General features: G+C 32.8%; 3 protein-coding genes and 1 pseudogene across 3 annotated transcripts; 2 read left to right on the forward strand and 2 right to left on the reverse strand.

Moving 5' to 3' along the window:
• Window positions 1–27432: 27432 nt before the first annotated feature.
• Window positions 27433–28563, forward strand: LOC107434978 (UPF0481 protein At3g47200-like). Its single transcript, XM_016046508.3, has one exon. The coding sequence runs from the start codon at window positions 27433–27435 to the stop codon at window positions 28561–28563; it is 1131 nt and encodes a 376-aa protein (XP_015901994.3).
• A 2380-nt stretch (window positions 28564–30943) lies between these two features.
• On the reverse strand, window positions 30944–32751 carry LOC112489348 (AP2-like ethylene-responsive transcription factor AIL6). Its single transcript, XM_060815115.1, has 6 exons — window positions 32720–32751; window positions 32273–32345; window positions 32049–32122; window positions 31907–31957; window positions 31746–31822; window positions 30944–31515 (listed from the first exon to the last, which is right to left on the reverse strand). Exons 1-6 carry the CDS (start codon window positions 32749–32751, stop codon window positions 31163–31165), a joined length of 660 nt encoding a protein of 219 aa, XP_060671098.1. The 3' UTR covers window positions 30944–31162.
• A 23962-nt stretch (window positions 32752–56713) lies between these two features.
• On the forward strand, window positions 56714–59790 carry LOC132800814 (receptor-like protein 6). Its single transcript, XM_060815116.1, has 2 exons — window positions 56714–57458; window positions 57602–59790. The coding sequence occupies exons 1-2, from the start codon at window positions 56714–56716 to the stop codon at window positions 59788–59790; spliced, it is 2934 nt and encodes a 977-aa protein (XP_060671099.1).
• A 1336-nt stretch (window positions 59791–61126) lies between these two features.
• LOC132800830 (uncharacterized) lies at window positions 61127–65304 on the reverse strand (annotated as a pseudogene).
• Window positions 65305–72089: the final 6785 nt, after the last annotated feature.

Consider the following 72089-nt stretch of genomic DNA (forward strand, 5'->3'; position numbering starts at 1 on the left):
TATAACAAATCTCTGTATTTATGCCACCATACCATTGTCAATAGATTATAAAATTGGTTTAAGCATATATGTACATATATATATATATATACATAATTAAACCAGAACTATCCAATTAGTCTCAATTTAGCCATCAGTTTACACTCTTTCTTTCCCTTCCTTATTAGTTCCAGTCCAACACTTGTTATTTCAACTTGTTTAATTGGTTTTTTTAGCCTTAGACCAACATATTTTAAAGCTCTCCTTTTAAACAGATACAGGTTATATTATGCGATTTTATTGTATTATATAATTATATATATATATATATATATATATATACAGGATTCAATGATAAGCCTAAATGCTTGTCTAATGGAACACATGCAGTATTTTTTTAACATCTCGCAACATGTTGTGGGATGTAAAAATAAATTTTTCAAAAATTGTATGCGCGGCATCATGTTACTTGACAAGTAAGAACACTCTGCGCATTCCATAAGGTGAACACATGTATACATGGCCATTATAGCAAAGCTGTATGTCGATATATAATATAGGTGTAAAGATATGAGTAAAATAACATCATAAATATGCATAAAATAACATAATCAACTCAAGAATAATAATTAGACTATGTAGAGGAGAAGCCAAATCCAAAATCCACATACATACATATTAATTATATCTTGTGGTGTTTGAGCTCCATTGCGTCAATATAAGTCTGAGTGACAGTGCGCGCGATAAGTAAAAAGGAACCAAATAATGCAAAAAGCATCCAAGGGTTTCTGAAAGGGATGTGGTGATAGTCTGCCATCCATTTCTTGAACTTGTTATTGCAATGATTTTGAATTCCAAGCTTAGCTTCAGCATAAGTACGAGGATTTGGTACCAAATTGCTTGCGATTTCGTTAAATAGATCTGCAACCAGTTGGTCGTTTCCCAAGCAATTGTTAATGACGTTCTGAATCCTGAGGATCATCACATCGTCAGTATTGTCAATGAGTGAGTCCATGAAACACATATAAGAGGTGACGAGACCCTGCTACATGTTGTCTGTCGAGTTGTTATGGCAACTCGATTCGAAAGCCACCAAGTTGAGCAGCAGCGATTTGGTGGAGGCATCTATGCGTATTGGAGTGTGAGCACTCCCCTGACCAGTAGATGAGATTCAAACTTCAAATCGCTAAAACTACCTGTTTTGTTTGGTCTGAACTAGATTCCTATAGACTTGAGCACCCTGGCTGGATAATAAAAGTACCAATTACTGGCTATTTTGTTGGGGCTGAACCTGTCACCGAAACTGCTTCTACAATCATCGGTCTCTGATATTTGAGATTTTTCTTCCTGGGACGGTAGCACTTTGCATCACAAATCGTGCCCTAATCATGTCTAGAAGATGAAGAGGAGATTTATCTTCTGGTTTGATTGCAGGATGAAGTCTATGATAGATAATGATGAATATTTCAGTCATCATCTTCCAATATCATTTTTTGTCCTTCATTAAAGCCTCGAGGACAATGTAAAGGAGTTGATTCACTAACAATAACAAGTCGCGCTTGACATTACCTATGTCATTCGTTATCATCTTCTTAGGATGATACTCCTCTTGATCTCCTATTGGCGGCAAGCACATGGTCATGAACTCTAGAATGAAGCAACCGTCAATGAACATCATTTTTGCGAATGCCTTGTCATCCATATTTTAAAATCCTTCTTTGTCATAGAATTCCCTTGCTTTGTTGGCCACGTCTTTGACTTCTCGTATAAAGCAGCAACCTTAGAAGGAGTTGTACAATGTAGCCTCACCAGTTTAGTCTTGAGTTTCTCACCTTCTTGGAGCTGAGCTTCCCCATGGTGATAAGGACCGATGGAAACCACACAAGGATCAAAGCAACCTTTATTTTTGTCCAGATCTCGAAGCATCCTTGGAACCTTTGGTATCTTGGGCCCTTCTATTTGTTGGTTGCTTCTTGGAGTTTATGAATATTCATCCTCATTGAATAGGTGAGCAAGAAGATCCTCATCATCACAAGGTCCTTCAGTATTTTCCATGTTGATTGCTAGTTCGCTTGCCGCTGCAGATTGCTCCTTCATCATCTTTGACGCAGAAAGCAGTCCTTCTCCCAATTAGTGAAGAAAAAGTTGATGACTTTAACGAAATATCGGCGATAATATCAGATTTCAATGAGCATCAACACTGATAGAGAGTGAAAAATGCCTATACAGATTGTAGTGGAAATATTGACGTTGTCGATGAATATGGACGTTATTGATAGATATCAATGGAAATGCTGGTTTTTCGATGGATATCTATGCAAATGTCACCGATATTTACAATGTTGCTGATCAATACCAAAAAGTGAAATTTTGAGTTGCTGTTGATGTCGATCTGAGTTAATATTTTGAGCAAATCCATCAGAGAAAGGTTGATGTTGTTTTCATTTGCACAGGAGTTGTGTTTGTGCATTAGGAACTTGGTGTGGCTTTTTCTTTTGTCACTTTTGTTTGGCTTTTTCTTTTGTTTTATTTTTTTTTAATTATTTTCTTGGCTTGTGTGTTGTCATTAGGGGTGGGCAAAATCCAATCCAACCCGTTCAACCCGCCCAATCCAATCCATTTTTAACTGTTTGGATTGGATTTTTTCATCAATTGGATCAGATTGGGTTCAAAATATTATAAATTGTATGGATTGGATTGATTATGGATTGGAAATATAAATTTAATCCAATCAAATAATATATTATATATTTTTTATTTTTTTCATTGTTATATATTAATTTTAGTATTTTTTTTATATATTAATTTTTAAATTTTTTTTCCATTTTTATATATTGATTTTTAATATATATATATATATTATTTTTTCTTTTACATCCCTATATCCCAAATCTTAAATCAAATTATAAGTTGTAACCCTAAAATAAACATTTACCTTTGTTGCCGCCCACCACCAGTCCATCACCATCACCATAATATATATATATTTTTTTACATCCCCATCATATATATATATATATATATCTACATATATTGTATCCAATTGTTACTTATATATATATATATATAAATGTTTAAATATAATTTATTGTTAATTTTATTGTTTTGATCTTTGTAGAGCTTACAGAATCAACTAAAATTAGTGAACCTATCAACGTTGATTGACTTATGATTTACCAAAATTTTAAGATTAAAAAAAAAAAAGGAATTATGCATTGATTCTTGAGTGAATGAATTTTAACGAATGTATTATTTTACATTATTTGTTCTAACAATTTTAATTTGATTTTATAGGAATGAGATGATGACATTAATGTTTGCTATTTAATAAATGCATGATGTGTATTATTTGCTACATTTTCTTCTTTATTTTCCATTGTAAACTATGTTGTATTATTCTAATTCTATTTTATGTTTGGATAATTATAATTTATTATTTATATTTTATATTTGGAAAATTTTTTATTTGTATTATATATTTATAAATTAGTAAGTTTCAAACTGATCAACCAATCCAAACTAAACCGATCATAAATGGTTTGGTTTGGTTTGGATTATAAATTAAAAAAGCCGATATGTATGAATTGGATTGTATTTCGGTCCAAAACCAAACCAATACAATTCATGCCCATCCCTAGTTATCACTTTTGTGTTAGGTAACTCAATAATTTTAAAGGGTTTTAATTCATAGAGTTTGATGTGTTCCCCATCCCCATATGCTTGCTTCCCCTAGCCCGAAGAGTGGTTTTTCTTTTTTCTTTTTTTTATATATTTTTTTTATTATTATTTTTGGCTTGTGTTTTGTGTCAGGTAACTCAATAATTTCAAAAGGTTTTCCTTGATAGAGATTGGTGTGAAATGGACTTTTTCCTCCTCATATACTGGAAATATGGAGATAGAAACTTAAAACCTTTTAAATAATAAAATTAGATTGTCTCTGGCTAAATCAATTTTAATTTTTAAGAGGTAAGATATAAAACTTTTAAACTGTAATTCGACAAAATCTATTAGCTAGTTTATGATCAATTATTTGTATTTATTATTAGAAGGGTTTATTTTTTATTTTTACAGTTTAAAATAGTAATTTTCATTATCAAAATACAAATAAATAATCAACATCATATATGATATTAATATGGTAACATACTATATATATATATGTGTGTGTGTGTGTGTGTGTGTGTTTGCATAATATATTGAAGATGACTATTTTATACACACACATAAATTAAGTAGGATATTTTATAAAACTTATATTAGGCAGGATAATTCACCTTGGTGAAATAGTGAAAAATTTTATATCAGAAAAATAATAATAAAATACTAACAAAGATTTGTAGGAAATTTTATAATTCTGCTCTGCATGTGAGTACGAATGAGATTCTTTTGGAGTAAAATGCCTTAAATGATGTCCATTTTGAAAAATGGATTTTCCAATGTGGAATTCTTGACTGTGTGTCCCCCACTCATCCACATGCCTGCTTCCCCTAGTCCGAAGGGTCTCTCTCTCTCTCTCTCTCTCTCTCTTTTCGCCTTCTTTGGTCATCGGTGTCAACTGTTAAAGTCGTGGTGTGTGCCTTGAAAAACCAAATTATGATCATGCATTAATTGCGGAGAAATCGAATGAAAAACCAAAAAAACGCAGAGATTGGGGAAGCAGTTCTTAGTTAACTAGCCACTGGGGGACTAAAAAAGCATGCCTTCCTAGTCTGTCATTGCTATTTTGTAATCTAGTTGCTTATGGTTGCCAACGAGCATTATTTTTGTTGGGAAGGTACAAAATACTTCTTCAGTGGTGATAGTCTATTATCGTACTTACTGCTATTTGTAATCTAGTTGTTTATGGCTGCCAACTAGCATTATTTTTGTTGAGAAAGCACAAAATACTTTTTATAAATATTTAAATTGCTTTCTTTTTATTTGTTTTTCTTTGATATATCAGTGGGTTCTTCTTTAATTTTTATTTCTTTATTTATTTATTTTTTTAATTTTTTAGAACTAAAAGATTCTTTCAATTCCCTGCGACCATATCAGACGTCCACTTGGACATTAAGATTGGTATACATTCAGTGTCAACAGCTACCTTAGCTAGCTAGCCTTAATCACGTGCTCCATTAATAGCTTTTACACACAGAAGCTAACTTAGTTTGTACAATTAATATACAGCTCAGCAGTAGCTGATGTGGCAGTACTTTATTCAGCTTGTAATGGATCTCTCTCAGCAATTAATAGAATCTCTATATTGAATTTGATTGGGACTTGCTGTTGATCAGAACAGTGGAAACAATAAATAGAATTACAAATATACTAAGAAAATTGGAAACTTAAAGATTAAAAATATGTAGAGATGCATGGCAATATCTATTTCAGAGTTCAGAATTTGGAATATTGGAATTATGAAAGAGAAAAAAAAAGTAAAGTATAATTAAAGTCTTAGTTCATTCGATTAGTAACTGGTGCCTGAAAAATAGACACTATGGTGCCTTGCCAATTAATTCACTTCCTTCTCTCTTTACTTCTTTTGTAAATCAGGAGAGTGGCTGAGAGCCAAACATCTTTTTCAGCCAATAAAAAAAAAAAAAAAATTAAAGTCTTAATTTTCATTAATATCACTTTTATCGGAAAATTAATATTACAAGCACACGATAAAAGTTTATAAAAAAAAAAAGTACACACAATAAAAAAACATATATACTTCCTCTTATTTTTAAGAACATTAAATGTATATGTCTCATATATTTTTTATTTTAATATGATAGACTGATTATGATCTCATATATGTGTAACAACTTTCCTACAGTTTGGATATATGCAGTTTTTTAACTTAATGCATGCCTATCCTTTTAAATATGAATATTGTTTTAAATTATAGTGATACGTTATCGCAAATTAAAAATTTAAGAATTTTTGCCCCTAAAAACATTAATACATGAAATATATTTCATAAATTATAACTAGAATGGTTGATACCGCAATAATTAAACCACAAAACATTGAGCATCGTTGCAAGATCGCTGGAATAGATTCGATACAAACTTTTGCCTTGTTTGTTCTTGGAAAAGAGCTAATTTTGGCATTAGATTAGATAAGTCAATTATAGAATGTGTTAAGCTTTTGGATTCTGATCATAAGATTATTGACTAAGATGACGTGAATTTTTTCACAGTATCAATGAAGTATACGGCTTATTTACATTCATACTACTCTTACAAATATTGCATCTAGGCTTGAAAATGTCTATATATTCAAAATACCAAAACAACGTGGCTCTGATGGACTCCGTACCTAATTCATATTCAAAGTATACATTACTCACAGTTCAAATTTGGAACTTCATTTTGGGATCGTACATCTCCCTATAATGCATCTCAGAAGCATGCTTGATAATGTTCTCCCAAAAAAAAAAAAAAAAAAGAGTAATGCAAATTATGTATGCGACGAAGATATAGTTGCGATAAATTGGAGCTTTGAGAGGCAGGCAATCAGAGAAAGTCGTAATTGTTGAAGAATTCAGCAATTGGAGTAAAATAGAGCTTTGGTAAGGCAGGCAATTGGAGAAAGTAATTGTAGAAGAATTCAGCAGCAAAATTGAGAGCAATTGATTGATATTACATCTCTTCATTCTTACCAGAGTAATTGTCTAAGCTTCGAAATGTCAATATATCACTTTTATTCTATCTGAGTCATTTCAACATCTACTATATTTTTCTCTTTTTAATGGGATATTGATTTTGAAGGTGGATTGGCTATTTTACAAATTAATAAAATATATTCAGAATCTTATTTTTATTATGAAAATCACTAGCGTATGTGTTATATTTGAATTGGAATGTTTAATTTTATTAATTTTTATTTTTGGTTTTTTACAAATCAATAAAATATATTCAGAATTTTACTATTTATTCCTATTAGTTAAAATCATTAGCTTATGTGTCATATTTGAATTGAAATATTTAATTTTATTAATTTTTATTTTAAAATTTAAAAATGAATATTTTAATAATAATTATTTAAATTTTAATCTAGCATGTAGATTCTACTAGTAATTATTCATCAATATTGCTAAATAACATTTTTCATATATTCATCAAGGATGTAACTTTCAATTATCAACAACAACAAAGAAAAAAGAAACTTTCAATTATTTCCCATGTTATGTGATAAATTAGTTGAGATAAATTACATTATACTTTCCTTACGTTTATATTTCTATTGCATATGTGTATCTTTTATTTTTAAAAAGTCATCGAGACAATTATTCAAAATAATTCTATATATGTATTGCTGTTACTTCTTTGATAAATGCTTAGAATGACCATTATTTTTAGTAGATTACAGTCTTAATTTCCATTATACTTTGGAAAACCTATGTTGGAAACCTTTGACAAATCTTACATTAGCTGCTTTCTTTTTGCAACTATTACTAGGCTAAGGACTTGTACTCTAATAATGATATACGTTGGGTTATATTTGAAATAATTTTGATAAAAAGTGGCTAAATATATTTGCAGGCAATCGGATATGATGAAATTGAAGAACAGAGGCATAAAAATGGAGTATTGAAGCTAAGACAAAGGAAAAATATGCTTTACTGTGCATTGGCATACATTAGAATCTAATAAGCGACTATGCATATCTATAGCAATCTGGTATGGTAATTTGTAAGGAGGGTTATCAAGATTTCTTCGACATGAAGTACTCAACCAAAATATTATTATTATTTTTTTTAATGAAGTTGCTGGCTATGAGTGAAAAATTACAAATTATGTATTTTTTAACATTATGTACAAAAAGCATATGACTTATTTTGAGCTCTCCTAGCTTTCAAAGCACTATAACGTAAGAGCACATTCCCAAAGACTTTGATAAAGAACATTTTTAAACATAAATAGTGAAATTTTAAAAGATTCTTTAATAATACTCTGAATTATGCTTTTTATTTTTTTCTATAAATATTTATTGACATGTTTATTTCTCTGTTTTTTTACATGAATTCCCTCAAAATTATTAATAATTAAAAGAAGTGTAAATAGGTAGAAGCAATAAAATTAATAATTAAAAAAGATGATATTAGCTTGTGGAAATTTGTTCAACATATTAATATTCAGTATACATAGTGTATTTGGTTTAAAAAGTGAACTGGAACATGCTTTGTTGGAAATTGCTCAGAAGTCTTTACAGTAATACGGTGATAAGCTGAATGTGCTGCAATCATGTCACCATATAACTGAGCCACGTCATCATGTAGCCATGTCATCATACAACCCGGATCAGCAAAAGTTTGTTTCATATAAAACAAGTCAAAGTGATAAAAAAATATCTTTTTTTTTTTTTTGATAGTGTGGCTGGGACCCCAGGCTCCCCCCCCCCCCCTCGTCCCCCCCCAAGACTCGATCCCGAGCACACACAGGCTGGGATGTGGAAATTTAAGTTTTTAAAAATGCTGCAGGATTAATAATATCAGAGATAAAGCAGGTATAGGTATCAGATAAAGCAGTAATCTTTATTTTGTATTTTCTTGTAACTCACGGGTGGCTCAATACTTGTTTAAATAATGCTGTAAAAGCGATTTTTGAAATAAGCAAATAAACAGTTTATCAATACAGTGTATACGGTACAAAGCACTTTTTTGTCTCTTTCATTGTCTTTCTCATCATACGGATGGTCTACGAAGACTTATAAAGGCCTTATCTACGGATCACGCACTAAAATTAGTTTTCATCCTTTAATAATGATATTGAATTTGAAAGGGACTTGCTGTTGAACGTTGGAATCAATAAACAAAGAGAAATAGAAATATACTATGGAAGGTTTTTTTTGCTATGCCTCCAGACATTCTTTATGCCCTAATAGACTCGAACCCTGGTCATTAGCTTTGAATAACGATGCTCCTACCAACGGAGCTATCATATTTGTCCGAAATATACTATGAAAGTTACATCTTAAAAGATGTCAAAAATGCTCTATTTTAGGTAATTTCAAAGACATAAATAACTTCTTGAGTTCCCATGCATACATTTCCAAATTCTCAATAAAAGGGGAAAAAAAAAAATGTAAATTTCATCAGATGTACCAGGGCCAATAAATCCATGCATTGTCAGTAATATGACTGATGGTCCTCGATTCTTCTGTATTCAGAGTATGTTTGGTAGCTGTCATTTCATTGTCAGTAATATGACTGATGGTACCCGATTCGTACGTATTCAAAGTATGTAAGGTCTATGTCACCCACAGTTCAAATTTGGAATTTGAAGATCATACAGGTTCCTGTACTGCAATATGATGAGAAGCATGCTTGGCAATGTTCTCTAAACAATAAGAAATAAAAAATAAAAATGCAAATTATTTATGCGTTGAAGGTTTAGTTGCCATAAAATAGAGGTTTGGCGAGGCGGACAATCTAGAGAAAGCAATTGTAGAATAATTCAGGAGAGAATATGAAACAAGCAGATATGGACATCAGAGGATCACCACCAAAAGTAGGAGCAACTCTGAATGATATTATACCTCTCCATTCTTTTAACAGAGATTACGAGAAAATATATATTTATTCCAGCCCGGTTTTTGTAAGTAAGTTTTTGTGTTTTTGTAGTGCTATTTATTAGTGGAAAACAATACTTTTCATAAGCATGGTTAGTTTCAATAGTTTCTACTTATTATTATTTTATCTATTAGTTATGTATAATTTGCATATGTAAAGCGCGTGTGTAAATTGTAATTATGGTTTGTTACATATCTAAAATAACAACAAATTTGAAGGGGGACAAAAAAAAAAAAAAAACAATTTGAAGCTATATTCAATTTGATTTTTTTTTTTTTCCTTCTAACTTTATTGTTATTTTAGATGCCAATCATACTTCAACATCACAAACCAATTCTTACGGTAAACAAATTACATATTTAGGTAGAATAAATAAAAAAATAAAACTGAAAATCAATCAAGTCACCAAATGGCTCTCATTTATTTATTTATTTGTTTATTTTTGATGTTATTGACTTTTAGACTGATGTACGATATAGGGTTTTTTTTTTTTTTTCGGTTGTCGTTATTTGAGTCTTAATGATTTTGTCTAACAATTTGTTTTCTTCCTAGACTTTATCATAGGAACAGTCCACGAACAGGGAAAAAAGAATAGCCACCACATACATATGCTCTACAACTCTAAACAATTGTTCAACACAAGTGCAATTTCAAATGGAACACCAAGATGAACACAAGATCCCTTGGCCTGTACTTTGATAGCATGTTAAATCAATACATATTTTAACATCTACAATAGTTTTCGAAATAATGATTTTGAAGGTGGTTGGCTATTTTGATCAGAACATAGATTATACTGTTAGACTCAAGGAAATATCAGAAATACACAAAAAATGTAGGATTACAAATCAACAAAATGTATACATAAAAAATATCAACTTTCAATTATTAACAAGTGGAAAAAAAAATAATAAATAAAAATTCAATTATTTTTCCTATTTAAGTAATAAATTGATTTAGGATAAATTATATTATATTTTTATTCCGTCTATATTTTTTTTGCATATATATATTTTACTTTTGAAAAATTATCGAGATAATTATTCAAAATAATTTCGTATTTGTTTGCTATTACTTCTTTTCATAAATGCTTAGAATAAGACTTTGGAAATATCTACATTGACAACCATTTTGCAAATCTTGCATTAGTCTCTTTCGTTTTTCAACTATTATAAGGCTAAGGACTTGTAGTCTAATAATAATAGTATGTGTTGGGTTAGATTTGAAATAATTTCGATAAGAAGTGGCTGAATATATTGGGAGGCAATATGATATAATGAAATTGAAGAACCGGAGGCATAAAAATAGAGTTTTGAAATTTAAGGCAAAGGAAATATATGCTTTACTATGGGATACATTATTGTCAGGATCCGTCCAAAATTCCTCACCGGAACCCTAGACAAGCCTTGATCCCAAGGAAACCCTACCGGACCCTCCAATGGAAAATCTGGCAGAACCTCCCCTAAGGGTTGGACTTACCACAAATTTCCTGCACTGAAAACACACTTCTATATATATCCCCTTATTCCTCCTACGTTACTACAATATAATTCCACAAATTTGCAGCACTTCAAATGAATAACAATAATTCAGTGCATAATTAATAACTAAATGTCCAATACAGTATACAGAGCATTATACAAATAAATGTGGAATTAATACGATGACAGATAAAGAAGTAATACATGATGGAGGGAAAAAGGAAGGAAATGCTTCTTGGATTTTCGGCAATGAACTGAGATGTCGGGCTCGTCCCGGACGATCAACGTCTCCCAATCCTTGAACCTAAGGGAACGGAATTTAAAAAAATATGAGATGCTAATTATCTCAGTGAGTGACCTTATCTACTACACAAATATAATAGTAACGATAATCACAGTGTGTTTGATTAATTAAGAATAAATAAATAAATAATAATAATTAATTGAAAGTAATACTTTCTCTCAAAACCCTCACTATTCACTCCGTTGGAAAGGTTCCCCTTTTAAAACATTTTCGCAAAATCTGATTGTTCGTATGCCCAAAAATCAAGAAATCGTTAATTTAATAAATAATAATTATATAATCCAAATATAAACAAAATGTAATAAAATATAATAAATAATTTTAGAGTACTTTAGGGTTTGAAATTTTTATCTGAAAATTTATACTTGACGCACCACACCATATACCAGTGATGCCCTTCGATATCCAGCATCCCGAGCACCGATTGGCGAGGAGGTTAAAGAGAGAAACTTGCATACAGCACTTCGGCATCCCGATAGCGCCGCTGCTGAAACCGGCATCCGGGCCACGGAGGGGGACGGCTATGGTCAATATCAAACTTGCCTGCCCTCGGTCCAATGGCAACTCACGGGACACATAATAACTTGTGCGCTAATCCACATATACAGCCAGAACACTAATACTGTATGAGTGCGTCTAAAATAAATAACCAAATTTTTCAAAAATTTACCGTGGGAATTATAACATTTTTCAAACTCACCATCCCACATTTTTCTTTAACATTTCCGGTACAAAACACCGATAACAATATACAAATAATTTTCCTCACATCACAAAGTCCATCAATTAATATTCCACGGACATAATTATAAAATTTGAAACCATCAATTTAAACAAATATTTTCCTCAAAATATTTAAACCAACCATGCCCAAAAAAAAAAATAATATAAAAAATCCAAACACAATTAATTAATGAAAATACCTTACTCATGCATAATAAATATAATTAAATCACAATAATAAGAATCGGGAATTTCTTAATAACCCAAAATTCCGTTTAGCACCAATGGGTATATATATATATATATAAAATAATAATTTTTCCACAATTATATTTAAATTCCACCACATGAGCATAATATTACCCGTCGTTAATCCGAAATCCGAATCAACTAGTGTGTGAGGCATGTAAAAAGTAGGGAAACATAAATTTTAAAAACAAACACTCACACTCAAAGGTATGGGCCATACCCCTATTGTGATCATCAATAGGTTCTTCCACATGAAACAATACGTCTAAACCCAAAGGTAAAGAACCATAAATCACTAGGAAATACGCTTACATAATTCATCTCAACACCCAAAAAACATATCATAACATATCCATAAATGCCTACTAAATACCAAGAAGCAGAGCAAAAACATATATATCAATAATCCAATAATTTCTTTGTACAATACATATATATTTCATAAGACATAAGCTTGTAGAAAAATATAATAAACCAATAACATAAGTACATATTTGCTATGGTTTCAGTTTTAAAAAGTCCAGTAACTTACCTTGATCAGCAAAGTCTACAAAAGATAAACAACTTATGAATGAACCAACATTCTCTCATAAGTATAAAATAGAACTATCATATACCACAAATATCATACGTATAAATCTCAAAATCAAGCTTTTAAATTCAAACTAAATGAATAAGAGTTGATACCATAAAATCATCATAGCCTAAGCCCCAAATCTTAAAACCATAAGCTTAGAGCAAGATGAAATCACCAAAAGCTGAATAAAAACCTATTGATTCATAAACAGTCTCTCAACAAAAAATTAATTCCTTATTCAAAAAATATCATCTAAGTCTGAAAAATTATGAGGATACTGTAAACATGCATGAGTAACTGTGAATAAAACAATTTCATAAAATAATAATGAAAAACCATTCAAAACTCATTGAAAAATTAACAAAGAAAATACTGAAACTATTAGATTTTCAGAAACATTCATTCAATGCTCAAATTTTTTCTCTTTCACGAAATTTTGTATCCATTTGAAATTTTACAGATTAAAACTAGACACTTATATATACTACTATAAAATTTTAAAAGCCAAAAAAAGGTCGAAAATATGGTCAAATTAAATTTAGTATCTAATTAACAGAAATTGAAAATCAGCATTTCACAGAGAAACCCATCTATAAACAAATTCATTAAAAATAAAATAAATTTTTAAAAGAATTAATATTTTACACAGTTTAACTATATATAGTAATAATGCTATATAAAAATTATTAGGTCAAATAGAGATCAAAAAATATTTTAAATCGAATTTTATTCTTTACTAAACGGACCAGAAAATAAATTTAGACAGCTGGATGTAAATAACTCAGAAAATAACCACGGAAAACATATAAAGAATTTGAAGCTAAATTTATTTATACTAATATTAGACATACAGATAATAAAGTATACAAATTTACAGGTAAAAATAAATTCGTTTGGATGTGTTTTTGAAATTTTTACATACGAACCATATTGTAGCCGTATAGAAAAACCAGACAGAATGTATAAATTCAAAATTTCGTAATAAATTGAAAAAAGATCCAAATTTCCCCAAATAAATTTATACTGATTCAAAAACATATATATTTCAATCCATAAAAAATTTAGTTCCAGAAGAAACCTTTAAATATTTTAGATAAAATCGAACAGTAACTCTGTACAGATCCCCATATAAATTCCAGATTAGGGTTTCAACAATAACTCTTCAATTCAACCTTAATCAATACTTCTATAACCCCAAAATATCTTAAATAATATCATATAACATAAAAAAAGATCAGAATACCAACATTGATCATTCAAAGATTTAGGATCCTCTTTTTTATGCTCCAAAACTTGATCAGAAATCAAAATGTCCAAGGATAGTGGATTCCTAACAATTTTAAATGGATACAAAAACTCTAAATTAAGATCGGAAGCACTTAATATTAACCCTAATAGTTTTTAGGGCTATAAGAAAAAGAAGAAAAAGAAGAAGACAACTTACCCGATACCCTAGCGGCAAAGTTGAAAACAACATAAAAGTAAAATAAACATATTTTCTCCTTTCTTTTAAAAAAACCACAATAGCATAAATAACCTTAAATATTTATTTTTCAATTTCCTAATAAAATTGAAATATATTTATAACCAAATCTATTAGGATAAAAACTCTATTTTTTTCTTTTAAAAATAAAAGTTATAAAACCTTTTTTTTTCCTTAAAATATATATATATATATTACCCGTATATTACAACGTACAAAAGTTTATGACTTATTTGAGCTTCCCAAGCTTCCAAAGCATTGGGAAAACCCAGTACTAGCAATTTTCCTCCTGTAATGTGCTGCCCTCAGACTAAAGTTCACCATAATGCACTACCTTTGGTTGATTTTCTTTCTTCGAATCATGACAGCTAATACTCTGCTGAAATAAATATATGCAAAACTTCATTTGATCTGAGAAGAGGAATAAAAGTTCAAATTTAAATGTATTAGTCATTACGTTCCTTCAGGATAAAATAATACTGCAGTACTCAAGGCTTGAAAATGTGTTATATAGTCATAAAGCCAAAACAGAGTGGCTCTGTTCCAAGGAGTATTAAAAGATTGACTATTGACTTATATGTACTTGTACAAGAAGAGTTCGAAGTGCAGCATCTTGGCAAGCCAACCTTCATGGATAGTTAATTTACTGGAGCAATTAATATATGGAAAGCTTTCATTTGATATGAGAAGGAAGAACATAGTTCAAATTGTGATTTATTATCAGTCATTAGCTTCTTTTTGACATGAAAATATTGCAGTCTAAGCTTGAAAATGTCTATATAGTCCAAAAACTCTGTTTTAAGAAGTAACAAAAAGATTGAGAATTGAACGAGTTTGAAAATGTCTATATAGTCCCCAAACCAAAACAAAATGGCTCTGTTTTAAGAAGCAACAAAAAGATTGATAATTGAATTCTATGTACCTCTGCCAGTAGAGTTTCAAGTGCAACTCTGTATACTCAAGCCAATCCTCATGGATGGTTAATCTCCCTTTGGCATCTTCGCAGTGACTCAATATACAGTCCTCTTCATCTGTAGGGTCTGTTTGGCCCCTTGTTTTCAAAACAGTTTTCCATGCTAGTGTATATAAAGCAAATAATAATAGTAATGATAATTTTATTCAATAATAATAATTATAATAATAATAAAAGTGTTCCATTCTATTAGTGTAAAGAAATACTGAATGAACGGAATACTTGTATCAAAATAGCAGCATTTCTTTAATTATGCAAGGATCGAATGCTCTTTCCCAAAAATAAACCAAAGTGAAATCAAAATGCTTGACTAGCTTCTACTGAATGAGCTAAATAAATGAGGTTTACCATATGCTCTATTATTGGTATGTGGAAGGGCATATAGTGTATTAAGCAATAATTTTAAAGGACACATCCCTTCTTCTTTAGGGAACCTTGTTGAACTTGAATCATTAGATCTCTCAAACAACAAGCTATCTGGTGAAATCCATTGGCAGCTTACTAACCTCAGATTTCTTATATATTTGATCCTAATCCTATCAGCAGATCATCTTAAAGGTCCAAAACCACATCTGGACATATTGGAAAATATGGAAATTCTTCTTTTGATATGTGGCCTTCCATTGTCAAAAAAATAAAAGAAATGTGGTGGAAGCCTTTTGCCACCTTCTGAGCACATTGAGGAATCCGATGATACAACATTACCTGGTTTGAGTAGGAAAGCTGTTGCCATAGGATATGGATGCCAACTCGTAATTGGATTGATGGTCGGATATATCATCACTTCAATGAGGCCATATTTGTTGTTTAAGGTTTTTCGTGTGATCCCATGAAGGAGACTAAAGATGAACAAGTAGCTGAAAATGCAGAAGAACTTGCATTTGTGTTGCCAATGTGAGTGATAATAAACATATTTATATAGTATACTATATATATACATACGTATGTGTGTGTATATATATATACATAACTGTTATCAATATATATGCTAAGTTATGATCTAATATGCTATATTTATGACCTTGATTGATTGGATGATTTTAATTAATGTTGTTTAATCATTATTATTTGGTTATACAGCTTTCATGTTTGGATAAATAACAACTTATAGTCCCTTCTTTTATTTTTAACTTTCTTTTTGTTTTTTATACATTATTGATGCAGTGATGAAACTGAGAAGTCCAGAGCTTGAAGATGAAGCCGTTTACAAGTTACTCAATATTCTCTATTTAACTGAAAGAGTGCCGTCACGGTGTAAATTCTGTTTGTCTAGTTTATGAAATAATGGTCAGTTTTATTTTTCTCAGAAACAGTTATTCAAGACAATGCATTTTAATTTTCCTAAGCTTCCCATAAGAAGAATCTTGTTCTTCTCAAAGAAGCAGCCTTTTCTTGCTGCCATTTCTGGTTTTTCTGAGAGCTTATAAGCTTTATTAGATTAATGAAATTGAGTCTTATATAGAATATTCATAGATATTCATCTGCTATTCTACTTTCCTTAGGTATTTTTTCTTTTTTTTTTACCCTCCTTTCTTTTTTTAATGTTCTATGCATGTGTAAATACAGCATATACATATGTCCATTGGCATATAGATAAAGTACCATATATAATAAATCTGATTTTATTATTATTATTATTATTATTTTCTGACAGATATCAGTCTTTAAATACTTACAGAACAGATTGAAGTCTTTAGCGATTTATGCAGGTTGCAAGGTCAGATTATATGGATTTTCTAGGTATATCGGTATTTGTTTCAAATTGTTATGTTCAAAAAGATTTTGTAAATTATTATTACAGAAGGGACAATAACAGACAATACAATAAACCCTGTTTTGTAGCTCATAGAGTAAAGGCTGGTCAAGCATTTGATTCTACACTGATTACTTGTGTGCAAAAACATTCAGTCCTTTGCATATTTACATAACATAATGAATTCTTTGGAATTACAAATTCTAGACGTACTCACAAAAAATACTTCTTATAATCCCAAAAAAGAAAAGAAAAAAAAAAGCCATTATTTTGTTACAAGAATTCTGTTCATTCAATATTTCTCTACATTAATACAATAAAATCTTAATTTGCTTGCTTGACAAACACTAGAGGTGCCAAATTCAAATTAACCGTCCATGAAGATTGGTTGGCTAAGATTTTGCACTTGGAACTCAACTTGTACAGGTACATAAAAGACATTTATCAATCTTTCTGTTGACTCTCAAAACGGAGCTACACTCTTTTGGTTTTATGACTGTATATTGATATTTTCAAGCTTAGACTAGTAAGACTACAACATTGTCGCATCTTAAAGAAGCTAGTGACTGATAAAAAAAAAAAAATCTCGGTATGAACTTTGTTCCTTCAATATTTCTTTACATTAATAGAATGAAATCTTAATTTGATTGCTTCATAGACACTAGATATATAGAGGACTGTTTATTGAATCATTGGAAAGATGCCGTAGTTGAACTAACCATCCATGAAAATTGGCTTGCTTAGATAGAGTTGCACTTGGAACTTTACTAGTACAGGTACATATCAATTATCAATCTTTTTCTAGCCTCAAAAAACAAAGCCACTCTGTTTTGGTTTGGGGACTATATAGACATTTTTAAGCCTAGATTGCCACAGATTATTAATCTTTTCCTAGCCCAAAAACAGAGCCACTCTGTTTTGGTTTTTGGGACTATGTACATATTTTCAAGCTTAGACTGCAATATTCTCATATCTTAAAGCAACTAATGACTGATCATAAATCTCAAATTGAACTTTTTTCCTCTTCTCATATCAAATGAAAGTTTTCCATGTATTTATTGCTGCGGAGTATTAGCTGTCATGATTGGAAGAAATAAAATGTGCTAAAGACAATTCAATGTAGAGAAATCTGAGTCTAACAAATGTTAAATTTTGTTATGTATTAGAAGGGGGGAAAAAAAAATGCAACTGGGCAATTAATCTTTTGAGCCCAGAAGCGAAGAGGTCTCTATCCACCCCTAACAATATAGACAGAGAATTATGATATTATGTTGACAATTTGAAGATTTGGAGTACTATTTTCAGAATCCATAATCGTATTTTTGCTGTTATATATATATATATATATATACATTTTTCCATATAGCCTGCAATGATGTTCCTTATTTCTGAATATGATGGAAGCTACTGGAAACTTGCTATTACTGGGTTCTTTCACAATGCCTAAAAGCTTTAAAGCCTCAAAATAAGTCATAATAAGCCTTTGCACATGTTACTACAAGTTCTAATTAGTTTCTTAATAGAAATGAGGAGGTTCCAAATGCAAGATTTATTGAAGCTAACGATTAATTGGCATGAGTTATGCCATATGTGGTTTTTGCCAAAGTCCAATTAAAATTTCTTTCATATATATATATATATATATATGAAAAATAATGGCATTATAAATTTACCTGGAGTCAGATTCAATGATTCATATATATATAACGCAAATATTGTTGGGACGCATTCTGATGCCAAACCAAAGCATTGGTTTGTGGGAAAAAAAAAGAAAGTGCAAGAAATGTAAAAGGTAATGTGTCTAGATTACTAAGATATAGATTATTTTTATTTGATCATTGGATTAGTTGAACCTAGAACTTGACAAGTTAATTTTATAAATTTGTTTAATACAATGTTTGGTGACCCTAGCATTAGAAAGCTATATGACATTCCTTATAGCTCCCTACCAAATAAGACTAAAAGAAAAGGGGAAAAAATTGAATCATAGACGAAAACAGAGATTATGCAAAGACCAACTGTAACATTAAATTGACTATTATCTGTATTTATCCCACCATACCTTTGTCATTCCTTCATCATTATTAAATAATATTTAGTTTTATTTTCACTGGAAACGGTTACTCAAAAATATAGATTGCAGACCTTTTTTGCTGCCATTTCTAGTATTTAGAAAGCTTGTAAGCATTGTTAGATCAATGAAACTGAGTCTTAGAAGATTCAGAGATATTCATCTGCTCTTCTATTGAGTTTGGCAATTTATTCTTAGTAACTTAGTAAGCAATCTTAGTAGGAAGTAAATTTTCAACACATATATATTATTTGCATTACTTCTTTTTTTTTTTTTTTTTTTTTTATATATATTTCCTAACTAAATTGTACTACTTAGTATTGTGATAAATTGAAGATCAACATATTGTAATAACTTATAATATATTTGATAATGGCTAAAATACTTAATGAGTTCTCTATCAAAAGCCTCAGAATTAAGAAGTGCCAAGAATCAAAGCTTTGTCCCCTGGTACTCAACATCTTGTCGCACTACAGCATTTGCATAGTCAAGATCGCAATGAGGTGGTTAACATGTGCAGTGACCATGTGGTTATGTGGGAAGCGGGAAGCCCATAGAAACCTTCATTGAATCACCAAAGTGTATGGTTTTCTTCCACAATCAAAAACTCCACATGAAGGGCTTCAACATGTTAACCACCCTACAATTACTCTTTATTAATGGAGCTGCAAACAGTTTGACCCTGTATCAATCCTTAGTACGGAATATTCGGTATCCCATCTTAACATGGAGATGTCGAAGGGTAAAAGGCTAGGATTGGCTGAAAATTTCCTACTTTCTATATTTGTAGTTGGAGTTCATAGATGCATACAATCCTCTACTTTTTAAGGTATATTACTCAATTATTTCTGTCTTAAGAGGAGACTGCATTGAAGGCTGTTATAGACAGTGGACAAAGGAGACTTCCAGCTCAGCATTCAATTTAGTTTGTCTTTTAAATAGTGATCGATGACTATAATATAGCTGCGAGAGTCTGTTAAGTTTGCTAAGAGTGTTAACCAGTGTTAGCTTGATGAGATTACTTTTGTATAAGTAACTCTTCCAAATTGTGAACTAATTCAGTTTTCTTGATGTCTTTCTCTTTTACCTTTCTTTTCCCATTCAAACTTGATACAAAGCAAAATCTGCTTCTTATGACCTTGATCTAGAAACACAACTTGCACCAAGTGACAATGCCGTAAAGAATAATTGGATAGTTTAATGGTAAATATGTAATTTGTTAATTTAACATATAGTCCTTTTTGTTATTATAAAAAAATGATATATTGTATATGGATTTCTCTATACCAACGAAAATTGAACATCATATTAGAATGAATGAGTATGAGGTTGAAGACTTTTGCTTAAAGGTACAAAAATGAGGTTTGCACTTTAATGTTTTGCTACTTTATTTTTTGTTTTGTATGTAGGACACCAATATGATTTATGTAGAAATCTTTTTGCAGACCAAAAAATTAGCAATAACATTATGCAAAAAAATTGGATTAGCATAAAAAACGGAAACTAAAAATAAAGGTATAGGCACATCATGCTTTGACAGAGGAACCACGTTGATCTTCTCACATTAATGTGAACTATATATATATATATATATATATATTAATACATAATAATCTCATCATGTGATTCTTTGTGTAGATGGAGATCTTTTACGTTTTGTTGCTAAGCAAACTAAAAGGATAATGATTAGGGAAAGGAAAGAGTAAACTAATTGCCAATATAGAGTACTTGGATGGTTATGATTTTTTTTTTCAGTATATTGGATAATTAAGCTGCAATAACAATGATAATGAAATTAAATAATATTAATCAATGTGAAAATATTATAGAAAATTTTAGGGGAGCATTATGAATATAATTGTACGTATACGAGTTTTGGTTGGATAATCTTAATTAGTATGTTTTAATTATTCTCACATTTTAATGAAAATTTATCTTTATTCGATGAAAATTTAACAATTTTATATATGTTTATACATATGTAATTAATTTGCAAGTACAAAAGAGTAACTATGAAGAGAATGAGTTGTCACATAATTAATTAATTAATCTTTGGGTTGTTGTCGCTATTAATTTTTGAACTATACTCATATTTTTCACATTGGTCATTAAATCTTTTTTTGGAACTGTGGTACATATGTCAGGACCCGTTCAGAATTCCTCCTCGGAACCCTAGACAAGCCCTGATCCCAGGGAAACCCTACCGGACCCTCCAATGGAAAATCCGGCAGAGCCTCCCCTAAGAGATGGACTTACCACAAATTTACCTGCACTGAAAACACACTTCTATAATCACCCCCTTATTCCTCCCACAACTACAAGTTGTTCCACAAATTTCAGCACTTCTCAACAACAACAACAGTCCAGTGCATAAATAAAACATAAGTATCCCAATAGTATACAGAGCTTTAAGAAGTGCTAATCAACAGAAATACAACAAGGATGAAATAAATAATACACTGAAATGAAAGAGTACAGAAGTATTTCTCGAAACACAACAGCAGCGGAAAACTTGGTTCGCTCCGGAAGAACGTCTATCACCACTTGCACCTAAGGGAACGGAACTTAAAAACGTGAGATGCTAATCATCTCAATGAGTGACCCTAACTACTGAACACTTTTAATGATAATAAAATAATAATAATAACAATTAAGGAAATTGAATAAATACCAACAATTATTAAATAAATAGTGACAATTGTTGGAAATAATAATTTCTCTCAAAACTCTCACCAATCGCTCCGTTTGAAATGTTCCCTTTTTAAAACCTTTTCACAAAACCCGATGTACGTACTTCCCGAAAACCAAAGGATTAAACCATTTGATAAACAATAAATAAATAAAAACATACCCCAATTGTCAGGACCCGTCCAAAGTTCCCCACCGGAACCCTAGACAAGCCCTGATCCCAGGGAAACCCTACCGGACCTTCCTATGGAAAATCCAGCAGAACCTCCCCTAAGGGATGGACTTACCACAAAATTTCCCTGCACTGAAAACGCACTTCTATAATTGTCCCCTTATTCCTCCCACAGTACTACAAGTTGGTTCCACAAATTTCAGCACTTCAAAATAAATACAGTAATCCAGTGCAAAATAAATACATAAGTGTCCCATACAGTATACAGAGCTTTATGAAGTACTACAAAGTATAGAATACAGCGAGAGTGAAAGAAATATTACAACTGCAATAAAAGAAGAAACGGGTACTGCCGAACTAAAACAGCGAGGAAGATCAAGTCCGCTCCGAATGAACACCGACAACCTGGTACCTAGAGGAATGGAATTTAAGAGTGTGAGATGCTAATCATCTCAGTGAGCGACCCTATCTACTATATAATATAATACCAAAGTAATACAGTAGATAGATAATAATTAATTGGAAAAATAATAATTTCTCTCAAAACCCTTACAATTCTCTCAGTTGGAAAAGTTCCCCTTTTAAAACCTTTTCACAAAACCCTTTGTTCGTATTCCCCGAAAACCAAGACATCACATAAATACCAGAAACAGTAATAATTAATTTTAATTCCAATACAGCTTTAAAACATTTTATTTTCAAAACACAGTTCTGAAAATTAGTTGATGCACCCACTATATACCAGTGGCGCCAACAGTACCCAGCGTCCCAAGGTACCGCCAGACAGGAGGTTATAGAAAGAAACCAGCATACGGTCGCGTGGCGTCCCACTGTGCCGCTGCTAACTTGGTGTCCCGGCCATGGAGGGGTGGCCAACCTCATCCGATGGCAACCACAGGACAACCTCATAATATCACCTGCGCGCTACTCACACCCACCTGCGTGCTAATCATATCCGTGTGCACAATATCCATATCACATATAATTAGAACACCAGTACATGCACGGTGCATCTAAAAATCATAAAATCTACATATTTAAGTTATATAACAAATTTCACATTTTGCATAAACAAAGCGGGTATATTCCCTCCGCTTGAACCGGGAAATTCTCCACAATTTCTTTATAATCAATACCATAAATTCCATGATTTTCAAATCCACCAACTCCCAAATCCATCAATTCAAATATCCACATTTTCCCAATAGCATAAATAATTCTCGAAATATAATAATCAAATCTCATAATATTCCATGGGCATATTTTATAAAAATTGAAATCACCAACATAACCAAATCATGCCCAATTTAATATTAAAACCATAAGAATTTCAAAATCCTCAAACCCATAAAATAATGTCACAAGGCATAAATTTGTAAAATGCACATTTTCTTAAATCCAATAAATTCACCAATAAATCCACAATAAATCAAATAAATATTTGGCACATAGAAATTAAATTCCAAATATTTAAATCACACATAATATTCGCCAATTAAATTCCCAAAATTAATTTGAAGGTGGGTCACTCACCTTATGCACGTATCTCAATCAAGATCCTCCGTAGGATCGACTCCGCTACTCGCACGTGCACCTAAACATCCACAGTACCAAACCACAAATATTAATATTTTATTTAGACAATTTCCCAAATGGGTACCCGGGGAGCGAACACCAAACGATATCTAAAATTTACGAATTATATACCGAATCGAAGCTCGAGTGATGCTGATCACAGATTCGGTCTTAATTTTCGATGATCGTACCCGACGGGGTCGGAATTTTGCCGGAAAGCTTTTCGGGTTTCCGCTCCGCAATTCTCCCAAACCGTCGTGAATTGGCGGAAATGGATGCCGGATTCGGGTTCAGGAGGTCGAACACAGTGGACTGGAGCCAGCCAGAAAACTAGGTACTCGCCGGAACAGTACTTTCCGGCGAGCCGCCGCGGTCACCGGCAACCGTCGCCCGCGGCGGCGCGTGCGTTGGCCGTTGGCTGTGATTTTTTGTAGATTTGTAGATCGTGGGGAGAGCAATCCAACAGGACCGACGGTGAGGCAAACGAAGGCCGGACGGCGGAGAAATCAGGGTTTGAAGATTTCCGGCCCCTCGCCTGAAAACGCTCCGATTCCGGCGTGTCGGTGGTCCGATGGCCGTGAAACTTGGTGGGTCGGCCGGACTTGAGGAGAGGATGATGGGTGTCAGGCACGTGTGGCCAGAAAATGGCCAAAAGTGGGTCAATCGGCGGTGGCCGGCGGTGGAGGGAAAAACTCGCCGCCGATCTTCGGACGTCCGATCCGGGCGCGTCCGGCGGCGAGTTTTTCCCTCCACCGCCGGCCACCGCCGATTGACCCACTTCCGGCCATTTTCCAGCCACACGCGCCTGACACCCATCATCCTCTCCTCAAGTCCGGCCGACCCACCAAGTTTCACGGCCATCGAACCACCGACACGCCGGAATCGGAGCGTTTTCAGGCGAGGGGTCGGAAATCTTCAAATCCTGATTTCTCCGCTGTCCGGCCTCCGTTTGCCTCACCGCCGGTCCCGTTGGATTTCTCTCCCCACAATCTACAAATCTACAAAAAATCACAGCCAACGGCCACCGCACGCGCCGCCACGGGCGACGGTTGCCAGTGACCGCGACGGCTCGCCGGAAATTACTGTTCCGATAAGTACCCAGTCTTCCGGCCGGCTCCAGTTCACTGTGTTCGACCTCCTGAACTCGAATCCGGTATTCGTTTCCGCCAATTCGTGACGGTTTGGGAGAATTGCGGAACCAAAACCCGAAAAGCTTTCCGGCAAGATTCCGACCTCGTCGGGTCCGATCACCGGAAAGTAAGACCGAATCAGTGATCCTCATCATGCGAGCTTCGATTCGGTATATAACTCGTAACCTTTAGATATCGTTTGGTGTTCGCTCCCCGGGTACCCATTTGGGAATTACCCGAATAAAATATTAATATTTTTGGTTGGTACACTGTGGTTGTGTAGGTGCGCGTACGAGTGGTGGAGTTGATCCCGAGGAGGATCTTAGTTGATTTACGCGCTCAAGGTGAGTGACCCACCTTCAAAAATTATTTTGGGCAATTAATTTTATTTAATTGGTATTTAAATTGATATTTAAATTATGCTCATGTGGTGTGATCTAATTATGGGTTATTATGGTTTAATTTATTTATTATGCATGAGCAAAGTGTATTTCGGTAGTATTTGTACGTGGTTTTCAGTATTAATTTTTCGGGCATAATTGGGTTAAATATTTTACAAAAATATTTGCTTAAATTTTATAAATTATGCCCGCGGTATTTTTATGGTTGCATCTCGTACTTCGAGAAAGTTGTGGTTTGTTGGTTATCAGTGTTTCGTACCGGTTTATTAAATAAAAATACGTGGGATGGTAAGTGTGGCCGGAAAATGGCCGGAAATGGGTCGATCGGCGGTGGCCGGCGGTGGAGGGAAAAACTCGCCGCCGATCTTCGAACGTCCGATCCACCGGAAATTTGAGGTTTTGCTGGAAATGGGGAGGGGAACCTTGCTGGCCGGTGCGTGTACAGTAATTCGGCCGGAAAATTTGAAAAATTCCGGCGTCGGTCGGACTCTCTCTCTCCTTCTCTCTCCTCTCTCTCTTTCTCTCTCTTCCCCGAGAATTTTATCAAATAAAAGCCACTGTATGGCACTGTTCATGCAACGTGGACCAATCAGAAGCTGACACGTGGCATTTCACTGTTCATCGACTCAAAAACATTAAAATATTATGGTATCTGGCAAACTTCACGCGTCCATAACTTTTTAACCGGATGTCCGTTTTAAGCGTGCCGCTAGTCTGTGAACTCGTATCGACGAGCACTTCACAATCATGCACGAGTCAAAGCTCATTTCCCCATAAATAAAAAGTCAACTCCGGCACCACTTGGACAGTTTGGACCGCAACTTGTTTTGTCCATAACTTTCAAACCGTAACTCCGTTTTCGACGTGCTACTAGTCTACGAACTCATGCCAACGTGTACTTCGCCACGGTACCCTGGTCAACTCGAAATTCCAACTAGAACAAAAAATCAACTTTTGACCCCTTGGGTCAATGGTCAACGGTCAACCTCGGTCAACGTGCACGGATTCCGGTGTGATTTGGGACGGGGTGTTACAACATAAATTTTAGTTCTTGTTACACTTCAATCTTTAAAACTATTTTTTGTATAATTTTTTACCAATTTTGAAGTTTGTAGTGCACTTAATGCAAGATACAATGGCCTTACGAGGTTGTGCATTTTTATAACTTTGTTATTTCATGTTGCATTAGATTTGCTGCAATGCCTTAAAATTGTTAAAAACAAGACAAAAGATAGTTTTAAGGATCAAATTGTAACAGAAACTAATTCAAGGACCAGAATGCTAGATCAAAAAAGTTCAAGAACCAAGATGCAAATGTGCGCATAGTTCAAGGCCTCTATAATGCCAATAATCATTAATGCATCCATGTCTTACTTTTTGACTTGTAAATATCCATCAAGACTTGAAACTGCAGTGATTGATTTTTCAACTGTTTCAATATCGAAAATTAAGCGAAGCAAAAAGACATTGACATTGGGAAGCAAGCTAGCTTCTCATATGTAATATAAATATGGACATCCAAAATCTTGAAAAGTCCTAGTTTCACGCAACCAAATTTCTACCCCTTGATGCAAGTTATAAAATTGACATCTTTTTCTTCGATCCCAATGAAGAATTTGGAAATTTTATCTTTTAGATTATTGAATTGGAAACATTTGAAATTAACTTACTATGGACTGAAATAGAATACATTTAGTTTAATGAAAATATTTATATATTTACGGATCTCTTACAATTACATTTTTTTTTACTTAATTTTCATTATCCAACTATGTATTTCTTTATAATTTTCATTTTTTTTCCTTAATTTTCATTATCCAACCATGTAGTTCTTTATAATTTTCTCAAGCAATTCCAATTCTTTTGTGAATAGTCCCAAGAAAGAAAGTAATTTGAAACTTCACTTACAATTGGAGATTGTATCTTTCATTCCCTTTTTTTTTTTTTTTTTTTGGGGACAGGGATTACTGTATCAATGTAGACTAAAGGCTAAGGACACATTGAAAAACCATATAATTCACATCAAGAGGCACCTGGAGAGGAACTCCTCTCTGTATCAAAAATGGCGGAACAATCTTCAGCAGCAAACGAACACAAAATCAACATTCCATATGATCAAGAATCTGATGACAAGGGTTTTGCTGAAATATACAATAAGTATTTAACTTTAATAAGCAACCAACAAGCAGAATGGCCCAAGATGCCAAAGGCTTCAAATATGCTGCGTAATCTTGACAAAAATAATGATTGCTTTGATCCTCATGTGGTTTCCATCGGTCCTTATCACCATGGGAAACCTCACCTCTAAGAAATTGAGAACCTCAAGACTGAAATGGCGTTGCGATACTGTGGCCGTTTTCCACGACCTGGGGTTTCTGATTTATACGGGAGAGGCTCTGATTTATACGAAAGAGTCAAAGATGTGGCCAGCGAAGCAAGGGGATTCTACAATAAGGAAGGATTGAATAATATCGATGATAAGGTATTCACAAAAATGATGTTTCTTGATGGTTGCTTCATTCTGGAATTCATTATTATGTGCTTGCCGATGAGAGAAGAGAAGTATCATAGTAATATGATAGCTAATGTCAAGCAAGACTTGTTCTTGTTAGAGAACCAACTCCCTTACATTGTCCTCAAGAAGTTAATGGAGGACAATAAACAACATTGGAAGATGATGATTGAAATATTCATCATTATCTGGCGAAGACTTCATCCTGCAGTCAAACCAGAAGATAAATCTCCTCTTCACCTTCTAGACATGATGAGGGCAAGATTTGTGATACAACGTGCTACTGTCCCCGGTAGAAAATCTCAAATATCTGGGACCGATGATCGGAGAAGCAGTTCCGACGAAAGGTTCAGCCTCAACAGAACAGCCAGTGATTGGTACTTTTATCATCCAGCCACGATGCTCAAGTCTATGGGAATCCAGTTCAGACCAAACAAAACAAGTAATCTTAGCGATGTCAAGTTTGAATCTTATCGACTGGCCAGGGGAGTGCTCACACTTCCTCCAATAGGTATAGATGCCTCCACCAGATCTCTGCTGCTCAACTTGTTGGCTTTTGAATCAAGTTGTCATAACAAATTGGCATACAACAGGCAGCAGGGTGTCGTCCCCTCTTATATATGCTTCATGGACTCACTCATTGACAATGCTGAAGATGTGTTGATCCTCAGGAATCAGAACGTCATCAACAATTGCTTGGGAAACGACCAACTGGTTGCAGATCTATTTAACGAAATCGCAAACAATTTGGTCCCAAACCCTCATACTTACGTTGAAGCTAAGCTTGGAATTCAAAATCATTGCAGTAACAAGTTCAAGAAATGGATGGCGGAAGGTCACCACGTCCATTTCAGAAACCCTTGGACGCTTCTTGCATTATCTGGTTCCCTTTTATTCATCGCGCTCACTGCCGCTCAGACTTATCTTGCTGCAATGGAGCTCAAACAATGAATAATTAATAGGTATGTATGTGGATTTTGGATTTGGCTTCTCCTCTTCGTAGTCTAGTTATTGTTCTTGAGTTTATTATGTTATTTTACGCATATTATATATAGTCATACAGCTTTGCTAGAGTGGCCATGTATATATATATATATATGCTCACTTTATGGAATGCGTAGAGTGTTCTTACATGTCAAGTAAGATGATGCCGAACATACAATTATTGAAAAATTTATTTCTACAGATCTTGTCAATGCAAGTTCGTATACTGGTGAGAAGCCTAATTCTGAGTCACGGTTAGAAAATTATAGTTCTGATAACTTTTTTCATTAGAAATTTTAGGAAGGAATTTCTAATATTTATTAGAGATTCATAAATTCTAATTTCACTTAAGAAAAAAGGGATTAGATTAAGTCTGAAACTCTCTAGACTAGAAATTGGATAGAATTTGGTCTTTTGTTAACCTAATTAATCGAATATAGGAGGGATAGAGGGGAAGTCAAAGTCTTAGAGTCATAATTTTTGTCATTTCCATTCCTTGTGTGTATTGTTTCTCTTGATTTCTTGTCCTACTACTTTAGTTTAATGTTAATATTAGTTCTAATTTACGTTTGTACTAGTTTGCCTAGATAAAAAGAATTAATAAATAATTTTGGTATTTAATAAATAAAAAGAATTAATAAATAATTTTGGTATTTAATAAAGTTTTGAACATCAATTCTCGAGAGAATGATACTCATTCATCACTTTATTACTTGTGCAATCTGTATACTTGTGGAAATAACGTATCATGCTCTAGTGGATTGGCCTAATATATATGCCTATTTCTATTTTTCTTTCTCTTGGTTTGGAACTTTTAACGAGTATTACTATGGTTTTCAGAATTTCTATTAAAACTGGTTATTTTTCTATTTTGTGCTAGTTTGTTATATCCAATTTATGAGGAGGTCTAATTTAATTCTCGGTACCAGTTCAGTAGAGTTTTCTTAGGTGAGGCCATCTTGGGTGTTCAGAAAAGGCCTTGGAGCAGTCTTGTCATAAAGGATTTTTTTAAAAAAAAAAATTATTTTATGCGTATAGCGAATTTATTCATTTAGTACACCGCTCATGTTGGGACTAAGCAATTTTTTTATTTAATAAGAGTATTCATTTATCAAACATTCATTTATTTAGGTTTTACTATATATATTTGAAAACTTACATTTTTATTAGTTTTACTTAATAATATATAACTCAATTAAACATGGCAAATTTTAAAATATTGATCTCTCAAATCTCATTAATATAAGATTCATATATAAGACTAGTAGACTTTTTTGCCTTTATTGTGAAAAATAAAGTTTCTTCCTCATCATGCAAAGTTGACATAGAAGACAAATACATACATATATATATATATATATATGCATATGCAAAAATACAAAAATCCAAAAAATGATCAGAGTGAAAAGTAAAAATTGCTTGGTGGAAAGTTTCAATTTTTTGGCTTTATAGTTGATTTATTTGATTTCTTTTCTTTTCCTTTTTTTAGGAAATTATTGGAAAACATAAAACATGAAATATTCAAGCAATATTTGAAAGGTGTTGGTGAATTGTATTTGGAAAGTAGTGGTATTTTAAACACTTTGCTAATTGTTATATACATGAAAATATAAAATTAGAAATTAAAATAATTTGCCTAAATATATTAATTACAAAAATTTTGTTTTTCTTAGCCCATGTTATGATTTGTGAATGCTTATTTTTATTTTTATACCTAAACCAAAATCTTTTAGATATGCTAAAAAAATATAATATATTATTTATATTGAAATTTTTAAGTACAAACAATCAAATACTTTTATAAATCAAATTTATTTTCACTCCATTTTAATTGAATCAATTTACTTATTATATAATATTTAATAGTAATACTTATTTTTATTTTTAATAGTTTGATAAATTAAACTTTCAATTAATAATATATATTACTTAATATCCAATAACTTTATAATATTACGATAGATTATAACGTTACTATGACACAGTACATCTGATATGCTGGTTGGACAACTTTTAAGGTCAGATCAGTTGGTCTTTATGCTCTGTTTGTAAATTAATAAGTATATATGCCCTCTGGCAACACCAATAACAGAGCATATGGTAAAACTCATTTTGTTAGCACACTGAGTAGAAGCTAGCAAGCATTTTGATTTTCTAGTGACCTATATTTTGATCTATATCCTTTTCAACATGTCCCATCTAAAGGAAGTTAAATACAAAATCCAGCTTCGTACTAGTGTCTTTTTCCTTTTTCTTTTTTTTTTTTTTTTTTTCCCTTCAAGTCTGTAAAGCCAGTACTTTCAAGTCTCCAAACATACAAAAAACCTCCTGCCTTTACCTAGTCAAAGTACGCAAGGTTGAGAAGTGGATTAGAGTAGAAGGGGTCAGATGTTGGTCAGCTGGTAGAGGTTCAACAAACTGGAGCTTTTCTTTGTAACGTTAGCTGCTAACATTAAAGGGAGCGGAACTAATACTACTATTGAGCCATGTCAATAAGATTGGTGAGGCCATATAAAGAACTCAGCCGGCTGTGGAATCATGGTCACCGGCGCCACCACGGAAGGGGTCATACCAGCAGGATCCGAACAGGCAATATTAGTTGAGGGTGTTGGTAGAGATTGTGATTATAAGCCGCTGCCGAGGCATCGAAAGGAATTCCACATGGAATGGTTGATACCGGTTGAATTGCAGCGAAGTTGATGTTGTTGATGCCACTGCTGCAGTGAGCTTGCTGATCGCGGTTTATAGATGGCTTCCCTTCTGAGTTCAGAGACAGCTTCAAGCGCTTAGCGGCACCTCCAACAGGAAGAGCATTTTTGGCAATTGCTTCAACATCATATCTACTCATCTCAAAGTCATTTAGACCCCTGAATTTTATTGCTGCAATGCCATAGGCCTCTGCTGCTTCCTCCTCAGTTGCTGTTAACATATGACAAGGAGAGCACAGTTATTTAGATATCCACTATACCTGTCAATAGTTCTTAACGTAACTATTACTCTCACTAATCATAACAAAAGATCTGATGATCTCAAAGTTTGTTGGTAGCAATTCGTTGACTTTAATTGTTGCCAAACCAAGTGATGTTTGCAATGGCCTTTCAACCAAAGTATTATTGCCACAAACGTGTAACTTGGTAGACTGAATTTACCAAATGTCCCCAGATATAGATCTTTGTTCCCAGCAACACGGCCTATTCTCGCTTGCCATCTACCTTGTTGGTGATGCCTGCTTGAATAAATGCATAAATGCATCACGTACCTCAGCTTTTTCTAGTGAAAATAGTAAATAAGTGCATATGAATACACCAACCGTGTCACACCCCTATATATTGAAGCCCCCCTAGAAAACCCACTGCTTTTCCTGCAAACAAAGAAAAATTGGTGTAAATTACAACCACTTTGATTACAGAAACTCAGGCAAGATATAACATAACAAACATCGTGGTTCAAACCTCCTGAGGGATGCAATGAATTCTTGCTTGGTTACATCTTTCATCTCTTCCAGCTCCTTGGTATAGTTTGTAACCTGATAAAGCAATTTAAAGTATACATTTAATATTAGAGAGATCATATCACAAAAAAATAAGGAGATCAACATATACTACCGCTCTAGGCCCAAAGAAAAAAAACAAACAAAAACACTCTTATGTCTAGGATATTTAAGTTTATAAATTACTGGAAAGTTGGTGGTTGCAGTGGGTCCCCAGTAGTGACTTTGGTTATTTTTGGGCAAAAACATTTCTCCTTTCCTATTAACATACCATAAAATTTCTTATGATTTAAAAATTCTAGATTTATCCACATCAATACTTCCCTTTAATCTAATCTTAATTTGCTTGTTTCACAGACACTGGAGATGAAGAGGACTGTACAGTGAATCATTGCAAAGATGCCAAAGCCAAATTAATCATCTATGAAGATTGACTTTGTTTGTACAGGTAAATAAAAGTCACTTATCAATTGTACCTGCTTCTTAATTCCATATACAAGTGTCAATTTATTCACCATTACCATCTTGATATTCATTTATTTAGTTGTATTTATATTTTAATGATTTTTTATCTTCAGCAAGATTGTAAAACATCATGGATTAACAGTTTGGTCATGATTAGAAATTGTTTACCTTCTGAAAATGTTTAACAAGTCAGAAGACATCATACAGGTCACGTGGTGATTATTAAATTTCTTGAAACTCTGTTGATGTAAAAAAGACTCCCAAAACTCTGGGCTACTGTGCTGCATTAATAGTCTCCCCTGCAATTTCAATTTTTTAAGTTTCTTTAGATAGCATGATATGTCAGAAGAAAAACAGAGCCACTCTGTTTTGGTTCTGCGACTATATAGAGACTTTTAAGCTCGGGGGGGGGCGGCGGTGGTGGGTGGGGGAGAGAAATTTACAAGTAAAGTGGACAATTTTAGTCTTATGAAGCAGAGAGTTCTCAAGCGACAGCAAGCAGTAAAGGCAGATAGAATCATCATGATTTTAAGTGTGGTGTCCACCATTGATGGGCATCAACCAGTAGAGAAAATAAAATCCTTTTGATGTTGAAAATAAAAATAAATTCATCAACATGGAAATGAACTGGAGCTTATGGTGGGGAATTCATCCGACATTGGAAAGTGGTAGATTATGATTATGTTGAAAATTGAAGAATTAGGGTATTGTCAGAATCCATAAATGTATTTTTCATTTACTGTTAAACCTAACCGACATACATGTCATATATACATTATTCCTAGCTTGTCTGATATCGTTTATTATTTGGTGGAAGCCACTAGGAAAGTGCAAGTACTGGGTTCTTTCACAATGCTCTGAAAGCTAAGAAACCTTTATAAGTCATAAGTGTTTTCTAATCTTTCGTTTGAGGAAATGTTTGATTCATTTTAAAGAAAGTGTTTCCTGCATGTTTGGAGTTACTTTTTCTTTTTTCAGTATTTGAGGTTCATAGCATGTTTGAAATGAGAAAATTAATTTATCCCTAACCAATTTATTACTTAGTAACCTTATAATTGAAGGTTTATGTCACACCCAATTCTAAATACTTGAAATGTGATAAAAGTTATACTTAAAACACTCAATAAAACTTATAATGCAGAATATAAAAACTCTCCAAACATCAATCATAAATAATATCTAAAATATCTTCAAAGATAAAGAACAAAAATAAACTTTAACATCCAAAAGGTCTTTCAAGCTAACTAATATAAAAAATAAAAACAACTAAACACCATTATTATATACCAAATCCAGCTACTTTGAAACTATGAAGTACCTAAAACCATAACAATAAATAATGATTATAAAACTCAACAAGCTACTGGGTTTGCATAAATACAAAAATAAGGAAATAAATAATAACAAGTACATATTAAAAAATAACCTTTAGTAACGTAAACATAATTTTGTTATAAACCCTAATTGTTAACTACCAAGTAGGACTTGGCATAACATAATATTACCCGTTAGTAATCCATATAAACTCGAGTGCCAGGCAATAACAAGTGAGGAACATAAATTTTAAAAACAAACACTCATACCGGAAAATATGAGTCATACCCCTACTATAATCATCAGTAGGTCCTCCCACATGAAACAATACGTCTAAACCTGAAGATAAAGAACCATAAATTACTAGAGAAATACCCTTACATGATTCATCTCAACACCCAAAAACGTATCATAACATATCATAATGTATCACATAGTGCCTACTAAATACCAACAACTAGAGCAAAAATACATATATCAACAATCCAATAATTTCTTTGTACAATACATGTATATCTCATAAAACATAAACTTATAGAAATACATAAATAGATCAATAACATAAGTACATATCTGCTATGGTTTTAGTTTTTTAAAAAGTCTAGTAACTTACCTTGTTTAGCAAAGTCCACAAAAAAATTAACAACCTATGAATAATACCAATAGTTTCTCATCAGTATAAAATAGAACCATCATGTACCATAAATATCTTATGTATAAATCCAATAATCAAGCTCTTAAATTCAAACTAAATGAATAAAAGTTGATACCATAAGATCATCAGAGCCTAAGCCCCAAAGCTTAAAATCATAAGCTTAGAACAAGTTCAAATCACCAGAAGCTGAATAAAAACCTATTAATCCATAAACAGTCTCTAAACAAGAATTTAATTCCTTATTCAAACAATATCATCTCAGTCTGAAAAGTTAAGAGGATACTGTACACATGCATAAGTAACTGTGATTAAAACAATTTCATAAAACAATAATGAAAAACTATTCAAAACTCATTGAAAATTTAACAAAGAAAAACTGAAACTATTAGATTTTCAGAAACCTTCATTCAATGCTCAAATAGTTTCTCTCTCATGAAATTTTGTGTTCATTTGAAATTTTACAGATTAAAACTAGACACTTATATATACTAATATAAAATTTTAAAAGCCAAACAAAGGTTGAAAATATGGTCAAATTAAATTTAGTAACTAATTGACAGAAACTGAAAATCAGCATTTCACAGGGAAACCCGTCTATACAAAAATTCATTAAAAATAAAATACATTTCAAAAAGAAGTGATATTGTACAAAATTTAACTATGGTACAAATTATTAGTAAAATAGAGATCGAAAACTATTTTAAATCGAATTTTATTCTTTACTAAACGGGCCAAAAAATTAATTCAGACAGCTGGATGTAGGTAACTCAAAAAATCATCACGGCCAAAATATAAAGAATTTGAGGCTAATTTTTTATACACTAATATGAGACATACATAGGATAAAGTATACAAATTTTCGGATAAAATTAATTTTTTTGGATCTGTTTTGAAATTTTTAAATATAAACTATACTGAAATTGTACAAAAAAACCAGACAGAATACATAAATTCAAAATTTCGTAATAAATTGAAAATGGATCCAAATCGCCCAAACTAAATTTCTACTGATTCATAAACAAGTATATTTTCATCCATAAAAATTTTATTTCCAAAAGAAACTTTAAATATCTTAAATAAATTTGAACAGTCACTCTGTACAGATCCCAAATAAATTTTAGATTAGGGTTTCAATAGCAACTCTTCAATTCAACCTTAATCAATACTTCTATAATCCCAAAACTTCTGAAATAATATCATATAAAATAAAAAAGATTAGAAAACCAACCTTGAGCAACTTTGATGTTTTAGAATCTTCCTTTCTATGCCCTAAAACTTGTTCAAAAATCGAAATCTCCAAAGATACTGAATCCCTAACAATTTTAAATGGATACCAAAATCCTGAATTAATATCAGAAGCCCTTAATATTAACCTTAATAGATTTTAGGATTAGAAGAAAAAGAAGAAGAAAAAGAAGAAGAAGAAGAAGAAGAAGATTTACCCGATACCCTAGTGTTGTAAAGTTGAGAACAACGTAAAAGTAAAACGTATTTTTTTTCCTACCTTTTTATAAAACCAAAAATTAGAGTAAATACCCCTTTTTTTTTTTTTTTTCAATTTCTTGATAAAATTGAAATATACTTATAACTAAATCTATTAGGATAAAAACTCTATTTTTTTATAAATAAAATAGTTATAAAACCTTTTTTAATATATATATATATATATATATATATATATTACAAATCCCCCCTCTTAAAAGAATTTCATCCTTAAAATAGATTTACCTTAACTATCGAATAGATGGGGATACTTCTTGTGAATCTCATCTTCACATTCCCAAGTGGCTGCTTCTACTGTATGATTTCTCCATAGAACTTTTACCAAAGCAATCTTCTTGATGCGTAGTTCCTTTTCCTTTTGGTTTACTATTCAGAGTGGTAATTCTTCATATGTAAGGTCCATATTAAATTGAAGAGGCTCAAAACTCACCACATGTGAAGGATCATGAACGTACTTGCAGAGCATGGATACATGGAACACATTATGCACTCCAGATATCGCAGGTGGTAAAGCAAACCTATAAGCTAAATCACCAACTCTATTCAGAATCTCAAAAGGTCCAACAAATCTTGGACTTAGCTTACCCTTTTTCCCAAACCGCATCACCCCTTTCATAGGAGCAACCTTAAGAAACACTATATCTCCTATAGAAAACTCCAAATCTTTCCTTCGATTGTCCATATAACTCTTATATCGACTCTGAGCTACCTTCATTCTCTCCTTTATCTTAATGATGACTTCACTAGTATTTTGAACAATCTCGAGCCCAAAAATCTTTCTTTCTCCAACATCATCCTAATGCACTGGGGACCTACACTTACGACCATAAAGTCCTCATATGGGGCCATTTTAATGCTCATGTGATAACTATTATTATATGCAAACTCTATCAAAGGTAGATGCTTATCCCAACTACCAGTAAAATCCATCACACATGCTCGAAGCATGTCCTCCAAAGTTTAAATGGTCCTCTCTGACTGTCCATCTGTTTGGGGATGAAATACAGTACTAAAATTAAGCTTCGTACCCATAGCTTTCTGTAGACTTTTCTAGAAATTCGATGTAAACCTCGGATCACGATTAGAAACAATCGATAAAGGGACTCCATGCAACCTCACAATCCCATTAACATACAATTGAGCATACTGATCCATAGTGAATGTGGTACGTATAGATATTTGGTCAAACGATCCACAATGACCCATATAACATTATAGCCCTTCAGTGTCTTTGGCAACCCAACAACAAAATCCATTGAAATTTGCTTCCACTTCCATTCAGGTACCATTAAAGGTTTTAACAAGCCAGATGGTCTCTAATGCTTAGCCTTAACCTGCTGACAAACTAAACATTGCTCTGCATGGTGAGCAATTTCTCTTTTCATATTTACCCACCCAAAAATCATCTGTAAATCATGGTACATTTTTTTACTACCTAAATGAAATCAATATGGAGATTATGCGCTTCGCTGCTTCAAATCTTGATCGTTAGGCACACACAATCTATCTCCAAAATGTAGCACTCCATCATCTGATATCCTAAACTCATGCCTTTTTCCAATTCCTATTTCATCTTTAATCTTAAGGAAAAGAGGGTCATCAAATTGTTTCCTTTTTATCCTCTCAATCAAAGTTGATTTCACAGATAAAGCGGCTCAAATGCATGGTCTTCATCCTTCACAATCATAATTTGTAGGACTTCCAAATCCTTTAAAATCCACTTTTGTGTAGTTAACAAAACTGCAGTAAAACCAGTAGACATCCTACTCAAAGCAGCAGCTACCACATTAGCCTTACCAGGGTGATAATTAATCACACAATCGTAGTCCTTCACCAACTCCACCCAATGCCTTTGTCTCATATTCAACTCCTTCTGAGTGAAGAAATACTTAAGGCTTTTATGATCTATATAAATTTCACACTTTTCACCATACAAATAATGCCTCCAAATTTTAAGAGCAAAAACTACCGCTGCCAATTCCAAGTCATGGGTAGGATAATTTTTCTCATAATCCTTCAATTGTCTTGAAGCATACGCAATGACTTTCCCATTCTTCATCAGCATACATCCAAGATCCTTCTGAGAAGCATCACTATATATCACAAATCCACCAGAACCTATTGGAATGGTCAAAACTGGAGCAGTGACCAAACATTATTTGAGCTTTTCAAAACTTTTTTCACATTCATCCGTCCACTGATACTTAAGATTCTTCCTTGTCAACTGAGTCAACGGTGAAGTGATCTTAGAAAAGTCTTGCACAAAAACGATGGTAGTGACCAGCCAATCCTAGAAAACTCCTTACTTCGCCTACTGAAGTCGGTTTAGGCCAATTTATCACTGCTTCTACTTTATTAGGATCAACAGAAATTCCTTCTTTGGACACTACATGGCCAAGAAATGAAATTCGATCTAACCAAAATTCGCATTTCTTGAATTTTGCATACAACTAGTTGGTTCTTAACACCTCTAACACCTTCTTTAAATGATCTTCATGTTCCTCATGATTCCTTGAATAAATTAATATGTTGTCAATAAACACAATAATGAATTTGTCCAAGTAGTTTTTGAAAACTCGATTCATTAGATCCACAAAAGTTGCAAGATCATTAGTTAACCCGAATGGCATCACTAAAAACTCACAGTGACCATATCTTGTTCGAAAGGCTGATTTTGGAATGTCTTCCTTTTTGATACGTACTTGATGATACCAGATCGCAGGTCAATCTTTGAGAAAACACAAGCTCCCTATAGTTGGACAAATAAGTCTTCAATTCTTGGCAGTGGGTACTTATTCTTTATAGTTACCTCGTTGAGCTCTCGGTAATCAATGCATAACCTCATACTTCCATCCTTCTTGTTGACGAATAAGATTGGTGCTCCCCAAAGAAAAACACTTGGTCTAATGAACCCTTTGTCTAGTAAATCCTGCAATTGCTCCTTCAACTCTTTAAGCTCTAAAGGTGCCATTCGATAAAGTGCCTTAGATATCAGTCTTGTATCTGGTGCTAGATCGATCTTTAAACTCTACCTCTCTCTCAGGCGGAATTCCAGGCAATTCATCTGGAAAAACATCGGTGAACTCAGTGACAATTTATACATTAGATATTGTCAACTCTTCCTTTGAAGTATTCACAACACTAGCCAAAAAGCCTCCACAACCTTTTCTCAAACATCTTCGTGCTTGCAAAGCTGAAATTACTCGAGGGAAAGGATATAGTTTAACACCTACAAATTTAAACTCATCTTCCCCTTCAGGTTGAAACACAACCTCCTTCTCAAAACATTTCACATTGGCATGATAAATTGCTAGCCAGTCCATGCCTAGAATTACATCAAAGTCTTGCACATCCAAGATTATCAAATTCGCAATTAGATCTCTACCATCAATACTAACAATGCAAACTTCAAAAATTAACTAGCATGCAATATCTCCCCAAAAGGGGTAGCTACACACATCTCACAATCCAAATTCACAGGTTTCAAGTCAAGTTTACATTCAAAGCTACGAGATACAAAACAATGTGTCGAGCCAGAATCCATCAATACAAAAGCTGAGTGTCAAATTTAGAAAGCATATGCAACAAAAAGATAGTCCTATGGATTTGGCATTTAACTTATTATCTTTAAGGTTTTATCTAATTGTCTACAAGATCCTATATAAACCTTAGCTCTGATACCAAAACTGTCACACCCCAACTCTAAATACTTGAAATGTGATAAAAGTCATACTTCAAACATTCAATAAAACTTATAATGCGGAATATAAAAACTCTCCAAACATCAATCATAAATAATATCTAAAATATCTCCAAAGATAAAGACCAAAAATAAACTTTAACATCCAAAAGGTCTTTCAAGCTAACTAACATAAAAAATAAAAACAACTAAACATCATTATCATATGTCAAATCCAACTACCTTGAAACAATGGAGTACCTGAAACCATAACAATAAATAATGAGTATAAAACTCAGCAAGCTGCTGGGTTTTGCATAAATACAAAAATAAGAAAATACTTAAAATAATAATAAGTGCATATTCAAAAATAACCTTTAGCAATGTAAACATAATTTTCTTATAAACTCTAATTGTTAACTACCTAGTAGGACTTGGCGTAACATAATATTACCCATCGGTAATCCATATAAATTCGAGTGCGAGGCAGTAACAAGTGGGGAACACAAATTTTAAAAACAAACACTCGTACTTGAAGATATAAGTCATACCCCTACTATGATCATCAGTAGATCCTCCCATGTGAAACAATACGTCTAAACCCGAAGGTAAAGAGCCATAAATCACTAGAGAAATACCCTTACATGATTCATCTCAGCAACCAAAAACATATCATAACATATCATAACGTATCACATAATGCAAACTAAATACCAACAACTAGAGTAAAAATACATTTATCAATAATCCAATAATTTCTTTGTACAATACATATATATTTCATGAAACATAAACTTATAGAAAAACATAAATAAATCATTAACATGAGTGCATATTTGCTATGGTTTCAGTTTTTTAAAAAGTCCAGTAACTTACCTTGATCAGCAAAGTCCACAAAAAAATTAACAAACTATGAATAATACCAATAGTCCCTCATTAGTATAAAATAGAACCATCATATACCATAAATATCTTACATATAAATCCCATAATCAAGATCTTAAATTCAAACTAAATGAATAAGAGTTGATACCATAAGATCATCTTAGCCTAAGCCTCAAATCTTAAAATCATAAGCTTAGAACAAGATCAAATCACCAGAAGCTGAATAAAACAATCTCTAAACAAGAATTTAATTCCTTATTCAAACGATATCATCTAAGTCTGAAAAGTTATGAGGATACTGTACACATGCATAAGTAACTGTGATTAAAACAAATTCATAAAATAATATTAAAAAACTATTCAAAACTCATTGAAAAGTTAACATAGAAAAACTGAAACTATTAGATTTTCAGAAACCTTCATTCAATGCTCAAATTGTTTCTCTTTCATGAAATTTTGTATTTATTTGAAATTTTATAGATTAAAACTAGACACTTATATATACTAACTTAAAATTTTAAAAGCCAAAAAAAGGTCAAAAATATGGTCAAATTAAATTTAGTAACTAATTGACAGAAACTGAAAATCAGCATTTCACAAGGAAACCTGTTTATACAAAAATTCATTAAAAGTAAAATGCATTTCCAAAAGCAGTAATATTTTGGAAAATTTAACTATATATAGAAATAATTCTATATAAAAATTATTAGGTCAAATAGACATCGAAAACTATTTTAAATTGAATTTTATTCTTTACTAAATGAACCAGAAAATTAATTTAGACAGCAAGATGTAGGTAACTCAGAAAATCACCACAGACAAAATCTAAATCATTTGAAGCTAATTTATTTTTATAGTAATATTAGACTACATACAATAAATTATCCAAATTTTCAAATAAAAATAATTTCTTTTGGATCTGTTTTGAAATTTTTACATATGAACTATACTGAAATAGCACAGAAAACCCAGACAGAATGTATAAATTCAAAATTTCGTAATAAATTGAAAACAGATCCAAATCGCCCCAAATAAATTTCTACTGATTCATAAACATGTATATTTTCATCCATAAAAATTTTAGTATCAAAAGAAACTTTAAATATTTTCAATAAACTCGAACATTCACTCTGTACAGATGCCAAATAAATTTCAGATTATGGTTTCAACAACAACTCTTCAATTCAACCTTAATCAATACTTCTATAATCCCAAAACATCTCAAATAATATCATATAACATAAAAAAGATCAGAAAACCAACTTGACCAAACTTCAAAGTTTCAGAATCTTCCTTTCTATACTGGATCCCTAACAATCTTAAATGGATACTAAAACCTTAAATTAAGATCAGAAGTTCTTAATATTAACCCTAATAGATTTTAGGGTTAGAAGAAAAAGAAGAAGAAGAAGAAGAAGAAGAAGAATACTTACCCGATACCCTAGCATTGTAAAGTTGAAAACAACGCAAAAGTAAAACGTATTTTTTTTCCTTCCTTTTTATAAAACCAAAATTAGAGTAAATACCCCCTTTTTTTTAAAAAAAAAATTTCCTGGTAAAATTGAAATATACTTATAACCAAACCTAGTGGGATAAAAACTCTATTTTTTTTTTAATAAAATAGTTATAAAACCTTTTTAATATATATATATATACACACCGTATATTACAGTTTAGCTCCATCAATTATGTATTACTACTTCTGGATAAGTTTTTTTGTCAATTAAAATAATTGAAATTCTTTTAACAGATGGCATTCAGCATTCTTTCTAAGCAACTTGTATGAAAGTGTTCTGCCCCTCTTAGTTGGATACCTTCTCAATATGATAAAGAATTGGGTCCAATCTCATCTGGTTTGAGTTGGAAATTTATTTTCATTCTAGGAAAACACTGCTCTGGTCTGGCCACACACTAACAGTTTTTTTTTTTTTTTTAAATATATCAATGAAGCATTCTAATTCAGTTTCTTGTTTTCTGGCTATCTTTCTTGTTTCATTAGTCTTCCTCATACAACTTCCAAACTTGATATAAAGTAAAATTTGATTCACTGACAATAGAGAGTTTGTGTCCTTATAGATGACCTTGAGCTAGAAACAGAACTTGAACTAAGGTTGGATAAGCATATAAGTATATACAATGGAAAATCTAATGGTAAAATCTATTCAGATCAAAATAGATGTGTAAAGGTAACTTGTTAAACTTAATATAGTGAATGAAACTAAGGGTAAGCATGTCATGTATGCTTGAGAACTTAAGTATCATTCATCTATCTTTCAATGATTTTACTGGAAGTTGGCCTTCAGATAGTTCAAAATTGGACTTCAATGAAAGAAACTTCATACAATAAGTCACAAAGCATATACATTGGTGGTGGTGGCTACTTGGTGACTTTGATAAATAAGGGACTAGAAATGTTTTACATTAGAATTTTCACTTTCTTCATGTGCATTGATTTCTCAAATAAAAAATGTCAGGGAGAAATTTCAAAGACAATACCTCAGGCCCGACAAATTGGTATATTTTCAAATTCTTCTTTTGAGGGAAATTGGGGTATATGTGGTCCTCCATTGTCAAAAAAGTGTGGACCTCTCCTTTACCACCACCTCATGACAATACGAAATCAGGTGATTCAATATTATCTGATTTTGGTTGGAAAGCTGTTGTGATAGGATGCAGACTCATAATTGGATTGATGATCCGATATATCATCAACTCAAGGAGCCTAGACTTGGTGTTCAACATCTTTCGTGTGATCCTACCAAGGAGACTATGAGGAGCAAACAGTTGAATTCACTTCAAGTTAAGTAGAAAACTTGGATTCCTATGGGTAAAGTAAGTGATAAAGTTTATGAATATAAATAAATTTATTCTCATTTGAAGAAAATTTGACAAGTTTACCTTTTTTTGGGTTTATATTATTGATGCGGCGAAGAAACAAAGAAGCCTGCAACTTGAAGATGATGCCATTGACAAGTTACCATTACTTAGTGATTTGTGTTTACTGATGGCGTCCCATTTAAATTCTATTTGTCTGGTTTATTAAATAATTGTTAGTTTTATTTTCTTCAGAAACATTTTTTCCGAACTATGCCTTTTATTTTCTCTAAGCTTCCTATAAGTAACATCTTCTTCTCAAAGAAACTGACTTTTTATGCTGCCATTTCTAGCTTTTTGAAAGCTTGTATGCTTTGTTAGATTAATGAACTTTAGTCTTTGAAGTTTCAGAGATATTCCTCTGTTCTTTTTTTGAGTTTGATGTTTATTCATATAGGCTTCCCAGTCAATTATGATTGTGAAGAGTCTAAATTGTCATCTTCGTAAACAATCTTATAAGTGGTACCTAATCTTTAAGATACTATAATTCCCTTTTTTTTTTTTTCCATTGTTATTATTATTGTAGAACTGTTTCAATATTGGAAAGCATGCTTCTCATGTGCATTATTACAAGGACGTCTATGTGATCTTCAAAAGTTGGAGTTCCGGATTTGAGCTGAGAGTAACATACATATACTTTGAAGATGAATCAAGTGCACAATTTTCGAGTCATATTACTGATAATGAATGGGTTTCATTCCCCTGATTGATCTTATAAAACTTATACCTTTTTCTTCCCTTTTTTTTTTTGTGAGAATTTTGATAATCAGTATGGATTGAATTGGAGAAGCTTTTTATGGCCTTCAACTTAATAAATTTGAGGAAGACAATAGAGCTTCATGCTGGTTGGACATCTTTGAAGGTCAGACCATTTGGACTATCTAGGTATATAAATGTTGATACAGCTTTCCTTTCTTTTTCTTGTTGTTTTTTTTTTCTTCTATTTTTGGTAAACTAATATAGTATATAATATATATGCCCCTCCCCATACGAATAACAGAGCACTCAGTCCTTGCATATTTACATACCTACATAAATCCTTTCCTTAAATAATTTTTTTTTATTAAAAAAAAGCACTATTTGATACAAGTATTCTACTCAATGAATATTTCTTTACAATAATACAATTGAATAATTTTTTTTAAAAAATTCCACAGACACTAAGTAGGGAACTGTTTTGCAAACAAGTGGCCAACACTTGACTTGTTGGCCTTACAGATGAAGACGACCGTATATTGAGTCATTGCAAAGATGTCAAACGCAAGTTAACCAACAATGAAGATTGGCTTGATTAGTCAATTATCAAATCTTTTTTGTTGCTTCTTAAAACAGAGCCATTCTATTTTGGTTTTGTGACTATATCCACATTTTCAAGCTTAGACTGCAATATTGTCATATAAAAAAGAAGCTAATTATTGACTGATCATAAATCTGAGTTTGAACTTTGTTCCTCTTCCCATATCAAATGAAAGCTTTCCATATAATTTGACTTATTTACATTGATTTTTTTTTTCTTTTTTCAGTTCTATAGTTTTTATTTTTATTTTTAATTTCTAAGAACTTTGAAAAAAACAAAGACAAAAAGAAAATACACACACACACACACACACACAACGAAATACATATACATATTCTAAAATTACCAAATTTTTAAAATATTGATCCCCTTCTCCAATTTATTAATAAAACAAAATTATATATAATAATCATGATTGTGTTAAACACAAATTCCAAGTTAAACTTGATATATTTGAAGCTATTTCTTTTTTAAAATAGTGGTACCAATGCACCTTAAACTATACATAGTTTGGCACTTCGTACCCTAAATTTTTGTTTTTTTAACAATATAGACTCTGAACTTCATTTTTTGTTTGCACCTTACACCCTCCTCTTTTCTTTTTTCCTTTTTTTTTTTTTTTGGGAACAGAAGTGCTACTTAGTAGTAGAAACTTGGAGAGACAAACAGAGGGGGGACTCTATCATACCTGCTAACTTCTAGGATGTGAGGTAGGTCTGGGAAGAATAGTTCCTACCTTTGTTGCCCCTCGGTAGAGTGAGTCTACTTAGCGAACTGGTAGGATGTGGAGATCGATTGATCAATATGAATTTTGAGAGTGGATGGTTGACCGCCACCCCTTGTCCTGAAGGCTCTCCGACTGAGGAGGAGCTTACTATCATAAACATTTCTCCTGGTGTATGTGAAAAAGAGTGATGAACTCTTTTTTGTTCGGTGGCACATAGGACAAAAAGTGAGGATGTAAAATGCAGTTATGTGTAGTTTAGAATGCTAAGTACAAAAATTTTCAAATAAAAATTTTTCATAAAAAATTAATAAACCTTTTGTTATTAAGGAGAAATATTATTATTTTAATAAATTAGTAAAGTTTTAAAGGAATGAAAATGCAGTTCTTGAAAAAAATAATAACATGTACATATTACAGAGATTTAAAAAAAAAAAAAAATCAAGTATCTATGAAATCTAAAGTATATATGCACTTTGAGATTAAAAATAATTGCTTTTGCACTTATAATCTCTTATTTGCAAAAAATGAAGAGGGTATCAATCAGTTCCTCTTGTTTTTGCCAGTGATCCTCTCAAATTCGTGTGAGTTTGATCCAGTACATTATTTGCTGAATTCCTCTACCATAACGACTACTACTACTACTACTTTTCTCTAATTGCCACCCTTACCAAAGCTCTATTGTGCTCCAACTAAAAACAGAGTTTACATTTAAGAGGCATGAATTTCAGGATTTTGATGAGGTTCCAATGAACATCTATCCAAAGATGAAATCATGGAAAGTTGGCAGTGACTGTTGTTCTTCTTTGCATGGAGCCTCATGGGATATGTCAACTAGTCATGTAATGAGATTTGACCTCAAAGATAGTTGGCTTCATGGGCCTCTGCGTTTTAACAGCAGCCTTTTCAGATTGCTTCATCTTCGAAAGCTCAATATCTCAAATTTCAAGCCTCACAAAATTTGGTTTCACTTGATCTTTCTTTCAATGGTGACAATGTTTCTAGCTTGTATCTAAGAAGGCTTACCCAAAACATGACCTATTTAAGACAACTTCCACGTTGATTTGGTGCAAATTGATTAGCCTGTACCTATTCACTTTGCAAATTTATCTTCGTTGGCACTTCACTCTTTTCTGGGGTGCCATTTGCAGGGTGAGTTTCCAAATGATATCTTCCATTTGTCTAACTTATAGTTTATCCAGCTGTTTGACAATGTCAATCTTTCCCCTTTTTTTTTCCTGAATTTCGCTCTGGCAATATGCTTAAGTTTTTGGATCCTTTTTTAACAAAATTTTCAGGAAAAAGTACCAAATTCGATTGGCAACCTTAAATCCTTGAATGTTTTGATTCTCAGTTACTCTACTTTTTTGGGGATTATTCCCTCTTCGATTTGGAATCTTATTGAACTTAAACATCTCGACCTTATGGAAAATGGATTTAGCAGTCAAATTCCATATTCACTTGGGAACCTCACACAGTTGGAAGATTTGATTCTTTCATTTAATTCTTTCAGTGGCAAACTCCAATATCACTCCCACATTGTATCCAATATATCAACTTTGAAGGCAACCATTTGACATGTTCAGTTTCATCCGTCATATCTAACTTGACGTTCCTTTCCACCCTTGCTTGGTCACATAATTCATTCACTGGAGTCATTCCTGGTTCTTTATTTAAATTGGGGGATCTTCTCTATGTTGATTTGTCAAGTAACAAGAAGAGCGGTATAATTCCTCAATGTTTGGGAAACTTCAATAGCTCTCTCTTGGTTCTAAGTCTAAGCAGAAACAACTTCAATGGCAATATGCCCAGGACATGTGGGGATAGAAACCAATTGCATACATTGGACTTAAGCTACCACAATTTACATGGAAAGATTCCAAAGTCTATAATTAAATGCAAAGAGCTGCAAATTCTAAATCTCGGCCATAATCATATGACTGACAAGTTTTCTTTTATCGTACAGAGTTTCTAGAAGCTTCAAGTTCTAATTTTATCTTCTAGTAAATTTTATGGCCCAGTATGGCATCCACATAGCTTTTCTGCCTTTGTTAACTTAAGTATCGTTTATCTATCTTTCAATGATTTTACTGGAATTTTGCCTTCAGATTATTTCCGAAATTTGGACTTCAATGAAAGAAACTTCATACAATAAGTCACAAAGCATATACATTGGTGGTGGTGGCTACTCGGTGACTTTGATACATAAGGACTAGAAATGTTTTACATTAGAATTTTCACTTTCTTCATGCGCATTGATTTCTCAACTAACAGATTTCGTGGAGAAATTCCAAGGACAATAGGGGATCTTCGAACTTTAGTCATGCTCAACTTGTAATGATACAGTTTTCTTTTTTTTTTTTTGGCTATTTGTAAACTAATATAGTATATATGCCCTTCAACATACAAATAACAGAGCATATGATAAACCTCATTTTGTTTGCTCATTGATTTTACTTTGGTTTATTTTAGAGGGAAAGAGCACTCAGTCCTTGCATATTTAATGAATACTTGGGATTCACCAATTCTGGACATACCTGCCTAAATACTTTCCTTAAATAAATAAATAAATAATAATAATAATAAGAAAAGCCACTATTTTGATACAAGTATTCTGCTCATTCAAAATTTCTTTACATTAATACAAATGAAAAGTATTTTTTTCTTTCTCTCTTTTTTTTTTTTTTAATTCCACAGACACTAGAATAGGAAACTGTTATGCAAACAATGGCCAACACTTGACCGGTTTGCCCTACAGATGAAGACGACTGTTTATTGAATCATTGCAAAGATGCTGAACGCAAATTAACCAACCATGAAGATTGGCTTGATTAGATAGAAGATTGTCAGTCTTTTTTGTTGCTCCTTAAAACAGAGCCACTCTGTTTTGGTTTTGTGACTATATCCACATTTTCAATCTTAGACTGCAATATTGTCATATCAAAAAGAAGCTAACTATTGACTGATCACAAATCTGAGTTTGGACTTTGTTCCTCTTCTCATGTCAATTGAAGACCTTCCATATATTTATTGCTGCAGAGTATCAGCTGTCATAATCATAGTTGGAGGAAATAAAATGGGCTAAATCCAGTGCATTATAGAGAAATTTTAGTCTACCGTATCTTCAGTTTTGTTAATGCGTTAAATGGAATAAATAATAATTAAAAATGAAACAGGGCAATTAGTCTTTTTAATCCCAGAAGCAGCGATGTCTCAATCCAAAGCAAGCAATACAGATACAAATAACTATTATATTTTATGTTGCCAATTTGAAGAATTGGGGTGTACTTTTTCAGAATCCATACTAGAATTTTGTATTTTTGTTGTTGAATCAAACTCATGTACAGAATATATATATATATATATTACATCATACATGAATCATCTTTCTTTTTTTTTTTTTGTGGATAAAATCATTGTGATTTAATAATTTTTATTTAATTAGTTATAGGGGTCCTTTCATAAAAATAAAATAAAAATGGAAAAAGAAAAAAAAAATGGTTATAGGGTGCCCTTGCAAGTAATGGTGATAAAGGGAGATTGTATATGCTGGTCCTGTGGGCAACACTATCAAAGAAGGGGGTTTAAAAAGAAAAATAAAAAATAAAAAATTAAGTATAAATAAAAAATAAAAAATTATCCTTATGCTTAAAAAAATATCTAAGTATGGACAACAATTGGCTAGCATGCTTAAAAAAATATCTAGGTATGGACAACAATTGGCTAGCATGCGTTTCTTATATGCATAATAGGAACATTCCAAATTCGGGCTATCGGTAACATAATTTGTTGGTTCAATATTTCTTCACACTAAAAAATGGAACCCTATTTTGCGTGCTTCGTGGACACTAGAGATCAGGAGGACAGTAATTGAATCATTATAAAGATGCCAAAGGCAATTTAAACATCCATGAGGATTGGCTTGCTGAGATAATGCACTTGAAACTCTACTTTTACAGGCAAATAAAAGTCGATTATCAATTTTTTTTATTGCTTCTTAAAACAGAGCAACTCTGTTTGATTTTGTGACTATATACACATTCTCATGCTAGAATGAAATATTCTGATTACCAAATGTTCAGTTTTCTTATGCAAGTTGACATGAAAAGTTATCATGTCTTTTAAATGTGGTGTTCACCAATGAGGGGCATCGATATGACAGTTGCAGATCATAAAACCATTTAATTCTGAAGGGGTTATTGATTGTTTGGACCAAACATGGCAATGAATTGCAGCTTATGATAGAGAATTCAACAAAAAATAAAGTGTGAGAAAAAAACAGAGAAACTGATGTGCAAATCATTCATTGTTCCTCGTCCACTTAATGGAAACTAGAGGAAGGAAATTGCTTGTACTGTGTTTTTCACAATGCTCTGAAAGCTAGGAATCCGAAGCCTTTTTGGATAATCATATTTATAATGTTTTATTTTTTATTTTAAAATTTAAAAGGATATTAATACCAATTTAATTCGAGTAAAATAATTTTCAATTTAATAATATAGCTTATTTAATCTATACATGAACTAGCACATCCCTGTCTCAAAGGCTAATGGAAGGTACAAATCACTAGATAAGCATAACAAATCATTACCAGACAAACATTAATCTATGAAGACCCAAATTGGTGCAGTGGCGCTGGATCAGCCATATATATGCTTTTATCTTTATTAGCTTTTAAGAAACTATGTCATTCGGTATATCATTATCTTATCGTACGTTTTCCTGAAATGACCATATTTAAAACGAGCAATTTATAGTAAATGGTTCTGGACTCTCAATAGCTTTTTTGGGTAAATGACTCATAGTATCGCTAGGAGAGGAATATAGCAAAGTCCAAGCTTTTGGAATTATAATCTTTGCTAAGAATTTTGAGTGGAAACTCTTTAGGAGAATGGGATGATATTGACCATAAGTATATACGGCCAGTTTGATATATTCACAATGGGATATTGAGAACTATTTTATGATAAGCTCAGTCGGCTTTAAGCTTGGTCCAGTTAAATTGGGCTAAACTTAAAAACAAGTTCATTTTTTTTTTTTTTGGCAATAAAGTTCTTTAATCAAGTTTAATGTAATGTGTGAAAGGCACTAATTAATATAGTCTATATCTTGTTGACATTGTCTATAAAATTTAATTAATGAGTTAAAACGGCGGACCATAACCGGAGAACATTCACTTGGACTATACTAAGATTAATTGAGTTTAGTGTAACGTATCAAAGGGACTAATTAATATAGTCTATAACTTTTTCACATTGACTACAAAATTGATTACAAACATCAAAAATCATATTTTCCATCAGTTAAGAATAACATATCAAAAGAGACTAATTAATATAGCCTATAACTTTTTGACATTGACTCAAATTTATTACAAACATAGACTAATTAATATAGTCTATAACTTTTTGACATTGACTATAAAATTTATTACAAGCATAAAAAAATCATATTTTCCATCAATTAAGAATAATATATCAAATGGACAAATAACTTTTTTGACATTGACTATCAAATTGATCACAAACATCAAAGAGTATTTTCCATCTGTTAAGAATAACGTATCAAATGGACTAATAATATAATCTATAACTTTTTGACATTGACTATCAAATTAATCACAAATACCAGACAACGTATCTTCCATCAATTAAGAATAAGGAAACAAAGGGACTAATTAATATAGTCTATAATTTTTTGACATTGACTATAAAATTGATTACAAACATCAAAAATCATATTTTCCATCAATTAAGAAAAATCATATCTTGGACATTATATAGTCTATAACTTAATTATATCTAGGTTCTACACCTTACACTTGTTACGCAATAAATGAAGTAACCCAAACCTCTTATATATATTTTAAGGTTTCCATGTTTAGCCAATATAGGATTGCGATTGCACACTCTAACATGTATATATATATACAGTCCGTCTATGGTGCGGACGGTCCTCATGCGGACCACAGTATTGGTAACAGTTTTTCATAGTATTGGTGACGATTTTCTAAAAAACCGTCGTTAATACTATGAAAAACCGTCACCAATACTGCAGTCCTCATGCGGACTGTCCTCACCATAGAATTTCCATATATATATACACATATATAGCATTAGATAGACAAACACAAGTACATATGTAATTTCAAACACCCAACTGATCAATATCATACTTCCTTTTTCAATTATTTTGCTTTTTATGAAATTGATCACTCTGATCTGTTAAAATGGAGAGGATCAATGAACATCTATTTTTCATGATGATCTTCCAATATTTTTTGTTCCTGTCACATTCTCTACTCAAATCCTTTACCACCCCCACCACCACTAATACTATTACTTTCTCTTGTGTCCCTTACCAAATTAAAGCTCTATAAACTAAATAATTAAATAGGAATTCTTGTATTATAATCCTCTAAAAATGAAGAGTATCAATCACTTCCATCTTACTTTTCCTCGTAACTTTCATATGTTTATTTAACATTGTAACATAAACAGTCCAGCTTCTCATATGCGTTAGAAAAGGGATATCTATAATATTCAAAAGTCCATGTCAAAACTTGATCTATCGACAAGACTAAATCTGTTTGGTAAACTATTTGGTGACTTTAGCATTAGAAAGCTATAACAGTCCTTTCCATAGATCCCTATCAGCAAGACTAAAAGAAAAAGAAAAAAAAGAAGTACTAGACAAACACAAAGATTAGAAAGACCCAACTGAAACATTAAATTAGCCATAAAAGTTCTCTGCATTTATCCCTCCATACCATTGTCAATGTCTATAAATTTGGTTAAGTATGCTCATATATATTGCATCACACATTATTGCAAAATATACATATATATTTATATATATAGATGCATATGAGACATCATACATGAACCATTGTGATTTAATAATAATAGTTATTTAATTAGTTACAGTGGTCCTTTGGAAAAAATAAAAAAAAGTTAAAGCCTGTGGACCATACAATTAATGGAGATAAATGGAGATTGTATATGGTGGAAAGTACTATCATAGAAGAAAAGAAGAAAAAAGTATAAATAAAAAATAAAAAATTATCTTTACTCCAACAGAAAATTACAATTATGAACAACGATAATTGGCAAGCACATGCTTTTCTTATATGCATTATAGGAATGTTCCAAATATGGGCAGAGGGTAATATAATTTGTTCATTCAATATGATTTTTACACTAAAGCAATGGAATCCAATCAATATTTCTTTACATTAAAACCATGGAATCCTATTTTGCTTGCTTCATAGACATTAGAGATCAAGAGGACTGTATTTGAATCATTATAAAGATGCCAAAGGCAAATTAAGCATCCATGAAGATTGGCTTGCTAAGATAATGCACTTGGAACACTACTTTTACGTGTGCATAAAAGTCAATTATCAATCTTTTTATTGCTGCTTTAAACAAAGCCACGCTCTTTTGGTTTTGTGACTGTATACACATTTTCAAGCTAGACTGCAACAATCTCATTACCAAATGTTTAGTTTTGTTATGAATTAGAGAAAAAACAATGAAAAGACCAATTGGCATGAAAAGTTATCATGCCTTTTCAAGTGTAAGAAATGTAAATGTTCATGTGTTTGATTTCTAAGATACAGAATAATTTGATAAATTTGTTAGATAAACTCGACTAGCAGAAAAAAAAAAAAAATTTGTCTTACATAACAGTCCTGGACCTAGATCCCTATCAACAAGACTAGTGGAAATAAAAAAAAAAATGACACAAAGAGTACAAAGAACCAACTAAAAACATTAAATGACTACAACAAATCTCTGTATTTATCCCACCATACCATTGTCAATAGACTATAAAATTGGTTTAAGTATATATGTAAATATATATATATATATATCTTATATCGTACTTGTACCATTGTTAATTACTTTAGCAGTCTTTTATTAGCTATATTTGTTTTCACCATTCTCAACACTAAGTCCCCTTCAGATTCAATATCCTCATTAAGGGGTGAAAACTAATTTTCTTAGAAATATGACCCAGAGATAAGTCTTTACAAGTTTTTGTACTTCCATCGGGAAATTTGAACCAATAGCTCATAATATAGGTCTGTAATGAAATATAACTCTACTTTTAAATATAAAGATATTTAACTATTCTTCATTATAATATATTAATATACCCTTCTTTGTATGAGATAATTAAAACACATCTATTCCTTATTTTTCCAAATTTTCCACGCCTTTTCTTCTTCTTCTATTTCCTTTTTGATGAATACCCTTCTTGGTTTTATTTTTTCATCAAGTAAAGTTGGCTTAGCTAGTAAGCTAGTTTAACCTACGATTGGGAAGTTATAGGTAGACCTATCAAAATTCTACATGGCACAAACCTATACGATATTATCAATTTTCAAGTTTGTCTTAATAATGTTGGATTCATTAATAATGTCGGGTTCCTAACAGTGCCAACACAATAACTGATGGGTTGGTAATGATGAAGCATGATTACAGCATGTTAATAAATTACGAAGGATATTTTGGTAATATAAATTTATATTTATTAAATATTTTACTATTTTTGTTGATAACGTTCAATATTATTTTAATTCATCTATTTAATATTAAAATTTTTAAATATGGTTTTTATTTTTATTTTCTACTGTTAACCATTAATTAAGTATAATTATGAATTTGATTATTTCCATTTCAATATTTTTAATACGTTTTTTATTTTATTTAAAAAAAATTTATAATTGAGCTTAACAGGTTAATGGGTTGTAAATTGGTTACATGATAATTTAATGAATCGGTTTAGGTTTATATATTTCAACATAAAAGCTTAACGAATCACACTAAGGTGAAGGAATTATGAAATGAATACAAAGTAACATGAACTTTGCCAGGTTTAGTTGTGATTATTGAGGTTTCTATACAAAAATTAATTTGGTAACAAGAACCTTTAATTGATTGCATAAAATTGTTATTTTGTACTTTCTATGTTGTCCTCGTTGTTACTTACCAAAAGATTAAAAAAAAAAAAATTGCTGCCATTGTTGCAAAATCCTAACAATTGTTTCACAACATTGGCAATTTATGTCATCAAAAAAAAAAAAAAAAGGAACAAAAAGGTAAAAAAAGGGGGGCAAATTAACAGCATGCTACACAGTGACAGACTACCATTAGTACCTGTTTTCCAATTTTTTATGCAAAAAATCAACAAGAAAGAGATTTACCCACATTATTGTTGCTTTTTATCTTCTGCTTATTTCTAAGTTCATCAAATATTTATGGATTTTCCTTCTATAACAGGTTTCTCTCTCTCTTTCTCTCTCTCTCTCTCTCTCTACATATATATATCTATCTATCTACGTATATACATACATATATGAATATATTTTGGCACTATTTGGGGAAAAGTCACGTAGTAGTATACTCAACTACAATCGATTAACAATATCCAAAATTTTCACATTTTTACTTTACCACAAGCTATATTTATTTTTCCTTCTTTTATTTTTATTTCAATTTGATATTTTTTGCCTTGACACAAAGTGCAAAAACCAATTCCGAATATATATATATTTTTTGGTAAATTGGAAAGAAACGTAGTTGATGACGTAGCAGTTTATTTATTTATTTGGGAAATAATGACGAAGCAGCTAAATGGAAGAAGAAGAATGATAGAGTGCAAACTTTGGAGAAATAGGAAATTGGTATGTTTTGATTATTTTCTATGAAAAGGGTGTATTGGTATTTTTACACTAAGCATCTTTATTTCAAAAATAGAGTTACATTTCATTAAAGCTTTAATTTCTGAGTTATTGGTTTAAATTTCCCCATCCCCTTTCCCTATCGCAAAGACTAAGAACTAAATAAATGACCAGACAAACACGCAAAAAATGCAAAGACTTTACATTGTTGAGGAAAAAACGAAAGAAAAAAGCCTGGTAGTCTTTTTTTTTTTAATATATATATATATATAGTAACCCTAATAAGTCATTGTTATTTAATAACACAGAGTATTACGAAGACTCTACTACAATACCATTGTCAATAGATTACAAAATTGGTTTAAGTGTGTACAAATATGTATATATATATATATATATCTTACATTGTACATGTATCATTGTTAATTACCTATAGCAGTCTTTAATTAGCTATATTTGTTTTCACCATTCTCAACACTAAATAAATGACCAGACAAGCACACTAATAATACAAAGACTTTACATCGTTGAGGAAAAAAGAAAGAAAGTCTTTTTTTTAAATTATTTTTTATATAGTAAGGCAAATAAGTCATTGTTATTTAATAGCTCAAAGAGTAGCACAAAGACTCAACTAAAATACCATTGTCAATAGACTAAAAAATTGGTTTAAATATGTACATATATATGTGTGTGTGTATATATATATCTTACATTGTACATGTATCATAGGTAATTATCACTTGCAGTTTCTAATTAGCTATATTTGTTTTCACCATTCTTAACACTAAATAATCTTAGTACTAAAATATAAAAAAATTATCTTTACGTAATCTCAAAAAATTTTAAGTACCAAAAAATTGGCAAGCATGCTTTTCTTATATGCATTATAGGAACGTTCTTGGGCTGACGGTTAACATAATTTCTTCATTCAACATTTCTTTACACTAAAACAATGCAATCCTAATTTGCTTGCAATTTAAGGACACTAGAGATCAAGGGGACTGCAAGCTAATCAAAATACTCTGCTTTATAACGTGTAGCAAAGCATTATATTTCCTTTGCATTAAACTTCAATTTCTCTGTTTTCGTACCAATGTTTCTTCAATTTTATTATATCGGATTGACTCAAAATATACTTTGCTAATCCTTGTCTATAATTCAGTTAAAAATATCCAATCCACCTCAAAGTAATTAAGTATCCCATCGAAGGGGCCAAAACACTACATCGTAGGGACCCCGACATAATGCTTTATATAAGTCTTAAGAGACTATCCCTATATACATTGCAAAGAGCCAAAGACTAGACCAAACACATTAAAAAAATGCAAAAGACTTTACATGGTTGATCAACGATACTGGAAAAGATAAAAAGAAGTTGAATATGGTGATGAAATACAAAAAGACCTTTCAATAATATCACCCAAAAAAAAAAAAATTGTTTCTCAGTTATAAATAGTACTGAAAATTGAAGGAAAAAATTCTTACAAAGAACCAACTGAAAAACTTTGCTCACTTTTCTTTACACTCGTAATCTCTGATAAAAATGAAGAGGGATATGTTCAATCGGTTCCTCTTGTTTTTGCTAGTGATCCTCTTATATCCATGTCTGTTCCATTCACATTCTCTACACCTAAATTCCACACCCATTACTTTCTCTGTCTGCCTCCCTCACCAAAGCTCTATTTTACTCCAACTTAAAACTGAGTTTACATTTCAAAGGCGTGAATACTATGATGATATTTTGAATAACAGCTATCCAAAGATGAAATCTTGGAAGGCTGGCAGTGACTGCTGTTCTTCTTGGGATGGTGTCTCATGCGATATGGCAACTGGTTATGTAATGAGCCTTGACCTCAGCATGAGTTGGCTTCATGGGCCTCTGCATTCTAACAGCAGCCTTTTCAGATTGCTTCATCTTCACGAGCTCAACCTTTCCTTCAACAACTTCACTTCTTGCCCGATTCCTTCGGAGTTTGGCCAACTTTCAAGGTTAACTCATCTCAACCTCTCTCATTCTGTGTTTTCTGGGCATATTCCAATATCTGAAATTTCAAGGCTTACAAATTTGATTTCACTTGATCTTTCTTACTATTTCTATGAATTGGACGGTAATGATCTTACTGGTGCTTTGCATATGAAAGAAGGAGAGGTGGGAAGGCTTACCCAAAACATGACCAATTTAAGACGAATTTACCTTGATTCGGTGCAAATTGATTCACATGTACCTGTAGACTTTGCAAATTTATCTTCCTTGACACATCTCTCTTTTTGGAGATGCAATTTGCTTGGTGAGTTTCCAAATGTTATCTTCCACTTGCCTAACTTACAGTTTATCCTGCTGTCTGGCAATGACAATCTTTTTGGTTCTTTCCTGAATTTCGTTCTGGCAATATGCTGAAGTTTTTGGATCTTTCTTCTACAAAATTTTCAGGAAAAGTACCAAATTCGATTGGCAACCTTAAATCCTTGAATATTTTGATTCTTCAGTACTGTAGTTTTTCTGGGATTATTCCTTCTTCGATTGGGAATCTTACTGAACTTAAACATCTTTACCTTGAGAGTAATGGATTTAGCGGTCAAATTTCATATTCATTTGGAAACCTCACACAATTGGAAGATTTGATTCTTTCAAGTAATTCTTTCAGTGGCAAACTCCCAATGTCACTCCCACATCGTGTCAAATCTATCGATTTTAGGGACAATGATCTGACAGGTTCAATTCCATCTGATATTTCTAACTTGACATTCCTTGAGTGGCTTGACCTGTCAAATAATTCATTCACTGAAGTCATTCCTGGTTCTTTATTTAAACTACCTTCTTTGACATGCTTATCTTTGGAAAACAATCAGTTTACAGGCTATCTCAACATCCAAAACGTCTCTAATTCATCCCAATTAGAATCTCTGATATTAAGTGGAAACAACTTAACTGGACATATTCCAAGTTCAGTGTCCAAATTCACAATGCTTTCCTATCTTAACCTTGATTCAAATGATTTTAGTGGCAGACTCGATTTTGGCATCTTCTTAGAGAAGAGTTCGCTTTCTTCTCTGGTTCTTTCAAATAACAGAGGCTTATTTATAACAAATTTAAGTACAACATCCACTCTCTCCAATCAATTTCAGGGAATATATTTATCCTCTTGCAACATCAAAGAGTTCCCTATATTCCTGAAAACACAAGGTAAATTGGAGGCATTAGATCTTTCCAACAATAATATCAGCAATCCAATTCCCAGATGGTTGTTGAGCATTGGGACAGAGACCTTGTATAACTTGAATCTTTCTCACAACTTCATTCACGGTTGGGAAAAAGCTCCGTTAATTCTTCCGTGGAAGGTAATGGATACACTTGACCTACATTCAAACATGTTGCATGGATCACTTGTTGTTCCACCAATGTCCACAACATACTTTTCCATCTCAGAAAATAGTTTGGTTGGAAGAATTGATCCACTGTTTTGTAAATTGAGGGATCTTAGATATCTTGATTTGTCAAGTAACAATTTGAGCGGTACTATTCCTCAATGTTTGGGAAACTTCAGTAGCTCTCTCTTGGTTCTAAATCTAAGAGGAAACAACTTGAACGGCAACATGCCTAGCTCATGTGGGGATGGGAACCAATTACAAACATTGGACTTGAGCTACAACAATTTACATGGAAAGATTCCACAGTCTCTAATCAAATGCAAAGAGCTGCAGATTCTAAATCTCGGCCACAATCAAATGACTGACACATTTCCTTTTATGGTACAGAGTTTTTCGAAGCTTCAAGTTCTCATTTTATCTTCCAATAAATTTTATGGTCCAATATGGCATCCACATAGTTTTTTTGGCTTTGTGAACTTATATATCATTGATCTGTCCTTCAATGATTTTACTGGAAGTTTACTGTCGCAATACTTTCAAAATTGGACTTCAATGGAAGAAACTTCATATAATAAGTCACAATTGAAGTACATTGGTGAGGGATCATATAGCTACTCTGTTACCGTAGTAAATAAGGGACAAAATTTGCTTTACATTAGAATTTTTACTTTCTTCATGTGCATTGATTTCTCAAACAACAAATTCCATGGAGAAATTCCAAGGACAATAGGGGATCTTCAAACTTTAGTCGTGCTCAACTTGTCAAGTAATAATTTTACAGGACCCATTCCACCATCTTTAGAGAATCTGATTAAGCTTGAATCCTTAGATCTCTCTAAAAATAAGCTTTCTGGTCAAATCCCTCAGCAGTTTACTAGACTCACATTTCTTGAATATTTGAACCTCTCTGATAATGAACTTGTGGGTCCAATACCTCAAGCTGGACAAATTGGTACATTTGAAAATTCTTCCTTTGAGGGAAACTGGGGATTATGTGGTCCTCCATTGTCAAAAAAGTGTGGAACCTCTCCTTTACCACCTCATGACAATGAGAAATCAGGTGATTCAATATTATCTGGTTTTGGTTGGGAAGCTGTTGGGATAGGATATGGATGCGGACTCATAATTGGATTGATGCCCGGATATATCATCACCTCAAGGAGCCCATACTTGGCGTTCAAGATTTTTCGTGTGATCCCACCAAGAAGACTAAGAGGAGTAAACAGTTGTAAGCGCTTTAAGTTAAAGTAGAAGAACTTGGATTCTTATGGCTAAAGTAAGTGATAAAAATTTGAATATGAATATACTTGTTCTTATTTGAAGAAAATTTGACATGTCTTGATACGAACCTAGGACGACCTGCTCCTAAACCCGTATTATATTAGCCCGGATCTCAATTAAGTTCAAGTTCTAATGGAATGGACCTCAACCCCTAACCAACCTGTGGTTAGAAACCTTGGTATAATGTAGACGCCACAATAGGGGATGGAAAACCTATTGATAAGTCAAGCTAAAACAACAAATTCTCAAATGGTGTTTTAGGTGTTCTCAAAGAACGAAGAGATAATTAATCTCACAAGTATTTTCTTAATCAAATCAAAGTTGTATTCTTATTGAAAAATCAGCCTTTAAATAGGCTACAAAGGCACGAAATAAAACCCTAGAACATAAAGAAAACCAGCCACCACACATAAAGAAACCTAGTTGGCCGAAACTATACTTCCTTTCCTAATCTAAGTTTGATTAATTAATTCCTTTATATTAAATTAGGAATTAATTAATTTACAATGGAAAGAATAAAATAAAAACCTTCCTAAAGTTATTTTTCCAGAAAATAAATAAATAAAAACTAAAAAAAATAATGGTAGTTTCCTAAAACAAAAAGTAGAACAAAATTAGAAAACTATAATACTAGCTTTTTGACTAAATTGACTTTGACTATTCTTTGACCAAATTGAGCTCCAAATCAGCTTCAATATGCTTTGTAGGATGCCAAATAAGCTTATTGTGAAGTTCCTCACGTTGCCCTTGCTTGGAAGTATGAGAAAAGGCTAATACAGTAAAATACAGTAAAGTCAGCAAGGAATACAGCAAATCCGGCCTTTCCTTCTCCTTGTGCACAAACCACCTTGTTGGTCGGCTTTGAAGCTGCTTTGGCTGGTTTCTATGACTCATCCTCCATATGAATTGAACCCATAAGGATGGGGTTCAAATTCATACAACCCGGCCTCCTTATTATCACCAAAAATGTCACCCGACCCTGTTTTGGCTTCTATTGCTTGTTGAGTAAAACAGGCCTTGGTTCTTTAGATGTGGCCAACCCCTCTTGACTATGTCTTATTCCTTGTATGAAGACAGCAAGATTGTCCTTGAACTTCTTGGCTTGGGCCCTAGTGATCGGTCCCACCTTCATTTGTATTGGGTCAGCACCCTAGCGGGTTGTCGGCCGAGCAGTCTCGGGTGGATTCGCATCATTCCCCTCTTCTTGAAAAGGATTTGTCCTCAAATCGAAGTCATCACCTGCAGCAAAAGGAGATAAATCAGCAACATTAAAGGTGGCACTAACATTATACTCACCCGGTAGATCAAGTTTGTAGGCATTGTCGTTTATCCTCTCCAAAACTTGAAAAGGTCCATCACCCCTCGGCATGAGTTTTGATTTCCTTTGTTCGGGGAATCTTTCTTTCCTTAAATGCAGCCACACCCAATCTCCAGATTCAAACATCATTGATTTTCGACCTTGATTAGCCACCCTTGCATATTGCCCGGTCCTCCTCTCAATGTTTGCTCGGGTCTTCTCATGAATCTGCTTTACAAAATCAGCTTTTTGTTTTCCATCTAGATTAGCACGCTCACTTAAAGGCAAAGGTGTTAAATCTAATGGAGTCAAAGGATTAAAACCATAAACAATTTCAAATGGAGTAAATTTAGTTGCTGAATGTAAAGACCTATTATATGCAAATTCAACATGTGGCAAACATTCTTCCCAAGTCCTTAAATTTCTACTAATTAATGCTCTCAACAATGCAGATAAGGTTCTATTTACTACTTTGGTTTGTCCATCAGTTTGTGGATGACAAGTAGTTGAAAATAAAAGCTTAGTACCTAATTTAGCCCACAATGTTTTCCAAAAATAGCTTAAGAACTTAGCATCCCTATCCGACACAATAGTTCTTGGCATGCCATGCAATCTCACAATTTCCTTGAAAAATAAGTTAGCAATATTGGATGCATCATCAGTTTTGTTACATGCAATAAAATGTGCCATCTTAGAAAACCTATCTACTACAACAAATATTGAATCCTTACCTGTCCTTGACCTAGGCAACCCAAGAATAAAATCCATAGACAAATCTACCCAAGGATAGGTAGGAATCGGCAAAGGCTTATACAATCCATGCGGTTTCAATGTTGATTTTGTTTTTCGGCACTTCAAACATCTTTCACAAATTCTCTCAACATCTCTCCTCATGTTAGGCCAATAAAAATGTTCTTACAGCAAGGATAAAGTTTATAAAATACCAAAATGACCCATTAAACCACCCCCATGTCCTTCCCGAACCAATAATTCCCTAATACTACAATTAGGCACACAAAGTTTGTTTTCCTTAAACAAATATCCCTCAAATATGTAAAATTTATTAAATCCATGTTTCAAACAGGTTCTAAAAATTTCTCCAAAGTCACTATCATGCTCATAAAGTTCTTTCAATTGTTCAAATCCAAGCAATCTAGCATCTAAGGTAGAAAAGAGCACATACCTTCGGGATAATGCATCGGCAACCACATTTTCCTTACCTTTTTTGTATCGGATCACATATGGAAATGTTTCAATAAACTCAATCCACTTAGCATGCCTTCGGTTGAGCTTTCCTTGACCCTTGATATGCTTCAAAGACTCATGATCCATATGAATCACAAACTCCTTTGGCATAAGATAATGCTGCCACGTCTCCAAAGCCCTCACCAAAGCATACATCTCCTTGTCATAAGTCGGGTAGTTTAGGGCAGCTCCATTCAATTTTTCACTAAAGTAGGCTATGGGCCTTCCTTCTTGCATTAAAACAGCTCCAATACCTACACCCGAAGCATCACATTCAATTTCAAAAGTCTTAGAAAAATTTGGCAAAACTAACAAAGGTGCATTACACAATTTTTCTTTCAACAAATTAAAAGATTTTTCTTGTACTTCCCCCCATTTGAAACCAACATTCTTCTTGACAACTTATTCAATGGTGCTACTATGGTACTAAAATCCTTGACAAATCTTCAGTAAAAGCTTGCCAAGCCATGAAAATGCCTCACTTGGGTGGTAGAAGTAGGAACCGGCCACTCTTGAATTGCTTTCACCTTAGGTTGGTCAACTTTGATTCCTGCAGCACTTACTACAAAACCTAGAAACACAAGCTCTTCTTTGCAAAAGTCACATTTTTTAATGTTAGCAAATAATCTTTCCTTTCTAAGAACTTGCAAAACTTGCCTAAGTTGATCCACATGGTCATCCAAATTTCGGCTATATATTAGAATGTCATCAAAATAAACAACCACAAATTTACCAATAAATGGACGCATTACATGATTCATAAGCCTCATGAAAGTACTAGGTGCATTGGATAATCCAAAAGGCATAACTAACCATTCATACAGTCCATATTTAGTTTTGAATGCAGTTTTCCATTCATCACCTTCTTTCATCCTAATTTGGTGATAACCACTCCTGAGATCAATTTTTGTAAACATGCAAGCACCATGCAACTCATCAAGCATATCATCTAATCTAGGAATGGGATGTCTATATTTGATGGTAATATTATTTATAGCCCTACAATCAACAGACATTCTCCAAGAACCATCCTTTTTAGGTACCAACAAAACAGGAACAACACATGGACTTAAACTCTCACGAATGTATCCTTTATCAAGCAAATCACTTACCTGTTTTTGCAGCTCCTTTGTTTCTTCGGGATTGCTCCTATAAGCTGGTCTATTTGGTATGGTAGCCCCTGGAACAAAGTCAATTTGATGTTCTATCCCTCGAATAGGTGGTAGTCCACTTGGAATCTCACTTGGGAAGACATTTCCAAATTCCTTCAAAAGAGAAATCATTGAACTTGGCAATTCAAGTTCTTCAAAGTTAGTTTGATCATTGAAATAATTTTCTTTGTAAAGCATGACCAGCAAAGGTTTCTTACACTCAATAACCTTATTAATATCCCCTAAACTCAAATAATAATTCTGGTTTTTCCTCTCTTTTCTTTCTTTTCTTTTTCTTTCTTCGGTTTGACTCTCATTGGCGGAAATTTCCAGATTCTTTGTGCTCTCGGGTTTGCTCTCCTTTCTCACCCCTCTCTCAGCTTTTTCTTGGTCTTTCCACTCAATACGAACCTTAGAAACCTTGCCTTGGTCAGCAACATCAATCTTACCTTCTTGAAAGGATGGTGAAGCCGTTGGTGCCATACTTGCTTTTTCCTTGAGCTTTTCGGCTTCTCTCCTTTGTTGCATTTGTAATTGGTCTTTGTAAACCTCTTTAGGTGATAATGGTTCCAGCTTGACCTTCTTCCCTTTAAACCTGAAAACAACACTATTTTCTCGACCAAAATGAGTAGCATCTTTATCAAATTGCCATGGTCTACCTAATAGTATATGTCCAGCAATCATGGGCACAATATCACATAAAACTACATCCTCATATCTACCTATATTAAATTTTACTTTGGCTTGTTTGTTTACTTTCATTTCACCACTATCATTAAGCCATTGTAATGTATAAGGTTCTGGATGTTTAATTGTTTTCAAGCCTAATTTATCAACTACAAGATTACTTATCACATTAGTACAACTCCCACTATCTATAATCATGCTACAAATTTTACCTTGTATTTCGCAGCGAGTGTGGAAGATGTTTTCTCTTTGTATCTGCTCTTCATCTTTGTAGAAAACAAGTACTCTCCTTGAAACCAAGCTCAACTTGGCATTAGATGTATCTACATGTTCGGCCTCATCTTCATTGCAATCCTCCTCTTGCTCGGTTTCAGCCCCACTTTCTTCACTTGCGGATTCCAGCTCACCATCACCCTTTAATACCATGATTCTTCTATTTGGGCATTGGCTGGCTATGTGTCCTCTTCCTTGGCACTTAAAACAAATTATTTCTCTGGATTTTTGAGGTTTAGGATCAGATTTTATCTCACCTCTAAGTGCTTGGACAGATTCGGTCTTGACCTCCCTTCTTGGCCGGTTGGTAGATTCTTCTCCCAATTTCGGCTTCAACTTGTTTTCATAAGTGGAATTGTTTTTCCAGCCACTTGAACTTGTCCTTCCACTGCTAGAAACTCCTCCAAACCGTGTACTAACACCCCTCCTCTTGAATTGGTTCTCAAGCTTAATGGCTACATGCAACATCTCCTCCAATTCCAAGTATTGTTGTAATTCAAGTTGGTTGGCAATGTCTCGGTTTAACCCTCCAAGAAATCTTGCCATGGTTGCCTCCCTATCCTCATTCATATTCAGCCTCATCATTAACATCAACATCTCTTTGTAATAATCCTCCACGGACCTACTTCCTTGAGACAAAGATTGAAGCCTTTGATGCAGCAACCTATGGTAATGGGATGGCACAAACCGCTTCCTCATGGCTCCTTTCATTTGTCGCCATGTTGTAATTAAGTCATCACCAACTCTCCTTCGGGTGCTTTGCTCATTTGTCCACCATTGGAGTGCATAATGGCCAAACTCCATTGCTGCCAACTTCACCTTCTTACCTTCCGAATAGTTGTGGCAGTCAAAGATCATCTCAATTTTTTCTTCCCACTCCAAATAAGCTTCGGGATCACTTTACCCATAAAAGGTGGGATATTAACCTTGATATTTCCCAAATCATCATCTGTATCTTCCCTCCTATATCTCCCACGGCCAACTCTATCTTGGACAGCAAAGGTTTCGTCCATACCTTCCTCAGAGTCACCGTCGAATGGCTCCTCATCAAATTCCTCTCTCGGCCTCTCACGACCTCCTCGTCCTCGGCCTCGTCCTCCATGGAATTCTTGCCTATTTCTTGTATTCGGCCTTCCTTGTGAGGCTTCTAGTCTTCCTACTCTTTGATTTACATGCTCAACTTGAGCACTAACCCGCTGTATTGATTCCAAAACAGCTCTCATGTCCAATTGGTCTCCACTCCCGGTAGCTCGGTCATCGCCATGGAATGCTACGGACTCTTCCTCATTGATCCTCAAGGGTGGATCCCCTCTTCTTATTCTAGAATCTGCCATGTTAGTAAAATACTGCAAAAATAAAATAAATCCTCACAATATTCACTCCCTCACGTGTTTCACTCAAACAAGGTCTCGACACTCGTGTTTGCACACTAGTTTCGGCTTTTACCCTCTTTTAAGCTCACACACTCTTGCCTTTTTCCACTCAATGGGTTATCTCAAAGTTCTAATTAAAACACTCACAAAACAGCAATTAGATCACTAGTATGTTTTAATTAAACTTATCAACAAACAATAAGCAAAAAGTAGTTAATACCGAAAGAATCCAATAAATCCTAATTTTTCGGCTTTCTAGACAAGAAAACACAAAATAATGGGAAAACGTTTGAATTTTTGAAAACTGCACTAGATGGTAGTAGATTATGAGTTCAAGAATAAAATTCTAGAAAAAGAAATTCAAATACGAACAAGAATCAAAGAGAACAAAAATATAGAAAAGTGTTGGTTGTTGTTCTTGTAATTCAAGTTTTGTATCAATTCCTTTAACTAATTTTAATCCAAAAAATTTAAACACCCAAAATCCAAATATCCAGCAGCAAAAATAATTTCCCAGCAACTCAAATATTGAATAAATAATCAAAAACCAGCAGCTCCAACAAATTTCCAGCATACAAATCAAACTCCAACAAACTGAAATATTTTTCTGTTTTTTTTTTTTTTTTTTTTTATTCGGCTTTACCTCTTTTTTTTTTTTCACTCACAGAACATAAACAACTGCAGTAGCAAGAATAATTACCAAAATTGCAATTCCAACTCCAAAACAAACACCAAACCTGTGACCTCCAAATAAACACAAATGTGCTGTTTTTTTTTTTTTTAATGTTGCCGCAAACTCTTTTTTTTTTTTTTTTTTTTGAATATATGAATGCAAATTTCTAAGACTGAAACAGCAAAGGAAAATAAAAAAAAAACAAAAATTATCAAGAACAATGATAAAAGACAACCAACAAACTAGGAAACAAAAATACGATAAAACTAGGAAATCCTAATTCAACTAGGAATGAAATTTTTTTTTTTTTTTTAAGATGCTGAACGTGTATAGGATGGATGCAACCTTAAACTAATGCTAAAATTGCAGAATAACACAAAAACAAATAAAGCAAATAAAGATAGATCAAACCTGAACAAAATTTAGCTCTGATACCAAATGATACGAACCTAGGACGACCTGCTCCTAAACCCGTATTATATTAGCCCGGATCTCAATTAAGTTCAAGTTCTAATGGAATGGACCTCAACCCCTAACCAACCTGTGGTTAGAAACCTTGGTATAATGTAGACGCCACAATAGGGGATGGAAAACCTATTGATAAGTCAAGCTAAAACAACCAATTCTCTAATGGTGTTTTAGGTGTTCTTAAAGAACGAGGAGATAATTAATCTCACAAGTATTTTCTTAATCAAATCAAAGTTGTATTCTTATTGAAAAATCAGCCTTTAAATAGGCTACAAAGGCATGAAATAAAACCCTAGAACATAAAGAAAACCAGCCACCACACATAAAGAAACCTAGTTGGCCGAAACTATAGTTCCTTTCCTAATCTAAGTTTGATTAATTAATTCCTTTATATTAAATTAGGAATTAATTAATTTACAATGGAAAGAATAAAATAAAAACCTTCCTAAAGTTATTTTTCCAGAAAATAAATAAATAAAAACTAAAAAAAATAATGGTAGTTTCCTAAAACAAAAAGTAGAACAAAATTAGAAAACTATAATACTAGCTTTTTGACTAAATTGACTTTGACTATTCTTTGACCAAATTGAGCTCCAAATCAGCTTCAATATGCTTTGTAGGATGCCAAATAATCTTATTGTGAAGTTCCTCACGTTGCCCTTGCTTGGAAGTATGAGAAAAGGCTAATACAGTAAAATACAGTAAAGCCAGCAAGGAATACAGCAAATCCGGCCTTTCCTTCTCCTTGTGTGCAAACCACCTTGTTGGTCGGCTTTGAAGCTGCTTTGGCTGGTTTCTATGACTCATCCTCCATATGAATTGAACCCATAAGGATGGGGTTCCAATTCATACAACCCGGCCTCCTTATTATCACCAAAAATGTCACCCGACCCTGTTTTGGCTTCTATTGCTTGTATGAGTAAAACAGGCCTTGGTTCTTTAGATGTGGCCAACCCCTCTTGACTATGTCTTATTCGTTGTATGAAGACAGCAAGATTGTCCTTGAACTTCTTGGCTTGGGCCCTAGTGATCGGTCCCACCTTCATTTGTATTGGGTCAACACCCCAGCGGGTTGTCGGCCGAGCAGTCTCGGGTGGATTCGCATCATGTCTACCTTTTTTTGTGCTTTATATTATTGATGCAGTAAAGAAACAAGGAAGCCTAGAGCATGAAGACGATGGTAGCTGTTGAAAAGTTACCATTACTTAGTAATTTGTGTTCTACTGATGGTGTCCCTTTTAAACTATGCTTTGTCTGGTTTATTAAGTAATAGTTAGTTTAATTTTTGTACGAAAACAATTGTTCAAAATGATGCGTTTTATTTTCTCTGAGCTTCGCATAAGAAAAATATTCTTCTCAAAGAAGCTTACATTTTTTGCTGCCATTTTTGGTTTTCTAAAAGCTTATAAGCTTTGTTGTATTAATAAAATTCAGTCTCAAAAGTTTTAGAGGTTTTCCTCTGCTCTTCTATTGAGTTTGATGTTTATCCATATAGACCTCCTCTGTTTTGATTTTGTGACTATATACACATTTTCAGGCTAGAATGAAATATTCTCATTACCACATGTTCAGTTTTCTTACGTATTAGAAAGAATAAAAAAAAAAATTTGAAAAATGCAATTTGGTGTGAAAAATTATCATGTCTTTTAAATGTGGGCTTCACCAATGAGGGGCATCGATGATGGTTGCAGATCATAAAACCATTTGATTTTGAAGGGTTATTGATTCTGTTTGGACCAAACATGGCAATGAATAGCAGCTTATGATAGAGAGTTCAACAAAAAATGGAAAGTGTGAGAAAAAAAAACAGAGAAACAAATCCATCGAAATGTTTTTATTTTGAACCAAACTGATGTACAAATAATGCATTATTCCTAATCCACTTGATGGAAGCTACAAGAAGGAATTGCTTGTACTGGGTTTTTCACAATGCTTTAAAAGCTAGGAATCCGAAGCCCTTTTGGATAATCATATTTTATAATGTTTTAATTTTTATATTAAAATTTTGAAAGGAAATTAATACCAATTTAATTCAAGTAGAATAAATTTCAATTTAATAATATGGCTTAATTAATCTGTACATGTCTCAAAGACTAATGGAAGATACAAATCACTACATAAACATAACAAATCATTACCAGATAAACATTAATCTATAAAGATCTGTGTAGTGGCGCTGGATCAGACCTATATAGTCCATAATGTATCAAAGGGACTACTTAGTATAGTCCATAACTTTTTGACATTGACTACAAAATTTATTTCAAACATCAAAAATCATATTTTCTTGATCACAAAAATCAAACATGATATTTTCCATTAATTAAGGATAATGTATCAAAGAGACTAATTAATATAGTCTATAACTTTTTGACATTGACTATAACTTTGATTACAAACATCAAAATTCATATTTTCCATCAATTAAAAATAACATATCAAATGGACTAATTAATATAGTCTATAACTTTTTGACATTGACTATCAAATTAATCACAAACATCAAACAATATATTTTGAATAACGTATCAAAAGACTAATTAATATAGTATAACTTTTTGACACTATAAAATCGATTACAAACATAGACTAATTAATATAGTTTATAACTTTTTGACATTGACTATAAAATTGATTACAAACATCAAAAATCAGATTTTCCATCAGTTAAGAATAACGTATCAAATGGATTAATTAATATACTTTGTAACTTTTTGACATGGACTATCAAATTGATCACGAACATCAAATAGCATATTTTCCATCATTTAAAAATAATATATCAAAGAGACTAATTAATGTCATCTATAAATTTTTGACATTGACTATAAAATTGATTACGCACATTAAAAATCATATTTTCCATCAATTAAGAAAAATCATATCTTGGACTAATTCATATAGTCTATTAACTTAAATCATATTTAGGAACACCTTACATTGTTATCCAAAAAATGAAGTAATGCAAGCCTTTTATATATGTTTTAAGATTTCCATGTTTAGCCCATATAGTATGTGATCACACACTCTTAACATATATATATGTAACACCCTATCCCGAACAACATCGGAATTTTTTTCACGTTGACTGAAGTTAACTGGGTTTGACCACCATTGACCGAAAGGGTCAAAATTTGACTTTTTGATCCGGATGGAATTTCTCTTTGACTGGGATATCGTTGCAAAGTATGCATCGACCCGAGTCCATAGACTAGTAGCACGTTGAAAACAGAGCTACCATGTGAAAGTTATGAGCAAAACAAGTTGAGGTCCAAACTATCCAAGGAGTGCCGGAGTTGACTTTTTGTTCGTGCAAAATTGAGCTTTGACTCATGTACGGTTGTGTAGTACTCGTTGATATGAGTTCATAGACTAGTGGCACGCCCAAAATGGATATGTAGTTTACAAGTTATGGATCTGTCAATTTTTTTTAATACTGTATTATTTTAATATTATTTTATATATTTATTTTTTTCTTTTCTTTTTCTTTTTCTTTTTTCCTTTTCCCCCACGTGGGAAAATACCATGGGCCCCTCCTCCTTTCTTCTTCTTCTTCTTCCTTCTTCTCCTCTCTTCATTTCTCCTTCCCATCAATCTCTCTCTCTCTCTCCTTACTGCATCTTTTCTGGCCACTGGACGGCCACACGCACCGGGCACCGATGAAGCCCAGCTATCGGTAAGCTCAGCTACCAAGTTTGGTGGCTGGCCGACCAGTGATGCACCCAGATCGACGGCGGCTCATTTCGTTTCTCCGGCAATTTTCTTGCTTTCCGACCAATGCAGTCCAATTTCATACCCTATTCCCCCTATTTTGAACCTTCTAAGCTCGATTTTGAGGTCCATTCAGTTCAATTCCCTGCCATTTGGGAGACACGACAAGTTGAAGCTCGGCCAAAAGCTTCCATCCACTTTCCAGCCACCTCCGGTCGAGTTAAGTCCAACGGAGATCGGTAACGTCTTCCTCATCCCCTTAGCTTTCCATTGATACCTTAATTGCACAGATGAATGCAAATATTTAAGACTAAAATAGCAAAGAAAAATCCACAAAAACCAAAATTAACAAGAACAATGATGAAAAAAAAAACAACCAACAAACTAGGAAACAAAAATACGATAAAACTAGGAAATCCTAATTCAACTAGGAATGAATTTTTTTTATTTTTTCTTTAAGATGCAGAACGTGTATGATGATAGAAGCAACCTTAACCTAATGCTAAAATTGTAGATTAACACAAAAATAAATAAAGCAAATAAATATAGATCAAACCTGAACAAAATTTAGCTCTGATACCAAATGATATGAACCTAAGACGACCTGCTCCTAAACCCGTATTATATTAGTCCGGATCTTAATTAAGTTCAAGTTCTAATGGAATTGGACCTCAACCCCTAACCAACCTGTGGTTAGAAACCTTGGTATAATGTAGACGCCACAATAGGGGATGGAAAACCTATTGATAAGTCAAGCTAAAACAACCAATTCTCTAATGGTGTTTTAGGTGTTCTCAAAGAACAAAGAGATAATTAGTCTCACAAGTATTTTCTTAATCAAATCAAAGTTGTATTCTTATTGAAAAATAAGCCTTTAAATAGGCTACAAAGGCACGAAATAAAACCCTAGAACATAAAGAAAATCGGCCACCACACATAAAGAAACCTAGTTGGCCGAAACTATAGTTCCTTTCCTAATCTAAGTTTGATTAATTAATTCCTTTATATTAAATTAGGAATTAATTAGTTTACAATGGAAAGAACAAAATAAAAACCTTCCTAAAGTTATTTGTCCAGAAAATAAATAAATAAAAGCCAAAAAGTAATGGTAGTTTCTTAAAAAAAAAAAGTAAAAACAAATTAGGAAACTAAAAATGCTAGCCTTTTGATCAAGTTGACTTTGATCAATCTTTGACCTCTTTGAGCCTCAAATCAGCTTCTAGATTCTTTTTAGGATGCCAAATAAGCTGAATATGAAGTCCCACACGTTGCCCATGCTTGGAAAAATAAGAAAAGGCTAATACAGTAAAATACAGTAAAGCCAGCAAGCGATACAGCAAATTCGGTCAAATTGTTGATGCTGTCCGTACAAGCCCTTTTTGATTGCATTT

The sequence above is a fragment of the Ziziphus jujuba genome, chromosome 2 (assembly GCF_031755915.1).
Source record: "Ziziphus jujuba cultivar Dongzao chromosome 2, ASM3175591v1".
NCBI lineage: Eukaryota > Viridiplantae > Streptophyta > Magnoliopsida > Rosales > Rhamnaceae > Ziziphus > Ziziphus jujuba.

Excerpts from the sequence above, each read along its gene's own strand:
- LOC132800814 (XM_060815116.1), top strand. The coding sequence starts at position 56,714 with ATGAAGAGGGATATGTTCAATCGGTTCCTCTTGTTTTTGCTAGTGATC. Across the intron at positions 57,459-57,601 it reads TTGGAGATGCAATTTGCTTG|GAAAAGTACCAAATTCGATT; the intron begins GTGAGTTTCCAA and ends CAAAATTTTCAG.
- LOC107434978 (XM_016046508.3), top strand. The coding sequence starts at position 27,433 with ATGGCGTTGCGATACTGTGGCCGTTTTCCACGACCTGGGGTTTCTGAT.
- LOC112489348 (XM_060815115.1), bottom strand. The coding sequence starts at position 32,751 with ATGTCTTCTGACTTGTTAAACATTTTCAGAAG. Across the intron at positions 32,346-32,719 it reads TTGTTAAACATTTTCAGAAG|GAAAGGAGAAATGTTTTTGC; the intron begins GTAAACAATTTC and ends GTATGTTAATAG. Across the intron at positions 31,958-32,048 it reads TTCATTGCATCCCTCAGGAG|GAAAAGCAGTGGGTTTTCTA; the intron begins GTTTGAACCACG and ends CTTTGTTTGCAG.